Here is a 71,203-nt window from a genome sequence, read left to right as displayed (position 1 = left end):
GCCGGTTGCTTTGTCCTGGATGATGTCGAGCTTTGAGTTTTGTTGTAACTGCACCAATACAGGCAAGTGGAGAATGTTCCATCACACTCCTGTCTTGAGCCTTTTAGGTGGTGGAGATGCTCTGGGGAGTGAGGTGGTGAGCCACTTGCTGCAGAATACCCAGCCTTTAACCTGCTCTAGTAGCCACAGCATTTATGTGACTGGTCCAGTTGTGTTTCTGGTCAATGGCCACCCCCAGAATGTTGATGGTGGGGGATTCAGTGTTGGCTATGCCATTGAATGTCAAGGGGAGGTGGTTAGACTCTCTCTCTTCCTTGTTGGAGATGGTCATTGCCTGGCTCTAGTGTGGTGCAAATGTTACTTGCAACTTATCAGCCCAAGCCTGGATGTTGTCCAGGACTGCTTCATTATCTGAGGAATTGCAAATGGAGCTGATTGATTTTAATCCTTTTTTAAGGTGTTAGGTATTGAATTTCTTTTATATATAAAGTCAAAAAATGCCTACTTTATCATTTTTGAAATGTGAAGATTAGTGTTACCTTTTCTTTCCAAAGCAACAGATTAATGCCCAGTGTGATGACGAAACAGCCATACTACTGCGAGACTGCTACTTACTGGAAGAGAAGGAACGATTGAAAGAAGAGTGGAGACTATTTAATGATCAGAAGAAAAACTTTGAAAGGGAGAGAAGAAACTTTACAGAAGCAGCTATCAGACTGGGGCACGAGGTAGCACTTTTGGTTATTTTACGTTTGTTGGTCTCCAGGTAGAATGGAATTAGCCCCATCATTTTATAAACCTTCTGCAGACGAACCTGTCCCTTAATGCTAAATTTGGAATTGCTGTGAAAGCTGTTATTTTTGCTGTGAAATGGTCATGCTTGTCACAGTTGATTGAGATCTCTGATTTGTTACTATGAAATGGTGAGCAGTTATCTTAATCATTTGGGAAAAAGAAATTCATTTTGTATGAACATCTGGCCTTTAAGTATTGTGGTGCAAAAGGTCAATACAGTATGAGATTAATTGTTTTGTGACCTGCAGAAAGATTGTACAGACTCCATAATTTGCAGTCAGCTCTAATGACATAATTTCCAGCGGGTATGAAAATTATAAATTGCAACTTGTAAACAACTGTATGTGGAGGTTCTGCAGAGCTGTACAGTTCACCCCGTATTATAAACAGAACAGAGTCCACAGCACTGGCACTCCCAGATATTATAGAATACTTCTTCACAAAACCAATCCATGAGATAAAGTTGGCATAAACTTTACTCCAGTCTTGGAAGTATATATTTTTTTTGATTTTTATATCTTGATTCTCAATAAAGTGCATTTCACATTCATGAAGCTGTTACACACAGAATTTACATGTACATTCTGATGTTACAACGGTTGTGGGAGGAATGCGTTGATGGATCCAGAAGTGACATTTTTTGACTTTGCCCATTTCTATCCGCAGAGGAAGGTTTTTGAGGAAGATCGAGCCACATGGTTGAAGCAGCAGTTTTTGAACATGACTCCCTTTATGGAGCGCAAGAATCCCAAAATAATGAAGCCACAAAGTGCCTTTTCCATTGGTGAGTTTTACAATCAAATGTACAAAAAAACTGAACATTCAATGGAAAGTGATACCTTGCCCACTTGTGTTACTGTCCTCCGATGCCTTTGAAGCAGCTCATGTTTAGATTCATACATTTTTCGTGTGTTTTCTTGTTAGATTCATTTTCTTTCTCTAGTGTGCTGCCTCAACTGACCAACCTCAGTCAATGCTCCAAAATTTACAAATACCAAGACTTAGTAACAGGTTTGAGAGGATAAATCGCCTCCTCCTGCTCCTATGTTCCTCAGTAAGCAATCCACTGCAATTTTTTTTGCACCATAAATATGAACATTTTAAATCGGCAGTTTGAGAGAGAACTTGTGCGGTGGTCCTGTTGTTGGAAGCTAACGGTTGACACTAATATTTGCTCCTTTAGTATTATGAGAGCCACATGGTCAGGGAGCACGAAATACAAACTGATTCCGTGACTGGTTATTAAAATTTATAGTTAGGTGCATCCTCAAGCGTGTAAGTTAACTTCTGGGTGATTTATTTCTCTCTTTTTCTTCTGCGCTCTCTCTCCTTCACGCTGTTTCTCCCCCACCACCTCCTCCACCTCCACCACTATGGCCAAGGAGAAGTGTGGCCCAACAGGAAATCCCATTCAACCTTCCTTGATTCTTTCACCCACCCCTGGGGGGCATGGGTTCTTAGCGACACCAACTGCACGGAGTGGACATTGGGAACTGAGTGGAAATGGAGGGACAACATTTTTCATCCTTCCATGTGTTCATGTTCCAGGGCACTTGTGGTCCTTTTCAAAACATCCTGCTGGGATTTTCAAAGTGGGGCGGAGATGAATGAGATTCACAGAAATACATGGGAGATATTACGGTGCTCTTTCAATTCACATTCCAGGCTAGAATCGAGTGCTCTCGCATCGTGTATTAAATGAACTTGTAAGATAAAGAGTGTTTGATGGCAACCCATTGAATGAACGAATATAGAATTTATTGTGCTGTTCAGTTAGGCCAACATGACTCGCATAGTATTTTGACACTGTGATTTGGGTCCACTTCCTTTGTGAGATGAAAAGCAATGATCTGATTTATTTTGAATGGACTTGTTATAAAGATTTATTGAGATTTTGCTGATTGCGTGAGATCTATATTAAAAATGAAAGAAGCATTTCTCTAGTGCTGGGGAGGGGTTGTTATTAAAATGTCACATCAGTAAACCTGGAAGAAGGTTTTGAGCTCCCCAATTACTCAGCAGTTAAATGAACCAAATATGGTCCAGTATTCAGGAAGACCAGGGATTTGATCCCTGTCTATGCTGAATGAGCTGATTTCAGCTCGAGTGCTAATGGTGAAGTAGTGTTGATTTCAGCAGCTCGGGCTCGGTGGGGGAGTTAAAACCGGCCAGGTTTCCTATTCCTTATTCCCATCTATTGATCCTTACCATTAACCGGGTATGATTCGGTTCTGTTACGATGCCCATGATTGAACATCCTCCCAACAACATTTACAAATAAGCACAGCAACTTCAAATACAGTCCCTTCATCAAGTGTGAACATGGTGTGTGCCTTTTATTTTTTCTTTGTTCCCACTGTGGTTGCTTGAACTTTCAGGAGTAGATCAACTACTTAGAGCTACTTCTATTTATTTGATTAACTTGGTTTATATATACCATAAATATCTTCTAGGTCCAGAGCAGGAGAAGCACAAGATACAGTCACAGCCAAATATGTCTACTTACCTCCGACCTAATACAGCTCCAGTAGCTGCACCTGAACCCTCAACAAATACCAAATTTCCTCCAATAAATAGTGCCACGCCCGTGTCCACAGAATCTGGTCGAACAGTGCGCCTCAATCCAGGAACTAGGTGTGTTCACGAATCTCTTGTGCATTTTGTGTGGGTTTTTTTTAATAGACCAGGTGATAGTAGGAATAGGAGTTTTGGGACTGGAGTGGGTCACCAGGTTATTTTAGGAAAAAATACTTTACAGGAAATTGCAACCAGCAGCAAGAATCTTGAAGCTTCAGTCCTTGAAGTCAGACCAGTATATTCCTGTTACAATTTTTCTGCAAATTATAAATTAAAATGAAGATAAATTGTTTGGTACTGAACACCTCTAGTTGATGAATCATGCTTTCAATACTATAAGAATTCCATGTTCATTTTGGAGGAATGAAAGAGTGGATGTGGGGCCGAACATGAAGGAGTTTTGCCAGTTAGCTCCAGGTCATTAATCGATCTCAAATGGTATGGGTCTGCTTAAGGTATTCTAGTAGCAACCATCTGAAAAAAACTGACATTTGGTAAACTTTTGAGGAATGATGCTCGTTGCTGAAAATATGCACAGTAGAGTGAGAAAGAAGTTGCATTTATATAGAGCCTTTCACCATCTCAGGAGGTCCCAAAGCACTTTATGAAGTACTTGAAGTATAATTGCTGTTGTGATGTAGAAATACAAAGATCTGATTAGGTTCAGTTGTGTGGTTTTTTAACCAGATAGGAGATCTTTGTGCTAAATCTCGGGGCATGCATTCCAGATTGAAGTGTAATGATTTTGTTCATTGATTTTCATTGCAGCTCGAGACCTATACCAAAAAGAGGAAACGGGGGCAGTTACGATGTGAAAAGAAACAGTAATGGAAGACCTCATGAGAAACGGAGGAGCACTGCAAAGCCAGCCCCCGACCACAGATATTATAACGGGTGTTCTACACTTTGGAACGATTCGCAGGAGGAGGACTCGAGTGGAAATTCTCTACAATCTACAAATGAGCCTAATCTCAAATGATTGTGCACAAGGCAGAAACTACAACTTCAGATTCTGTGAACTGTCTAGGGTCCTTGGAATGTAGTGTTCCATTGAAATAATGCACATGTTATGGTGACATTGTGAACTGAAGATCACTTCAGGCAGCACTTTGTATGTCGAGTGGAAACTGGTGACAGTTGTGACTACGACGCCTGGATGATTTTTGGTTTGCCGGAGCTGCACTATGTTTACGTGTAAATGGGTCTGAAGAATCGCATTTTAAACGTGAGCTCTTTTTGTCTTTCTCTTTTGCTATTGATTATGAAAGGAGTAGGTGCAAACTTTTTTGTGAAGTTTTTAATTTTAAAATATTGCAATGATTTTTGAATCTTTGTTTATGTAGGTTATGTGAAGTACTGTAACATCTGAAATTATTTTGCTTTTAAACCTTTTGACATGGTTATGGTGGTGATGGTGGGGAAAAAGTCATGCACGTGTCAAATCGTCACTACAGACAACTGTTGTTAAACTCAAATCAAATCCTTGTAAGGTGTTCTGATAGAATTTTAATTTGACATTTTTTTAAAAAAAGACTAGGTGCTGCTTTAAATGTAACACATGAATTTTTTTTGTCCCTGAAAGATGGGATCTTAATAAAATGTGTGTTCACAGCAGATCTGCCACAACAACTTTATTCAAGAATTTGCAACTAAAGACCCTGCTCTGATGAAACCACTGCTGGAGAGGTTTACTGGTGACTGGCCAAGAGGGTATTTGTGGGGTTAAGAAAACATTTGATGGTTCTGTGCTTGTTCATTGAGATTTTTGATTGTCATCATTGATTCATGTGGTTAAAGAATTCCTGGTTCTTCATGTCAAGCTTTTGCAGTATTTTTAAAACTGCTGTTTTCATGACTTGGTGCACACATCTGGTTAATTGTGTGGCCTTCACACAGAGGGATTTGTTAGAAAGTTGCTCTGGAACAGTGATAGACACCGACAGAGGGAGATAAATAAAGGTGAGACTCAGTACAGTACAACAGAGAGACACCAGCAGAGGGGGATAATGTGTGACTGAGTACAGTGAGTAACAGAGACAAACCAACAGAGGGAGTTAGTTAAAAGTGAGACTCAGGACAGTGAGTGATACAAAGAGAATCCAACAGAGGGAGTTAGTTAAAAGTGAGACTCAGTACAGTGAGTGATAATGTGGAGATGCCTGTTTCCACGAGTGGAGAATTCAAGAACGAGAGAACATAGATTTAAGCTGATTGGCGGAAGGATTAGAAGGAACATGACAAAAAACTTTTTAACCCAGAGGGTGGTGGGTGTATGGAATTCACTGCCCGAATTGGTGGTAGAGGCAGGGACCCTCAACTCTTTTAAAAAGTACCTGGACCTGCACCTAAAGTGCTGTAAGCTGCAGGGCTACAGACCGGATGCTGGAAGGTGGGATTAGAATGGGCACCTGGTTGTTCTTCGAGCCGGTGCGGACACGATGGGCCGAATGGCCCCTTCTGTGCTGTATCTTTTCCATGGTTCTATTGATGTCACAATGGGAAATGGCTGGGGATGTCAGGATTACAGGAGGAGGAGGTGCTTAAAAGATTGGTGATGCTCAAAGTAGAAAAGTCACCCGGTCCAGATGGGATGCATCCTCGGTTATTGAGGGAAGTAAGGGTGGAAATTGCGTTGGGTCTGGCCACAATCTTCCAATCCTCCTTTAGATATGGGGATGGTGCCGGAGGACTGGAGGATTGCAAATGTTATACCCCTGTTCAAAAAAGGGAGAGGGATAAACCCGGCAATTGCAGTCAGCCTAACGTCGGTGGTGGGGAAACTTTTAGAGACAACAATCCGGGACAAAATGAATCAGCAGAAGAGCCAGAGGTGACGAGAGGAAACATTTTTTAATGCAGTGAGTTGTAATGATCTGGAATGCACTGCCTGAAAGGGTGGTGGAAGCAGATTCAATAGTAACTTTCAACAGAGAATTAGATAAATACTTGAAGGGAAATAACTTACAGGGCTATGGGGAAAGAGCAGAGGGAGTGGGATTAATTGGATAGTTCTTTCAAAGAGCCAGCACAGGCATGAGGGGCCGAATGGCCACCTCCTGTGCTGTATCTACTATAATACAAAGGGAACAGGGGGAGATGGAGAGACAAGAGCAGAGGGAAAAGCAGAAAGTGGATGGATACTTCAAAGGAAAAATTTGGCTACGGTGAATTAGCTGGGGAGTGGGACTAATTGGACAGCTCTTTCAAAGAGCCGGCACCGGCTCGATGGGCCCAATGGGCTCCTTCTGTGCTGTTTGATTCTGATTCTATAACAGATGGGGAACAGGGAAAGAGCAACCACAAAGCAGACGGGTAACAGACAAAGAAGCAGCAGGTTAAAATAAAGCAAGGAACATTGAAATGAGACAATTGAGGTGATTGTAATGAAAGGAAGATCCTTCTTTTCATTAATGCTCCAGTGAGCAATGGAGCTTTGGAGGTGAGTGAGGGCTCCCCTCAGTTTCAGCTCACTGACTCTGTGCACAATGGTTAACAGGGCCCTGGCTTCCACAGGTAGTAGGCCTTATTCCTGGCTCCCAGCAGGAGGTCTCACCTCACACAGGCCCAGGAAGGAACCACCTGGGTCACTGCACCAAGACAGAAGGCCCTCCCCCCTCACAGACAGACTCACCTTGGACCCTTCCACAGAAGGGGGCTGGGTTTGAGACAGAGAAAGCAGTTACCTGGTAGGTTGGGGGCTTTGGACTGGGAGGAGAAGACTTTTGACTGACAAGTTTCTGCTCCATCAGGGGAGGCAGATGCACTGGCCCCTCTCTCTCTTACTCCTGGGATGTGCTACTGTAGGCAGGTTGGTGAGTATTACTCTTGATCTCTGTCTCGCTGCACAGGTAATGAAAGTGTATTGGAGGATGGTGTGTGGGAGACCTCTTGCTCTGTGGATTTTTACTGATGTTTTGAATGTGGATTTTTACTGATGGAATCATAGAACCTTACAGCACAGAAAGATTTAAATGACAAGTGATGCCTGTACAAGTAGTGAAAGTATATTGTAGGACAGTGCAAGTGTCTCTCTATCTTTAAACTCTTGGGTTAAATTTGTTAACTCCTGAAAACAGGTGCTGGGATCGCGGTCGGTGATTAACCTTCGCCTGTTGTTTGCGATGCAGGCAGCACGTAACATTCGTGCCACCTGATGATTTATGATTACAGTGAGTCCCCATCCCTGATTCAAAATTAGTTTCCTTGGGATGTCCAGCATGCTATCCTCTTCCTCTACTGTAAATACTGACGCAAAGTAATTAACGTAGTAAAAACAGGCTGAGGTACAGTGACTACCACAGACAGAGACAGTGAGAGAGACAAACATTGCTTGAAGCACAGACACAGAGACCTGTACACACGGACTGCACAGTGTCACAGGGGGAAATGGAAGCAAACGTCGTGATTATAAAGGGAACGGGGGGAGACGTTGAAAAAGAGCAGAGGGAAAAGCAGAAAGTGGATGTCGACTTCGAAAGGAAAAATTTGCAGGGCTACGGGGAATTAGCAGGGAGTGGGATTAATTGGATAGATCTTTCAAAGAGTCAGCCCAATGGCCTCCTTCTGTGCTGTTTGATTCTATGACCGATAGGGAAGAGGGAAAAAGCAATCAAAAAGCAGATGGATAACAGACAAAGAAGTAGCAGGTTAAAATAAAAGAAAGGAAACTTTTGAAATCAGACAATTGAGGTGAGTTTAATGAAAGGAAGGTGTGAGCAAAGGAGCTTTGCAGGTGATTGAGGGCTCCATTCAGTTCATTTGCTCACTGCCTGTCTGCACACAATGGTGAAAAGAGCTCTGTCCTCTCCAGGTAGCAGACCTTCGACCTGGCTCCCAGCAGGAGGTCTCACCTCACACAGCCCCGGGAAGGAACAATCTGGGTCACTGCACCAAGACAAAATGCCCTCCCCCCTCACAGACGGACTCAACTTGGACCTTTCCACAGCAGGGGGCTGTTTGAGACAGAGAAAGCAGTTAGCTGGTAGGATAGGGGCTTTGGACTGGGAGGAGAGGACTTTTGACTGACAAGCTTCTGTTATATCAGGGCAGGTAGGTGCACTGACCCCTCTCTCTCTCACTCTTTCTCCTGGGATGTGTTATTGAAGACGGACTGGTGAGTGTAAGCATGTTTAAACTCTTGGTCTCTGTCTCACTGTACAGGTAATGAAAGTGTATTGTAGGATGGTGCGTGCGGGACTCCTTGCTCTAACAGTGATTGAGTGTGTGCGAGACTCCTTGCTCTGTGGATCTTGACCGGAGTTGTGTGTGTGGATTTTGACTGATGGAATCGTAGAATCTTATAGGACAGGAGGATTTAAATAACAGGTGATGCAGTGCCCTGAGGAGAAGGGATCTGCACTGTTCTGTGTGGTACAAATGGAGAATAAGAGAGTTCAATAAAAATCCTGGGATGTGCTATTGCAGGCGGGTTGGTGAGTATTAGTGTGTTTAAACTCTGATCTCGGTCTCGCTGCACAGATAATGAAAGTATATTGTAGGATGGTGTGTGCGAGACTCCTTGCTCTGTATTTTTACTGATGAATGTGGATTTTCACTGATGTGAGTGTGGAGATTTACTGATGATGTGAGTGTGGAGATTGAGCACAGAGTTTGGGAAAGACAGAGAGTGAGCCTCGAACGGAGTGAACACATTCAACTGGGAATTTGGTGCATGTGGGAATTAGGTGCAGAGGGGGAAGGAGGTGCTAAGTGATTTAAACCCAAGAACTGTAGACGTAGACTGAGCGGAGCATAAAGGGAGACGCAGGAGGAATCAAAACAAGGCAAGGAGGCGTGCTGAGGGCAGGTCAGTAAGTATTTAGTTCATTGGTTAGTGTTTTTTAGTGGTTAGTTCGTGTTTTACTGTCAGATAAACAGTAAAGTGTCTTAAAGCTAAAGAAACAGTTTACGTGGCAGGACAGCTGGGGCCCGTCCCATGCACATCCTGTGCCATGTGGGAACTCCAGAACGCACTTTGTGTCCTGGAAAACCACATGTACAGGAAGTGCCGCCATCTGCTGGAGTTCAAGCTCAGGGCTTCTGAGTTTGAGGGGCGGCTGGCGTCACTACAGTGAATGCGGGAAGCTGAGAGTTTTGTGGATAGCACGTTTCAAGAGGTGGTCACCCCCCAGCTACTGAGAGTTCAGTGTTGAATACCAGTGAGGGTGTTTTTATAAAATTCGTTCATGGGATGTGGGTGTCGCTGGCGAGGCCGGCATTTATTGCCCATCCCTAATTGCCCTTGAGAAGGTGGTGGTGAGCCGCCTTTTTGAACCGCTGCAGTCCGTGTGGTGAAGGTTCTCCCACAGTGCTGTTAGGAAGGGAGTTCCAGGATTTTGACCCAGCGACGATGAAGGAACGGCGATATATTTCCAAGTCGGGATGGTGTGTGACTTGGAGGGGAACGTGCAGGTGGTGTTGTTCCCATGTGCCTGCTGCTTTTGTCCTTCTAGGTGGTAGAGGTCGCGGGTTTGGGAGGTGCTACCGAAGAAGCCTTGGCGAGTTGCTGCAGTGCATCTTGTGGATGGTACACAATGCAGCCACTGTGCACCGGTGGTGAAGGGAGTGAATGTTTAGGGTGGTGGATGGGGTGCCAATCAAGCGGGCTGCTTTGTCCTGGATGGTATCGAGCTTCTTGAGTGTTTTTGGAGCTGCACTCATCCAGGCAAGTGGAGAGTATTCCATCACACTCCTGACTTGTGCCTTGTAGATGGTGGAGAGGCTTTGGGGAGTCAGGAGGTGAGTCACTCGCTGCAGAATACCCAGCCTCTGACCTGCTCTTGTAGCCACAGTATTTATATGGCCGGTCCAGTTAAGTTTCTGGTCAATGGTCACCCTCAGGATGTTGATGGTGGGGGATTTGGTGATGGTAATGCCGTTGAATGTCAAGGGGAGGTGGTTAGACTCTCTCTTGTTGGAGATGGTCATTGCCTGGCACTTGTCTGGCGCGAATGTTACTTGCCACTTATCAGCCCAAGCCTGGATGTTGTCCAGGTCTTGCTGCGAGCAGGCTCGGACTGCTTCATTATTTGAGGGGTTGCGAATGGAACTGAACACTGTGCAATCATCAGCGAACATCCCCATTTCTGTCCTTACGATGGAGGGAAGGTCATTGATGAAGCAGCTGAAGATGGTTGGGCCGAGGACACTGCCCTGAGGAACTCCTGCAGCAATTTCCTGGGGCTGAGATGATTGGCCTCCAACAAGCACTATCATCTTCCTTTGTGCTGGGTATGACTCCAGCCACTGGAGAGTTTTCCCCCTGATTCCCATTGACTTCAATTTTACTAGGGCTCCTTGGTGCCACACTCGGTCAAATGCTGCCTTGATGTCACGGGCAGTTACTCTCACCTCACCTCTGGAATTCAGCTCTTTTGTCCATGTTTGGACCAAGGCCGTATTGAGCTCTGGAGCCGAGTGGTCCTGGCAGAACCCTAACTGAGCATCGGTGAGCAGGTTATTGGTGAGTAAGTGTAGCTTGATAGCACTGTTGACGACACCTTCCATCACTTTGCTGATGATTGAGAGTAGACTGATGGGGCGGTAATTGGCCGGATTGGATTTGTCCTGCTTTTTGTGGACAGGACATAGCTGGGCAATTTTCTACATTGTCGGGTAGATGCCAGTGTTGTAGCTGTACTGGAACAGCTTGGCTAGAGGCGCAGCTAGTTCTGGAGCACAAGTCTTCAGCACTACAGCCGGGATGTTGTTGGGCCCATAGCCTTTGCTGGATTCAGTGCACTCAGCCCTTTCTTGATATCACGTGGAGTGAATCGAATTGGCTGAAGACTGGCTTATGTCATGATGGGGATATTGGGAGGAGGCCGAGATAGATCATCCACTCGACATTTCTGGCTGAGGATGGCTGCAAACGCTTCAGCCTTGTCTTTTGCACTCACGTGCTGGACTCCGCCATCATTGAGGATGGGGATGTTTACAGAGCCTCCTCCTCCCGTTAGTTGTTTAATTGTCCACCACCATTGACGACTGGCATGTGGCAGGACTGCAGAGCTTTGATCTGATCCGTTGGTTGTGGAATCGCTTAGCTCTGTCTATAGCATGTTGCTTCCGCTGTTTAACATGCATGTAGTCCTGAGCGGAGGCACTTGAAAGATTGGCAGGTCTCAAAGTAGAAAAGTCACCTCGTCCTGATGGGATATATCCTCGGTTACCGAGGGAAGTTAGGGTAGAAATTACGGAGGCTCTGGCCACAAACTTCCAATCCTCCTTAGATATGGGGACGGTGCCGGAGGACTGGAGGATTTCAAATGTTACACTCCTGTTCACAAAGTGGGGGTGAGAGATAAACCCGGCAATGACAGGCCAGTCAGCCTAACATCGGTGGTGGGGAAACTTATGGAGACAATAATCCCGACAAAATTAATTGGCACTTGGAAAAGTATGGGCTAGTAAATGAAAGTCAGCACGGATTTGTTAAAGGAAAATCATATTTGACGAACTTGATTGAGTTCTTTGATGAAGTAACGGAGAGGGTTGATGAGGGTAGTGCGGTTGATGTTGTGTATATGAACTTTCAAAAGGCATTTGATAAAGTACCACATAATAGGCTTGTTAACAAAATTGAAGCCCATGGAATTAAAGGGACAGTGGTAGCGTGGATACAAAATTGGCTGTGGGATAGAAAGCAGAGAGTAGTGGTGAACGGTTGTTTTTCAGACTGGAGGGAAGGACACAGTGGTGGTCTCCAAGGGTCAGTATTAAGACCACTGCTCTTTTTGATAAATATTAATGACCTGGACTCCGGTATCAAGGGTATAATTTCAAAGTTTGCAGATGACACGAAACTTGGAAATGTAGTAAAAAATGTGGAGGATAATAACAGCCTTCAGGAGGACATAGGCAGACTGTTGAAATGGGCAGACACAAGGCAGATGGAATTTACCGCAGAGAAGTATGAAGTGATGTACTTTGGTAGGAAGAATGAGGAGGGGTGATAAACAAAATGGCACAATTTTAAAGGGGTACAGGAACAGAGAGACTTGGGGGTGCACATATACAAATCTTTGAAGGTAGCAGGACAAGTTGAGAACGCTGTTAATTAAGCATATGGGATCCTGAGCTATATAAATAGAGGCATAGAGTACAAAAGCAAGAAAGTTATTCTAAACCTTTATAAAACACTGGTTAGGCCTCAGCTGGAGTATTGTGTCCAATTCTGGGCACCACACTTTGGGAAGGATGTCACGGTCTTAGAGAGGGTGCAGAAGAGATTTACTGGAATGGTACCAGGGATGAGGGACTTCAATTATTTGGAGAGACTGGGACAGCTGGGATTGTTCTCCTTAGAGAAGATAAGGTTAAGGCGAGATTTGATAGAGGTGTTCAAAATCATGAACTGTTTTGATAGAGTAAATAAGGAGAAACTGTTTCCAGTGGCAGAAGGGTCAGTAACCAGAGGACACAGATTTAAGTTGATCGGCAAAAGAACCAGAGGCGACATGAGGAAACATTTTTTTTTACGCAGCGAGTTGTGATGATCTGGAATACACTGCCTGAAAGGGCGGTGGAAGCAGATTTAATAGTAACTTTCAAAAGGGAATTGGATAAATACTTGAAGGGAAAAAGTTACAGGGCTATGTGGAAAGAGCAGGGGAGTGGGATTAATTGGATAGCTCTTTCAAAGAGCCAGCACGGGCTCGATGGGCTGAATGGCCTCCTCCTGTGTTGTAGCCAATCTAAGATTCGATGAAAATACTGCGGATGCTGGAAATCTGAAATAAAAAGAGAAAATGCTGGAAATATTCATCAAGTCAGGCAGCATCTCTGGAGAAAGAAACAGAGTTAATGTTTCAGGTCAAAGACCTTTCATCAGAACTGGAAGAAGCTAAAGATTTAACAGTTTTTAAGCAAGTACAGAGCCAGGGAATGGGCGGTAGGAAGGGGAGGGAGGGAAAGGCCTGTGATAGGGTGGTGGGCAGGAGTGATTAAATGACAAAAGAGATGATGGTGCAAGGCAAGGAGGGTGATAACGGGACAATTAAAGAAACAAAAGATGGTCCAGAGGAGCTGTAAATGGTAACAGCGGAACGATTACCAGCACTCGCTGTCCGATACAATGGGAGCAGTGGTTATGATCTGAAGTTATTGAAATCATGGTTGAGTCCAGAAGGTTGTAAAGTGCCTAAACGAAAGATGAGGAGCTGTTCCTCGAGCTTCAGTTGAGCTTCATTGGAACAGTGTAAGAGGCCGAGGACAGAGAGGTCAGAGTAGGTGTGGGACGGGGAATTAAAATGGCAAGTGACCGGCAGGTCAGGGTCACACTTGTGGACAGAGCGGAGGTGTTCAGCAAAGCGATCACCCAGTCTGCGTTTGGTCTCCCCAGTGTAGAGGAGACCGCATGTGTGCAGCGGATACAGTATAGTAAATTGAAAGAAGTACAAGTAAATCACTGTTTCACCTGCAGGTTACATCAAGTACAGTTCAATGAAACACATTGGACATAATTACAGTTCATGACACTCGAGGGTGCCTCATTGCATTGCACTCAATACACATTTTTGATAACAGGTACGTTACAGATTCTTTACAGGTTCATTACAGATTCATTACAGTTACATTACATCAATTTGAATTTTACATTCTGCCCGAGGGGGTTTTTCCCTGATTGCAGCCCCTCGGTTTACAATGGCGGGAAGGCTCTAAACGGTTGCCTTTCCCCACAGAGCCTTTGCGGCGGCCGCACCCATCCTCAGTGCGTCCCTCAGCACGTAGTCCTGGACCTTGGAATGTGCCAGTCTGCAACACTCGGTCGAGGACAGCTCCTTGTGCTGGAAGACCAGCAAGTTTCGGGCAGACCAAAGGGCGTCTTTCACCGAGTTGATGGTCTTCCAGCAGCAGCCGATGTCCGTCTCAGTGTGCGTCCCCGGGAACAGCCCGTAGAGCACAGAAACCTGTGTTACGGAACTGCTCGGGACGAACCTGGACAGATACCACTGCATCTCTCTCCAGACCTTCTTTGCAAAGGCACATTCCAGAAGGAGATGGGTGACGGTCTCGTCTCCACCGCAGCCTCCACTGGGACAGCGCGCGGTGGCGCTGAGAGTCCGGGAGTGCATGAAGGATCTGACGGGAAGGGCCCTTCTCACCACCAGCCAAGCTCGGTCTTGGTGCTTGTTTGAAAGCTCTGGCGATGAGGCGTTCTGCCAAATGACATTGACAGTCTGCTCGGGGAACCAACCGACAGGATCCACCATCTCCTTTGCCCGCAGGGTCTCGAGGACGTTACGTGCGGACCACTTGTTGATCGCCTTGTGGTCAAAGGTGTTTTCCTGCACAAACCTTTCCACGAAGGACAGGTGGGGCGGAACGGTCCAACTGGACGGAGCGTTCCGTGGCAGCGTGGCCAGGCCCATCCTTCTCAACACCGGGGACAGGTAGAACCTCAGCACGTAGTGACACTTTGGGTTTGCGTACTGAGGGTCTATGCACAGCTTGATGCAGCCGCACACAAAGGTGGCCATCAGGATGAGGGCCACATTGGGCACGCCTTTCCCCCCTTTCTCTGGAGATTTGTACATCGTGACCCTGCGGACACGGTCCATTTTTGATCTCCAGACAAAGTGGAAGATGGCTCGGGTGACTGTCGCGGCGCAGGAGCGAGGTATGGGCCAGACCTGCGCCACGTACAGCAACACCGAGAGCACCTCGCACCTGATGACCAGGTTCTTGCCCACGATCGAGAGGGATCGTTGATCCCACAGTCCCAGTTTCTGCTTAACCTTGGAGATACGCTCCTCCCAGTTTTTGGTGCACGCCCCGGCCCCCCCAAACCAGATCCCCAGCACCTTCAGGTGATCCGACCTGACGGTGAAGGGGACAAAGGATCGGTCGGTCCAGTTCCCAAAGAACATGGCCTCGCTCTTGCTACGATTTACCCTGGCCCCCGAGGCCAGTTCGAACTGGTCGCAGATGCTCATCAATCTGCGGACCGACAGCTGATCCGAGCAAAAGACGGCGACGTCATCCATGTACAGGGAGGCCTTGACCTGAGTGCCTCCGCTGCCTGGGATCGTCACCCCTCTTATGCCCGCATCCCTCCTGATGGACTCGGCAAAGGGTTCGATGCAACACACGAACAAGACGGAGGAGAGAGGACAGCCCTGCCTGACTCCAGATTTGATCGGAAAGCTTTCTGATTCCCACCCGTTGATTGAAACTGCGCTACTGATGTTTGTGTAGAGCAGTTGGATCCAATTGCGGATTCCCTCCCCAAACCCCATTTTGGAGAGCACGTCCATCATGTACGTGTGGGATATTCTGTCAAAGGCCTTCTCCTGGTCCAGGCTGATCAGGCAGGTGTTCACCCCCCTGTCCTGTACGTAGGCAATCGTATCCCTGAGTAGCGCCAGGCTATCAGAGATCTTCCTGCCGGGTACGGCGCAGGTCTGATCGGGGTGGATCACCACCTCCAGGGCTGACTTGACCCGATTGGCGATGACCTTGGACAGAATTTTGTAGTCCACGTTAAGTAGTGAGATGGGTCGCCAATTTTTGATTTCTTCCCTCTCCCCCTTCTGCTTGTAGATGAGGGTGATGATGCCTTTCCTCATGGAGTCTGACATGCTGCCTGCCAGAAGCATACCCCCGTACACTTCCAGCAGGTCTGGGCCTATCCAGTCCCACAGAGCCGAGTACAACTCCATCGGTAAGCCGTCGCTTCCGGGAGTCTTACTCTTCTTGAAGGATCGGACGGCCTTTGTCAGTTCGTCCAGAGTTAGCGGGTGATCCAGACTCTCCCGCTTGCTGTCGTCTAGAACCTCCGTGATAGACGACAAGAAGGAGTGGGAGGCCGCGCTGTCTGTGGGCTTCGCGTTGTACAGTCCGGCATAAAAGGATTTGCAGATCCTCAGTATGTCGGGCTGCGAGGACGTGACCGAGCCGTTCTCTTCCTTCAGGCTGCTGATCACAGAGCTCTCTCTCTGCACCTTTTGGAAGAAGAAGCGCGAGCAAGTCTCGTCCTGCTCCACGGAGCGGACTCTGGACCGGAAGATGATCTTGGAGGCCTCGGAGGCAAAGAGCGAGGCTTGCTGGTCCTTCACCTCTCTGAGTTCCTCCCCGACATCGATCCCCATCGACTGCAGCAGGAGAAGATTCTGCATGCTTTTCTGGAGTCGGGACGTTTCCCTCTGCCTCTCTCTCGCCTTCTGAACACCTTTGAGGATGAAGAACCTCTTGATGTTCGCCTTGATGGCTTCCCACCAGTGCACTGGGGAGTCAAAGAGGGGCTTTACGGTTCTCCAACCTTTGTAATCCCTCGTCAGTTCCTCAATGTTTCCCGGGGTCAACAGTTTCACGTTCAGCTTCCATGTCCCCATGTGATAGACACCGACAGAGGGAGATAAATAAAGGTGAGACTCAGTACAGTACTACAGAGAGACACCAGCAGAGAGGGATAATGTGTGACTGAGTACAGTGAGTAATAGAGACAAACCAACAGAGGGAGTTAGTTCAAAGTGAGACTCAGTACAGTGAGTGACACACAGAGACACCAAGAGGGGCGACAGATAAAGGTGAGACTGAGTACAGGAGGTGATAGAGGGAGATAGATAAAGGTGTGACTCAGTACAGTAATTGAAACAGACACCAACAGAGAGAGATAGATAAAGGTGTGAGTGATACAGAGGGAGATAGATCCAGTTGTGTATTGGTAAATATAAAGACACAGAAAGGGAAGAGTTTGATCACGGTCCTGACCATTCCACCTGTTTAAATGAGGGGTGATGCAGTGCAGTGAACGGATCTGCACTGTTCTGTGTGATACATGTAGAAAATGAAAGTGTTCAGTAAAAACAGGTTGAGGCACAGTGACTCCCACAGACGGACAGCGAGAGCGAGACAAACAATGCTTGAAGCACATGCTTCAAGTGCAGAGGACTTCTGCACACAGATGTCTTTGTGAATGGAAATCCGTTTCCAGTGGTGTGCCACAGGGCTCAGTGTTGGGTCCCTTGCTGTTTGTGGTACATATTAATGATTTGGACTTGAATGTAAGGGGCATGATTGGCAAATTTGCAGACGACACAAAAATTGGCCGTGTAGTTGATAGTGAAGAGGATAGCTGTAGACTCCAAGAAAATATCAATGGTTTGGTGGAGTGGGCGGAAAAGTGGCAAATGGAGTTCAACCCGGAGAAGTGTGAGGTAATGCACTTAGGGAGGGCAAACAGTAAACGGGAACACGCAGTAAATGGGAATATATTGAGAGGGGTCGAGGAAGTGAGAGATCTTGGAGTGCGTGTGCACAGGTCCCTGAAGGTGGCAGTACAGGTAGATAAGGTTGTGAAGAAGGCATATGGAATGCTCTCCATTATTAGCCGAGGTATAGAATAAAAAGCAGGGATGTAATGATGGAACTGTATAAAATGCTGGTAAGGCCACAGCTGGAGTATTGAGCGCAGTTCTGGTCACCACATTACAGGAAGGATGTAATTGCTGTGGAGAGAGTGCAAAGAAGTATTACAAGAATGTTGTCAGGGCTTGAAAATTGCAGCTATGAGGAGAGATTGGATAGGCTGGGGTTGTTTTCCTTGGAGCAGAGGAGGCTGAGGGGAGACTTGATTGAGGTGTACAAAATTATGTGGGGCCCAGATAGAGTAGACAGGAAGTACCTGTTTCCCCTAGCGGAGAGTTCAAGAACTAGAGGACATTGATTTAAGATGATTGGCGGAAGGATTAGAGGGGACATGAGGAAAAACTTTTTTACCCAGAGGGTGGTGGGTGTTTGGAATTCACTGCCCGAATTGGTGGGAGAGGCAGGGACCCTCAACTCTTTTAAAAAGTACCTGGACCTGCACCTAAAGTGCTGTAAGCTGCAGGGCTACAGACCGGATGCTGGAAGGTGGGATTAGAATGGGCACCTGGTTGTTCTTCGAGCCGGTGCGGACACGATGGGCCGAATGGCCCCTTCTGTGCTGTATCTTTTCCATGGTTCTATTGATGTCACAATGGGAAATGGCTGGGGATGTCAGGATTACAGGAGGAGGAGGTGCTTAAAAGATTGGCGATGCTCAAAGTAGAAAAGTCACCCGGTCCAGATGGGATGCATCCTCGGTTATTGAGGGAAGTAAGGGTGGAAATTGCGTTGGGTCTGGCCACAATCTTCCAATCCTCCTTTAGATATGGGGATGGTGCCGGAGGACTGGAGGATTGCAAATGTTATACCCCTGTTCAAAAAAGGGAGAGGGATAAACCCAGCAATTGCAGTCAGCCGAACGTCGGTGGTGGGGAAACTTTTAGAGACAACAATCCGGGACAAAATGAATCAGCAGAAGAGCCAGAGGTGACGAGAGGAAACATTTTTTAATGCAGTGAGTTGTAATGATCTGGAATGCACTGCCTGAAAGGGTGGTGGAAGCAGATTCAATAGTAACTTTCAACAGAGAATTAGATAAACACTTGAAGGGAAATAACTTACAGGGCTGTGGGGAAAGAGCAGAGGGAGTGGGATTAATTGGATAGTTCTTTCAAAGAGCCAGCACAGGCACGAGGGGCTGAATGGCCACCTCATGTGCTGTATCTACTATAATACAAAGGGAACAGGGGGAGATGGAGAGACAAGAGCAGAGGGAAAAGCAGAAAGTGGATGGATACTTCAAAGGAAAAATTTGTCTACGGTGAATTAGCTGGGGAGTGGGACTAATTGGACAGCTCTTTCAAAGAGCCGGCACCGGCTCGATGGGCCCAATGGGCTCCTTCTGTGCTGTTTGATTCTGATTCTATAACAGATGGGGAACAGGGAAAGAGCAACCAAAAAGCAGACGGGTAACAGACAAAGAAGCAGCAGGTTAAAATAAAGCAAGGAACATTGAAATGAGACAATTGAGGTGATTGTAATGAAAGGAAGATCCTTCTTTTCATTAATGCTCCAGTGAGCAATGGAGCTTTGGAGGTGAGTGAGGGCTCCCCTCAGTTTCAGCTCACTGACTCTGTGCACAATGGTTAACAGGGCCCTGGCCTCCACAGGTAGTAGGCCTTATTCCTGGCTCCCAGCAGGAGGACTCACCTCACACAGGCCCAGGAAGGAACCACCTGGGTCACTGCACCAAGACAGAAGGCCCTCCCCCCTCACAGACAGACTCACCTTGGACTCTTCCACAGAAGGGGGCTGGGTTTGAGACAGAGAAAGCAGTTACCTGGTAGGTTGGGGGCTTTGGACTGGGAGGAGAAGACTTTTGACTGACAAGCTTCTGCTCCATCAGGGGAGGCAGATGCACTGGCCCCTCTCTCTCTTACTCCTGGGATGTGCTACTGTAGGCAGGTTGGTGAGTATTACTCTTGATCTCTGTCTTGCTGCACAGGTAATGAAAGTGTATTGGAGGATGGTGTGTGGGAGACCTCTTGCTCTGTGGATTTTTACTGATGTTTTGAATGTGGATTTTTACTGATGGAATCATAGAACCTTACAGCACAGAAAGATTTAAATGACAAGTGATGCCTGTACAAGTAATGAAAGTATATTGTAGGACAGTGCAAGTGTCTCTCTATCTTTAAACTCTTGGGTTAAATTTGTTAACTCCTGAAAACAGGTGCTGGGATCGCGGTCGGTGATTAACCTTCGCCTGTTGTTTGCGATGCAGGCAGCACGTAACATTCGTGCCACCTGATGATTTATGATTACAGTGAGTCCCCATCCCTGATTCAAAATTAGTTTCCTTGGGATGTCCAGCACGCTATCCTCTTCCTCTACTGTAAATACTGACGCAAAGTAATTAATGTAGTAAAAACAGGCTGAGGTACAGTGACTACCACAGACAGAGACAGTGAGAGAGACAAACATTGCTTGAAGCACAGACACAGAGACCTGTACACACGGACTGCACAGTGTCACAGGGGGAAATGGAAGCAAACGTCGTGATTATAAAGGGAACGGGGGGAGACGGAGAAAAAGAGCAGAGGGAAAAGCAGAAAGTGGATGTCGACTTCGAAAGGAAAAATTTGCAGGGCTACGGGGAATTAGCAGGGAGTGGGATTAATTGGATAGATCTTTCAAAGAGTCAGCCCAATGGCCTCCTTCTGTGCTGTTTGATTCTATGACCGATAGGGAACAGGGAAAAAGCAATCAAAAAGCAGATGGATAACAGACAAAGAAGTGATGTGGAGATGCCGGTGATGGACTGGGGTTGACAATTGTAAACAATTTTACAACACCAAGTTATAGTCCAGCAATTTTATTTTAAATTCACAAGCTTTCGGAGATTTTCTCCTTCCTCAGGCAAATGTTTCAAGAGCTCCTTGAAGCCTACGCATTTATACATATAGAACAATACATGGTGTTTACAGACTGCCCCTGCAACTGCCCGTTGCCAAGGCAATCACCATGTTCAGACAGGGAAAAAAAACAGAGAAAAAAAACACAGAGAGAGGCAGAAACATCCGGAAGGCAGAGAGAGCCAGCAAATGACCCATTATATTAAAAACAGATAACATTTGTTCGCTGGTGGGGTAACGTGTAGCGTGACATGAACCCAAGATCCCGGTTGAGGCCGTCCTCATGGGTGCGGAACTTGGCTATCAATTTCTGCTCGACGATTTTGCGTTGTCGTGTGTCTCGAAGGCCGCCTTGGAGTACGCTTACCCGAAGGTCGGTGGATGAATGTCCATGACTGCTGAAGTGTTCCCCGACTGGGAGGGAACCCTCCTGTTTGGCGATTGTTGCGCGGTTGACACCAGTCGGGGAACACTTCAACATCGTCGAGCAGAAATTGATAGCCAAGTTCCGCACCCATGAGGACGGCCTCAACCGGGATCTTGGGTTCATGTCACGCTACACGTTACCCCACCAGCGAACAAATGTTATCTGTTTTTAATATAATGGGTCATTTGCTGGCTCTCTCTGCCTTCCGGATGTTTCTGCCTCTTTCTGTGTTTTTTTTCTCTGTTTTTTTTCCCTGTTTGTTTTTTTGTTGAATGTGTATTCGGGGGTTCTGCAGGTGACACCTCTCTGTCTGAACACGGTGATTGCCTTGGCAACGGGCAGTTGCAGGGGCAGTCTGTAAACACCATGTATTGTTCTATATGTATAAATGCGTAGGCTTCAAGGAGCTCTTGAAACATTTGCCTGAGGAAGGAGAAAATCTCCGAGACAAAGAAGTAGCAGGTTAAAATAAAAGAAAGGAAACTTTTGAAATCAGACAATTGAGGTGAGTTTAATGAAAAGAAGGTGTGAGCAAAGGAGCTTTGCAGGTGATTGAGGGCTCCGTTCAGTTCATTTGCTCACTGCCTGTCTGCACACAATGGTGAAAAGAGCTCTGTCCTCTCCAGGTAGCAGACCTTAGACCTGGCTCCCAGCAGGAGGTCTCACCTCACACAGCTCCGGGAAGGAACAATCTGGGTCACTGCACCAAGACAAAATGCCCTCCCCCCTCACAGACCGACTCAACTTGGACCTTTCCACAGCAGGGGGCTGTTTGAGACAGAGAAAGCAGTTAGCTGGTAGGATAGGGGCTTTGGACTGGGAGGAGAGGACTTTTGACTGACAAGCTTCTGTTATATCAGGGCAGGTAGGTGCACTGACCCCTCTCTCTCTCACTCTTTCTCCTGGGATGTGTTATTGAAGACGGACTGGTGAGTGTAAGCATGTTTAAACTCTTGGTCCCTGTCTCACTGTACAGGTAATGAAAGTGTATTGTAGGATGGTGCGTGCGGGACTCCTTGCTCTAACAGTGATTGAGTGTGTGCGAGACTCCTTGCTCTGTGGATCTTGACCGGAGATGTGTGTGTGGATTTTGACTGATGGAATCGTAGAATCTTATTGGACAGGAGGATTTAAATAACAGGTGATGCAGTGCTCTGAGGAGAAGGGATCTGCACTGTTCTGTGTGGTACAAATGGAGAATAAGAGAGTTCAATAAAAATCCTGGGATGTGCTATTGCAGGCGGGTTGGTGAGTATTAGTGTGTTTAAACTCTGATCTCGGTCTCGCTGCACAGATAATGAAAGTATATTGTAGGATGGTGTGTGCGAGACTCCTTGCTCTGTATTTTTACTGATGAATGTGGATTTTCACTGATGTGAGTGTGGAGATTTACTGATGATGTGAGTGTGGAGATTGAGCACAGAGTTTGGGAAAGGCAGAGAGTGAGCCTCGAACGGAGTGAACACATTCAACTGGGAAATTGGTGCATGTGGGAATTAGGTGCAGAGGGGGAAGGAGGTGCTAAGTGATTTAAACCCAAGAACTGCAGATGTTGACTGAGCGGAGCATAAAGGGAGACGCAGGAGGAATCAAAACAAGGCAAGGAGGCGCGCCGAGGGCAGGTCAGTCAGTATTTAGTTCATTGGTTAGTGTTTTTTAGTGGTTGGTTCGTGTTTTACTGTCTGATAAACAGTAAAGTGCCTTAAAGCTAAAGAAACAGTTTCCATGGCAGGACAGCTGGGGCCCGTCCCATGCACATCCTGTGCCATGTGGGAACTCCAGAACGCACTTTGTGTCCTGGAAAACCACATGTACAGGAAGTGCCGCCATCTGCTGGAGTTCAAGCTCAGGGCTTCTGAGTTTGAGGGGCGGCTGGCGTCACTACAGTGAATGCGGGAAGCTGAGAGTTTTGTGGATCGCACGTTTCAGGAGGTGGTCACCCCCCAGCTGCAGAGAGTTCAGGTGGAGAGGGAGTGGGTGTCCACCGGACAGACAAGCAGGAACAGGCAGGCCGTGCAGGAGTCCCCTGGGAGTGTGGCACTCACAAATTGGTATTCAGTGTTGAGTCCCAGTGAGGGTGTTGACACCATGGGGGAGTGCAGTCTGGAGCAAATCCACGGCACCGTGGGAGACTCGGCTGCACAGGGTCGGGGGGAGGGGGGGTACAAGAAATGCAGCTGTTATAGAGGATTCGAAAGTCCGGGGGATAGACAGGCATTTCTGCAACCGGCGACGTGAGTCCCACATGGTGTGTTGCCTCCCTGGTGCCAGGGTAAAGGACATCACTGAGAGGGTGCGGAACATTTTGAGGGGGGGCAGGGGAACAGCCAGAAGTCGTGGTCGATGTGGGAACCAATGACATAGGAAGAAAAGGGGTTGAGGTTCTGCAGCGTTTCAGGAGCTAGGGAGGAAGTTAAAAAGCAGGACCTCAAAGATAGTAATTTCTGGATTACTCCCAGTGTCTCGTGCTGGTGAGTGTAGGAATAGTAGGATAAGACAAGTTAATGCGTGGCTGGAGCAATGGTGCAGGAGAGAGGGCTTCAGGTTCCTGGGGCATTGGGACCAGTTCTGTCGGAGGGATCTGTTCAAGATGGACGGGTGACACCTCAACAGAACTGGGACCAGTGTCCTCATGGGGAGCTTAACTCGTGCTGTGGGGGAGGGTTAATATAATATAATTTGAATATAATGTGGGAAAATGTGAAGTCATCCACTTTGGGAGGAAAAATAAAAAAGCAAAATATTATTTGAATGGAGAAATACTACAAAATGCTGTGGTACAGTGGGATCTGGGTGTCCTCGTACATGACACACAAAAAGTCAACATACAGGTGCAGCAGGTAATCCGGAAGGCAAACGGACTATTGGCCTTTATTTCTCGGGGGATGGAGTATAAAAGCAGGGAAGTCATGCTACAACTGTACAGGGTGCTGGTGAGACCACACCTGGAGTACTGCATACAGTTCTGGTGCCCTTATTTAATGAAGGACATACTTGCATTGGAGGCAGTTCAGAGAAGGTTCACGAGGTTGATTCCGGGTATGGAAGGGTTGTCTTATGAGGAAAAATTGAACAGGTTGGGTCTATACTCATTGGAATTCAGAAGAATGAGAGGAGATCTTCTTGAAACATACAAGATTCTGAGGGGACTCGATAGGGTAGATGCTGAGAGGATGTTACCCCTCATGGGGGAATCTAAAACCAGGGGGCATAGTCTCAGAATAAGGGGTGACCGGTTTAGACTGAAATGAAGTGGAATTTCTTCTCCCAGAGGATCGTGAATCTTTGGAATTCTTTACCCCAAAAAGCTGTGGAGGCTGAGTCATTGAATACATTCAAGGCTGAGTCAGACAAATTTTTAATCAGCAAGGGAGTCAAAGGATATGGGGAAAGGGCGGGAAAGTGGAGTTGAGGTAAAAATCAGATCAGGCATGGTCTCATTAAATGGTGGAGTCGGCTCGAGGGGCCGAATGGCCTACTCCTGCTCCTATCTCGATGGTCTTATGGTGAAAACTAATTTGGCAGGGGAATGGACACCAGGAGGAAATACTTGAGGGGCGAAACAAGATGCTCAGAGGACTGGGAGGGACACGTAGCACTAGATTAAAGAATAGTTCAGAAATAGGGATCAGTCAGGGGGAAAATGCGAGGCAGTTTAAGATGAGATTGTGGGAGTACCTTCATCACACGGACTGCAGCGGTTCAAGAAGGCGGCTCACCACCACCAGCAACACCCACATTCCATGAACGAATCAGAAAAAAGATTGGAGTGCATTTGCGTAAATTCACGTAGTGTGGTAAATAAGGTTGGTGAGCTGCAGGCTCAAGTCGCCACATGGGACAATGATATCGTGGCAATAACAGAGACCTGGCTCAAAGAAGGGGAGGATTACGTACTTAATATTCCTGGCTACAAGGTATTCAGGAGAAAGAGGGAAGGATAGAAAGGAGGGGGGACTAGCAGTGTTGATCAAAGAAACTGTTATAGCACTGGAAAGGGATGATGTTGTTGAGGGGTCAAAGACAGAATCTATTTGGTTCGAATTAAGGGACAATAGAGGAACTATTATGTTACTGGGTGTACACTACAGGCCACCAAATAGTGGGGAGGAGAGAGAGGAGAACATTTGCAGGCAAATTACAGAAAGATGCAAGAACTATAGGGCAGTAATAATGGGGGACTTCAATTATCCTAATATAGATTGGGATAGTAACAGTATAAAGGGCAAAGAGGGGGAGGAATTCCTGAAATGTGTTCCAGAGAGCTTTCTGGAACAGTGTGTTTCCAGCCCAACCAGGAAGGAAACAGTGCTGGACCTAGTTCTGGGGAATGAAGTGGGGCAGGTAGAGCATGTTTCAGTGGGGGAGCATTTGGGGAACAGTGATCATAATGTCATTAGGTTTAGAATAGTAATGGAAAAGGACAAGGAACAATCAAATGTGAAAATGCTTAACTGGAGAAGGGCAAATTTCAGTCAGTTAAAAGAGATCATGCCCAGGTGGAGTGGAATCAAAAATCGGCAGGCAAAACGGTAATTGAACGATGGGAGGCCAGTAAGGAGAAGTCTGTTCGAGTGCAGAGTAGACACATCCCAATGAGGGGAAAAGGGCGTTACAAAGCTAGAGCTCCCTGAATGACTAAAGATATCGAGATTAAAATGAAACATAAAAAGGAGGCTTATGATGAATGTAAGGTTCATAATACAGTAGAGAACCAGGCTGAATAATGGAAGTACAGTGGAGACCTTGTTTAAAATAAAGGGAATAATAGGGGCAAAGAGAGAGGATGAGAATAGATTAGAGGCTAATATAAAAGGGAACCCAAAAGTCTTTCATAAACACACGAATAGTAAAAGGGTAGTCAAAGGAGATCTTCTTGTGCAGGCAGAGGATATGGCTGAGGTACTAAATGAATACTTTGCATCGGTCTTCACTGGAGAAGAGGATGCTGCCATTGTACCAGTAAAGGAGGAGGTGGTAGTGATGTTGGACAGGATAAAAATAGATAAAGAGGAGATACTTAAAAGATTGGCAGGGCTCAAAGTAGAAAAGTCACCTGGTCCAGATGGGATGCAATCCAGGTTACTGAGGGAAGTAAGGGTAGAAATTACAGAGGCTCTGGCCACAATCTTCTAATCCTCCTTCGATACGGGGATGGTGCTGGAGGATTGCAAATGTTACACCCCTGTTCAAAAAAGGGGCAAGGTATAAACCCGGCAATTCCAGGCAGTCAGCCCAACATCGGTGGTGAGGAAACTTTGAGGCAAAAATCCAGACAAAATTAATTGGCACTTGGAAGAGTATGGGCTAATAAATGAAAGTCAGCGTGGATTTGTTAAAGGAAAATCGAGTTTGACTAACTTGATTGAGTTCTTTGATGAAGTAACGGAGAGGGTTGATATTGTGTTTATGGACTTTAAAAGGCAATTGATAAAGTACCGCATAATAGACTTGTTCGCAAAATTAAAGCCCATGCGATTAAAAAGACAGTGGCAGCATGGATATAAACTTGGCTATGGGATAGAAAGCAGAGAGTACTGGTGACCGGTTATTTTTCAGACTGGAGGGAAGTATAGAGTGGTGTTCCCCAGGGGTCAGTATTAGGACCACTGCTATTTTTAATATATATTAGTGACCTGGACTTGGATCTAGAGGGTATAATTTCAAAGTTTGCAGATGACACAAAACTCGGAAAAGTAGTAAACAATGTGGAGGATAGTAACAGACTTCAGGGGGACGGAGACAGACTGGTGAAATGGGCAGACACATGGCAGTGAAATTTACTGCAGAGAAGTGTGAAGTGATGCATTTTGGTAAGAAGAATAAGGAGAGGCAATATAAACTAAATGGTACAATTTTAAAGGGGGTGCAGGAACAGAGAGAACTGGGGGTGTATATACATTAACCTTTGAAGGTGACAGGACAAGTTGAGAAGGCTCTTAATCAAGTCCAGGATCCCATATGCTTTATTAAGAGCATAGAGTACAAAAGCAAGGAAGTTAAGTTAAACCTTTATAAAACACTGGTTAGGCCTCAACTGGAGTATTGTGTTCAATTCTGGGCACCGCACTTCAGGAAGGATGGAAAGGCCTTAGGGTTCAAAAGAGATTTACTAGAATGGAACCAGGGATGAGGGACTTCAGTGATGTGGAGAGACTGAAGAAGCTTGGGTTGTTCTCCTTGGAGCAGAGAAGGCGAAGGGGAGATTTGTTAGAGGTGCTCAATATCATGAACGGTTTTGACAGAGTAAATATGAGAAACTGTTTCCAGAGGCAGAAGGGTCAGTCACGAGTGGGTACAGAGATAAAATGATTGGCAAAAGAACCAGAGGCGACATGAGGAAACATTTTTTTATGCAGCCAGTTGTAATGATCTGGAATACACTGCCTGAAAGGGTGGATGAAGCAGATTCAATTGTAACTTTCAAAAGGGAATTGGATAAATACTTGACTTGGAAAAAAATTGACAGGGCCATGGGGAAAGACCACTGCATCGCTGCAGTATTTTCTCTGAGTATGTTATCGGATACATGTTACAATACAGGAGCAAAATTAATCTCTGAGCATTAGCACATTGTGAGTGAAGAGGCAGTGAATGCTGTCAAGTGGCACTGTGTGGAGACATAAGGCATACTTACCTGGCAGGGGAGAATCTGTGATCCTGAAGGTGGATCTCCCAGGATGAGGCTAGCCCATTGCACGCGGGGTGCGCTGACGCCTGCGATGTCCCCAAATGCGGGATACTTAACTGCAAAATTTGTGGTAGTGGGGGACTGCGTTCGCGCTCTCCCCTGCATTGAAACTAAAAGTTTGATTTTCGATCCAGTCGTCCACCAATCGGATGGGAGGTGTTGTGTGTGTGTGTTGTGTGTGTGTGTGTGTGTGTGTGTACGTTGTGTCAGTCAGTGAGTCTCTCTCTCACTCAGAGGCTGCTGTGGAGGGAAAGCTTTTTAAAAAGAACTTTCATATTGAAAGAAAGATATGTCTCAAGCTGCTGGGCCCTGTCCATTGTCACATTAATGGCAGGGCGGGGCAGGACTGCTTTGACCAGGAGACCTGTTTTCTGGGTCGGAGGTGTGACATTCCAGTGGACCTGCTTTGTGCTGATTTCCCTCCCTCCCGTCCTTCTGAACACCTTTGCCGTTTTATCGAGGGCCAAAAGCCTGTGAAAGGGAAGGACCGGCCGGCCGTTTCCCTGCTGGTCGGTGCTGCCATTGGGGCCGGCGTGCATGTTCTCAGCCTCATGTACAGGTTCCTCAGGGAGGTCGAGGCAGGTCTAGTGGTTAGGACTGTAGGGTGCTTTGGGGTTGTTCTCACCCTATTGATCGGTGCAGATATCTGGTCCCCGGTCTAGCCAAGGAACACTTATACCTCACGGACCGGGGGTTCAGGAAGACAGGACTTTTGCTAACGCACCCGGTGATGGATCACGTAGCCGAATAGCACAGAGAACACACAAACTCGGTGTTTGAATTTAATTGGAATGTTGGTTTTATTATTCCATCTACACGAAGAAAATAACGATAAAAACGGTCCTACACAGTACATTGAGTTACACACACCCACTACAGTACCTTATCCCGCTGAACAATATGAAAGTTCTTTTTAAAAAGCTTTCCCTCCACAGCAGCCTCTGAGTGAGAGAGAGGCTGGTGGGGACCCTGGAGACACCTATCACACACACACACACACGTATGGTTGGGGCTCACCATTCCTTTGCACTCTTCGGTCTGGCTGACCGGTTCTCTCACATTGGTTTCGTTGGAAGCTGCTCTCCTCCCTGGAGAGCTCAGGTGAAAAAAAAGAGCGAGCAGGAACTAAGAGAGAGAGAGAGAGAGAAAGAGCTGGAAAAGGGATAAGAGCTAAGAAGCAAGAGAGCAAGAACCAGAGACAGCAAACAAGCGCAAAAAACAAGAGACCAAAAGCAAGAGAGCAAACAAGAGAGAGAGAGGTTTCGAACTTCCACTAAAAGACCCTTCTCTTACAATAGTTTTCGTTGTTAAATGAGGCCCTTCCATGTCTGTTTAACAGTTCTTACAAAGTCGTTAAGAGTCTTTAATGGTTTTTGATGGTCTCTCATCATGTTGCAATTGCTTCTCTCGATGGGCCATTGTTCTTCGAATTCATTCCGATCGTCGAGCACTTGCCACACAAGGCTCCCTTTTCACCCCACGTCCTCGCTGTCGATTTGGTTTTGCATCAGAACCGAGGCATGGCTCCGCCATGTCTGGAGCAGTTGCCTCTCTCAATGACCGACTGCCTCTCGAATTAGTGCTGATCGTTGACCACCTGCTGTAGGTTTTGCATTGAAACAGAGACTGGTGACGTCTCACCTATCCTTCCATCTTAGGATTTTGGTCAATGGCCAAAGTTTTACAAACTCGGAAGAGGAGGAATTCTCAGAATTCTAATAGGAGGCAACCTTTCAAACTCGTTGAGACCTGGGTTCGAATCCCCGTCGGGGGGAGCGACTTTCTGGTGCAGATTAATTGGCACCATCAAAGAAAGTCTCCTTTCCTGAGCGCGATGTTACTTGCCACTTATGAGCCCAAGCCTGGATGTTGTCCAGGTCTTGCTGCATGCAGGCTCGGACTGCTTCATTATTTGAGGGGTTGCGAATGGAACTGAACACTGTGCAGTCATCAGCGAACATCCCCATTTCTGACCTTATGATGGAGGGAAGGTCATTGATGAAGCAGCTGAAGATGGTTGGGCCTAGGACACTGCCCTGAGGAACTCCTGCAGCAATGCCCTGGGGCTGAGATGATTGGCCTCCAACAACCACTACCATCTTCCTTTGTGCTAGGTATGACTCCAGCCACTGGAGAGTTTTCCCCCTGATTCCCATTGACTTCAATTTTACTCGGGCTCCTTGGTGCCACACTCGGTCAAATGCTGCCTTGATGTCAAGGGCAGTCACACTCACCTCACCTCTGGAATTCAGCTCTTTTGTCCATGTTTGGACCAAGGCTGTAATGAGGTCTGGAGCCGAGTGGTCCTGGCGGAACCCAAACTGAGCATCGGTGAGCAGGTTATTGGTGAGTAAGTGCCGCTTGATAGCACTGTCGACGACACCTTCCATCACTTTGCTGATGATTGAGAGTAGACTGATGGGGCGGTAATTGGCCGGATTGGATTTGTCCTGCTTTTTGTGGACAGGACATACCTGGGCAATTTTCCACATTGTCGGGTAGATGCCAGTGTTGCAGCTGTACTGGAACAGCTTGGCTAGAGGCGCAGCTAGTTCTGGAGCACAAGTCTTCAGCACGACAGCTGGGATGTTGTCGGGGCCCATAGCCTTTGCTGTATCCAGTGCACTCAGCCGTTTCTTGACATCACGTGGAGTGAATCGAATTGGCCGATGACTGGGTTTCGTGATGGTGGGGATATCGGGAGGAGGCTGAGATGGATCATCCACTCGGCACTTAGAATCATAGAAGAATCATAGAAGTTACAACATGGAAACAGGCCCTTCGGCCCAACATGTCCATGTCGCCCAGTTTATACCACTAAGCTAGTCCCAATTGCCTGCACTTGGCCCATATCCCTCTATACCCATCTTACCCATGTAACTGTCCAAAATAGAATCATAGAAGTTACAACAGAATCATAGAAGTTACAACTTCTGGCTGAAGATGGTTGCAAACGCTTCAGCCTTGTCTTTTGCACTCACGTGCTGGACTCCGCCATCATTGAGAATGGGGATGTTTGCAGAGCCTCCTCCTCCCGTTAGTTGTTTAATTGTCCACCACCATTCACGATTGGATGTGGCAGGACTGCAGAGCTTTGATCTGATCCGTTGGTTGTGGAATCGCTTAGCTCTGTCTATAGCATGTTGCTTCCGCTGTTTAGCATGCATGTAGTCCTGAGTTGTAGCTTCACCAGGTTGGCACCTCATTTTTAGGTACGCCTGGTGCTGCTCCTGGCATGCTCTTCTACACTCCTCATTGAACCAGGGTTGATCCCCTGGCTTGTTGGTAATTGTAGAGTGAGGAATATGCCGGGCCATGAGGTTACAGATTGTGCTGGAATACAATTCTGCTGCTGCTGATGGCCCACAGCGCCTCATGGATGCCCAGTTTTGAGCTGCTAGATCTGTTCTGAATCTATCCCATTTAGCACGGTGGTAGTGCCACACAACACGTTGGATGGTGTCCTCATTGCGAAGACGGGACTTCATCTCCACGAGGACTGTGCGGTGGTCACTCCTACCAATACTGTCATGGACAGATGCATTTGCGACAGGTAGATTGGTGAGGACGAGGTCAAGTAAGTTTTTCCCTCGTGTTGGTTCGCTCACCACCTGCCGCAGGCCCAGTCTGGCAGCTATGTCCTTCAGGACTCGGCCAGCTCGGTCAGTAGTGGTGCTACCGAGCCACTCTTGGTGATGGACATTGAAGTCCCCCACCCAGAGTACATTTTGTGCCCTTGCTACCCTCAGTGCTTCCTCCAAGTGGTGCTCAACATGGAGGAGGACTGATTCATCAGCTGAGGGAGAACGGTAGGTGGTAATCAGCAGGAGGTTTCCTTGCCCATGTTTGACCTGATGCCATGAGATTTCATGGGGTCCAGAGTCAATGTTGAGGACTCCCAGGGCCACTCCCTCCTGACTGTATATCACTGTACCGCCACCTCTGGTGGGTCTGTCCTGCCGGTGGGACAGGACATACCCAGGGATGGTGATGGAAGAGTCTAGGACGTTGGCTGAAAGATATGATTCTGTGAGTATGGCTATGTCAGGCTGTTGCTTGACTAGTCTGTGGGACAGCTCTCCCAATTTTGGCACAAGTCCCCAGATGTTAGTAAGGAGGACCTTGCAGGGTCGACTGGGCTTGGTGTTTTGCCGTTGTCGTGTCCGGTGCCTAGTGGTCCGATGCCGGGTGGTCCGTCCGGTTTTATTCTTATTATGACTTTTCGTAGCGAGATTTTACAACTGAGTGGCTTGCTAGGCCATTTCAGAGGGCAATTAAGAATCAACCACATTGCTGTGGGTCTGGAGTCACATATAGGCCAGACCGGGTAAGGGCAGCAGGCTTCCAAAACCCTGGTTAGACCGCACCTGGAGTACTGTGAGCAGTTCTGGGCACCGCACCTTCGGAAGGACATATTGGCCTTGGAGGGAGTGCAGCGTAGGTTTACTAGAATGATACCCGGACTTCAAGGGTTAAGTTACGAGGAGAGATTACACAAATTGGGGTTGTATTCTCTAGAGTTTCGAAGGTTAAGGGGTGATCTGATCGAAGTTTATAAGATATTAAGGGGAACAGATAGGGTGGATAGAGAGAAACTATTTCCGCTGGTTGGGGATTGTAGGAGTAGGGGGCACAGTCTTAAAAATTAGAGCCAGACCTTTCAGGAGTGAGATTAGAAAACATTTGGAACTCACTTCCCCAAACGGCAATTGATACTAGCTCAATTGCTAAATTTAAATCTGAGATAGACAGCTTTTTGGCAACCAAAGATAGAATCATAGAATCATAGAATCATAGAAGTTACAACATGGAAACAGGCCCTTCGGCCCAACATGTCCATGTCGCCCAGTTGATACCACTAAGCTAGTCCCAATTGCCTGCACTTGGCCCATATCCCTCGATACCCATCTTCCCCATGTAACTGTCCAAATGCTTTTTAAAAGACAAAATTGTACCCGCCTCTACTACTGCCTCTGGCAGCTCGTTCCAGACACTCACCACCCTTTGAGTGAAAAAATTGCCCCTCTGGATCCTTTTGTATCTCTCCCCTCTCACCTTAAATCTGTGCCCCCTCGTTATAGACTCCCCTACCTTTGGGAAAAGATTTTGACTATCGACCTTATCTATGCCCCTCATTATTTTATAGACTTCTATAAGATCACCCCTTAACCTCCTACTCTCCAGGGAAAAAAGTCCCAGTCTGTCTAACCTCTCCCTGTAAGTCAAACCATCAAGTCCCGGTAGCATCCTAGTAAATCTTTTCTGCACTCTTTCTAGTTTAATAATATCCTTTCTATAATAGGGTGACCAGAACTGTACACAGTACTCCAAGTGTGGCCTCACCAATGCCCTGTACAACTTCAACAAGACATCCCAACTCCTGCATTCAATGTTCTGACCAATGAAACCAAGCATGCTGAATGCCTTCTTCACCACCCTATCCACCTGTGACTCCACTTTCAAGGAGCTATGAATCTGTACTCCTAGATCTCTTTGTTCTATAACTCTCCCCAACGCCCTACCATTAACGGAGTAGGTCCTGGCCCGATTCGATCTACCAAAATGCATCACCTCACATTTATCTAAATTAAACTCCATCTGCCATTCATCGGCCCACTGGCCCAATTTATCAAGATCCCGTTGCAATCCTAGATAACCTTCTTCACTGTCCACAATGCCACCAATCTTGGTGTCATCTGCAAACTTACTAACCATGCCTCCTAAATTCTCATCCAAATCATTAATATAAATAACAAATAACAGCGGACCCAGCACCGATTCCTGAGGCACACCGCTGGACACAGGCATCCAGTTTGAAAAACAACCCTCGACAACCACCCTCTGTCTTCTGTCGTCAAGCCAATTTTGTATCCAATTGGCTACCTCACCTTGGATCCCATGAGATTTAACCTTATGTAACAACCTACCATGCGGTACCTTGTCAAATGCTTTGCTGAAGTCCATGTAGACCACGTCTACTGCACAGCCCTCATCTATCTTCTTGGTTACCCCTTCAAAAAACTCAATCAAATTCGTGAGACATGATTTTCCTCTCACAAAACCATGCTGACTGTTCCTAATTAGTCCCTGCCTCTCCAAATGCCTGTAGATCCTGTCCCTCAGAATACCCTCTAACAACTTACCCACTACAGATGTCAGGCTCACTGGTCTGTAGTTCCCAGGCTTTTCCCTGCCGCCCTTCTTAAACAAAGGCACAACATTTGCTACCCTCCAATCTTCAGGCACCTCACCTGTAGCGGTGGATGATTCAAATATCTCTGCTAGGGGACCCGCAATTTCCTCCCTAACCTCCCTTAACGTCCTGGGATACATTTCATCAGGTCCCGGAGATTTATCTACCTTGATGCGCGTTAAGACTTCCAGCACCTCCCTCTCTGTAATATGTACACTCCTCAAGACATCACTATTTATTTCCCCAAGTTCCCTAACATCCATGCCTTTCTCAACCGTAAATACCGATGTGAAACATTCGTTCAGGATCTCACCCATCTCTTGTGGTTCCGCACATAGATGACCTTGTTGATCCTTAAGAGGCCCTACTCTCTCCCTAGTTACCCTTTTGCCCTTTATGTATTTGTCGAAGCTCTTTGGATTCTCCTTTGCCTTATCTGCCAAAGCAATCTCATGTCCCCTTTTTGCCCTCCTGATTTCTCTCTTAACTCTACTCCGGCAATCTCTATACTCTTCAAGGGATCAACTTGATCCTAGCTGCCTATGCATGTCATGTGCCTCCTTCTTCTTTTTGACGAGTGCCTCAATCTCCCGAGTCATCCAAGGTTCCCTACTTCTACCAGCCTTGCCCTTCACTTTATAAGGAATGTGCTTACCCTGAACCCTGGTTAACACACTTTTGAAAGCCTCCCACTTACCAGACGTCCCTTTGCCTGCCAACAGACTCTCCCAATCAACTTCTGAAAGTTCCTGTCTAATACCATCAAAATTGGCCTTTCCCCAATTTAGAATTTTAACTTTTGGGCCAGACCTATCCTTCTCCATAGCTATCTTAAAACTAATGGAATTATGATCACTGGTCCCAAAGTGATCCCTCACTAACACTTCTGTCACCTGCCCTTCCTTATTTCCCAAGAGGAGGTCAAGTTTTGCCCCCTCTCTAGTCGTGCCATCCACATACTGAATGAGAAATTCCTCCTGAATACACTCAACAAATTTCTCTCCATCCAAGCCCCTAATGCTATGGCTGTCCCAGTCAATGTTGGGAAAGTTAAAGTCCCCTACTATTACCACCCTATTTTTCTTGCAGCTGTCTGTAATCTCCTTACATATTTGCTCCTCAATTTCCCGTTGACTATTTGGGGGTCTGTAGTACAATCCTATCAAAGTGATCTCTCCCTTCTTATTTTTCAGTTCTACCCATATGGACTCAGTGGGCGAACCCTCGGATATATCCCCTCTCACTACTGCCGTGATGTTCTCCCTAATCAAGAACGCAACTCCCCCTCCTCTCTTACCTCCTGCTCTATCTTTCCTATAGCATCTGTACCCTGGAACATTGAGCTGCCAGTCCTGCCCCTCCCTTAGCCATGTTTCAGTAATAGCTATAACATCCGAGTCCCATGTACCCATCCATGCCCTGAGTTCATCTGCCTTGCCCATCAGACTTCTTGCATTGAAATAAATGCAGTTTAATCTAGACTTCCCTTGGTCTTTGCCCTGCTTTCTCAGACCATCTGTCCGGTCATGTTCTGTACACTCTCCCTTACTACTTTTTGTTTCTGTCACCACTTTATTTCCCACTGACTTCCTGCATCGGTTCCCATCCCCCTGCCACATTAGTTTAAACCCTCCCCAACAGCACTGGCAAACACTCCCCCTCGGACATTGGTTCCAGTCCTGCCCAGATGCAGACCGTCCAATTTGTACTGGTCCCACCTCCCCCAGAACCGGTTCCAATGGCCCAGGAATTTGAATCCCTCCAGCTTGCACCATCTCTCAAGCCACGTATTCATCTTAGCTATCCTGTCATTCCTACTCTGACTAACCCGTGGCACTGGTAGCAATCCTGAGATTACTACCTTTGAGGTCCTACTCTTTAGTTTAACTCCTAACTCACTAAATTCAGCTTGTAGGACCTCATCCTGTTTTTTACCTATATCGTTGGTGCCTATATGCACCACGACAACTGGCTGTTCACCCTCCCCCTCCAGAATGTCCTGCAGCCGCTCCGAGACATCCTTGACCCTTGCACCAGGGAGGCAACATACCATCCTGGAGTCTCGGTTGCGTCCGCAGAAACGCCTGTCTATTCCCCTTACAATCGAGTCCCCTATCACAATAGCTCTGCCACTCTTTTTCCTGCCCTCCTGTGCAGCAGAGCCAGCCACGGTGCCATGAACCTGGCCACTGCCACCTTCCCCTGGTAAGCCATCTCCCCCAACAGTATCCAAAACGGTATACCTGTTTTGGAGGGAGATGACCGCAGGGGACCCCTGCACTGCCTTCCTACTCTTCCTCTGTCTGTTGGTCACCCATTCACTATCTCCCTCAGTAATTTTTATCTGCGGTGTGACCAACTCACTGAACGTGCTATCCACGACTTTCTCAGCATCGCGGATGCTCCAAAGTGAATCCATCCGCAGCTCCAGAGCCGTCAAGCGGTCAAACAATAGCTGCAGCTGGACACACATCCCGCAGGTGAAGGAATCAGGGATACAGGAAGGAGCCCTGAATTCCCACATCCCACAAGAGGAACATGACACGGCGCTGGGATCTCCTGCCATGACTTAACCCTTAAATTAGCTTAAGAACAACTACAATGTCAAGAGAAAAAAAAAGGAAAGAAAAACTACTTACCACTCCCTTTAAGGAGTTTACTCCTTTAAATTGTTCTCAATTTAGAGAATGTTAACTACACTAGGGACCTTGATTCACTAAAAAATAAACGCTACTTCCGATAAGACCTGCAGACCTTCCCTTTCCTTTTACTTCAGTTACAGTAGATAAGTAGAAATACTCACCTGAACCTACTCACCAATCAGGTGCCTCCCCTGTGTCGCGTCCCGATCTGATTCCTGACGTCACTTCGAACTCGGTCGCAGCTCGGCTCGGCTCCGCTCGGCTCGGCTGTTCTCAGCGCTCTGAAATCCCGCCTTTTATCGGAAGCTCCCTCCGCTCAGCTTGGCTCCTCTCAGCTGTTCTCAGCGCTCTGAAATCCCGCCTTTTATCGGAAGCTCCCTCCGCTCGGCTCGGCTCCTCTCAGCTGTTCTCAGCGCTCTGAAATCCCGCCTTTTATCGGACGCTCCCTCCGCTCGGCTCCTCTCAGCTGTTCTCAGCGCTCTGAAATCCCGCCTTTAATCGGACGCTCCCTCCGCTCGGCTCGGCTCCTCTCAGCTGTTCTCAGCGCTCTGAAATCCCGCCTTTTATCGGACGCTCCCTCCGCTCGGCTCCTCTCAGCTGTTCTCAGCGCTCTGAAATCCCGCCTTTTATCGGACGCTCCCTCCGCTCGGCTCCTCTCAGCTGTTCTCAGCGCTCTGAAATCCCGCCTTTTATCGGACGCTCCCTCCGCTCGGCTCGGCTCCTCTCAGCTGTTCTCAGCGCTCTGAAATCCCGCCTTTTATCGGACGCTCCCTCCGCTCGGCTCGGCTCCTCTCAGCTGTTCTCAGCGCTCTGAAATCCCGCCTTTTATCGGAAGCTCCCTCCGCTCGGCTCGGCTCCTCTCAGCTGTTCTCAGCGCTCTGAAATCCCGCCTTTTATCGGACGCTCCCTCCGCTCGGCTCCTCTCAGCTGTTCTCAGCGCTCTGAAATCCCGCCTTTAATCGGACGCTCCCTCCGCTCGGCTCGGCTCCTCTCAGCTGTTCTCAGCGCTCTGAAATCCCGCCTTTTATCGGAAGCTCCCTCCGCTCGGCTCCTCTCAGCTGTTCTCAGCGCTCTGAAATCCCGCCTTTTATCGGACGCTCCCTCCGCTCGGCAAAGGCAGGTATATGGAGTTAGATCACAGATCAGCCATGATCTTATCAAATGGCGGAGCAGGCACGAGGGCTGAATGGCCTCCTCCTGTTCCTATGTTCCTAAAACACAAGACGTGTTAAAGGCTGGTTAAACTGTTGAACGACGTTAATGTTTCAGAAGTGCATATTGTGAGTTGTGTGTCAAGCTGCTCCTGACTAGGCCCTGTCCATTGTCATGTTAATCCCAGGGCAGGGCGGGGCGGGACTGCTTTGACCAGGAGATCTGTTTTCTTGGACGCAGGCGTGACATTCCAGGCCAGGTCAGGGAGGGACCTGCCACCCACGTGTGACATTCCAGGGAGGCACCTGCTTTGTGCTGATTCGAAACTACTACTATAGCGACAACTTGCAGTTCAATATTCCTACAACAGCGCGCGTGTATATATTACAACAACAACAACTGGAGGCGGGACATTTCCCTCGAAGGGCGACACGCAAACAACCATCGCCGGCACCGCATCGCTGCAGTATTTTCTCCGAGAGTATATCATCGGATATATGGTCCAATATTTGAGCAGAATTAATCTCTCAGAGCATCAGCACGTTGCGAGCGAAGGGACATTCTGATTTTTAAAACCTGCCGTTGCAACCGTAAGAGGCAGTGAATGCTGTCAAGTGGCACTCTGTGGCGACATAAGGCATACTTACCTGGCAGGGGAGAATCTGTGATCCTGAAGGTGGATCTCCCAGGACGAGGCTAGCCCATTGCACACGGGGTGTGCTGACACCTGCGATGTCCCCAAATGCGGGATACTCGACTGCAAAATTTGTGGTAGTGGGGGACTGCGTTCGCGCTCTCCCCTGCATTGAAACTAAAAGTTAGATTTTCGATCCAGTAGTCCACCAATCGGATGGGAGGCGTTGTTTTGTGTGTGTGTGTGTACGTTATGTCAGTCAGTCAGTCTCTCTCTCTCACTCAGAGGCTGCTGTGGAAGGAAAGGTTTTTAAAAAGAACTTGCATATTGAAAGAAAGATGTGTCTGAAGCTGCTGGGCCCTGTCCATTGTCACATTAATGGCAGGGCGGGGCAGGACTGCTTTGACCAGGAGACCTGTTTTCCGGGTCGGAGGTGTGACATTCCACTGATTTCCCACCCTCCCGTCCTTCCTTCTGAACACCTTTGCCGTTTAATCGAGGGCCAAAAGCCTGTGAAAGGGAAGGACCAGCCGGCCGGCCCCCTGCTGGTCGGTGCTGCCAGTGGGGCCGGTGTGCGTGTTCTCAGCCTCATGTCCAGGTTCCTCAGGGAGGTTGAGGCAGCTCCCCTGGTGGTCTAGTGGTTAGGACTGTAGGGTGCTTTGGGGTTGTTCTCACCCTATTGATCGGTGCAGATATCTGGTCCCCGGTCTAGCCAAGGAACACTTATACCTCATGGACCGGGAGTTCAGGAAGACAAGACTTTTGCTAACGCACCCGGTGATGGATCACATAGCCGAATGGCACAGAGAACACACAAACTCGGTGTTTGAATTTAATTGGAATGTTGCTTTTATTATTCCATCAACACGAAGAAAATAACGATAAAAACGGTCCTGCACAGTACATTGAGTTACACACACCCACTACAGTACCTTATCCCGCTAAACTAAGAGGCTGGTGGGGACCCTGGAGACACCTATCACACACACACACGTATGGTTGGGGCTCACCATTCCTTTACACTCTTCGGTCTGGCTGACCGGTTCTCTCACATTGGTTTCGTTGGAAGCTGCTCTCCTCCCTGGAGAGCTCGGGTGAAAAAAAAAGAGCGAGCAGGAACTAAGAGAGAGAGAGAAAGAGCTGGAAAAGAGATAAGAGCAAAGAAGCAAGAGAGCAAGAACCAGAGACAGCAAACAAGCGCAAAAAACAAGAGACCAAAAGCAAGAGAGCAAACAAGAGAGAGAGGGGTTTCGAGCTTCCACTTATATACTCCTCTCTTACAATAGTTTTCGTTGTTAAATGAGGCGCTCCATGTCTGTTTAACAGTTCTTACAAAGTTGTTAAGAGTCTTTAATGGCTTTTGATGGTCTCTCATCATGTTGCAATTGCTTCTCTCGATGGGCCATTGTTCTTCGAATTCATTCCGATCGTCGAGCACTTGCCACACAAGGCTCCCTTTTCACCCCACGTCCTCGCTGTCGATTGGTTTTGCATCAGAACCGAGGCATGGCTCCGCCATGTCTGGAGCAGTTGCCTCTCTCAATGACCGACTGCCTCTCGAATTAGTGCTGATCATTGACCACCTGCTGTAGGTTTTGCATTGAAACAGAGACTGGTGACGTCTCACCTATCCTTCCATCTTAGGATTTTGGTCAATGGCCAAAGTTTTCCAAACTCGGAAGAGGAGGAATTCTCAGAATTCTTATAGGAGGCAACCTTTCAAACTCGTTGAGACCTGGGTTCGAATCCCGGTTGGGGGGAGCGACTTTCTGGTGCAGATTAATTGGCAGCATCAAAGAAAGTCTCCTTTCCTGAGCGCGATGCTCCACCCTCACCACCACCGCCTTTTCCTCTCCTTGACAGACAGACAGAGAGTTCAGGAGCACGCACACTTTAATCTCGCAGTTTTCATTTGTACGCACAAAGACACGCAGACCCTGCTCGTTTAAAGTCAACGACGTCAAGGTATTTTGCAGTTTGAATTATATCGCTGCGAGGGAGCGAGGGGCACTCAGCCCAGGAGAAGAAAAGAATAGCAATGAGCTGAGAAAGTAAGTGCAATATATCAGCTTTATTCTGAGTAATAATCCATACACACGTAGAGAGACACTGGGAAAGAGCTGTTTTTTCCTTTTGAATATCTCCCCAGAGGGAGGTGCACCGTTCCCAGAGACACTGCAATACTGGGTCGATGCGTGGAGTGGACGGAGCAAGCCCCTATTCCATCTCCCTGTTCCAAAAATCAATTTAATATATGGTCCCCAGATAGGGGACGTATCAGATATTAAACTGATAAGAACAGATTTTTTTTTTTTTTTTTTCTGACACTCTGGGGTGCCTTATTGCCTTACAGATTCATTCCAGATTCCTTGCAGTGACATTACATCAAGCCAAAGCTCTACAAGCCAAAGCTCTACACTCTGCCCGAGGGGATTTCTCCCTGACTGCATCCCCCCGGCATACAATGGCAGGAAGGCTCCAAATGGTTGCCTTCCCCCACTTGACCACTTGATCTTAGCCAAAAGGCCGAGAAGCGATAACGCGCTCGATGTGAATTGATCTTGGGTCCTGTCTGCCCTCCCTCCTTTGACTCTGGCTGAATGTGTCTAAAGCAGTCTAGAACCACTGCCGTTCTCTCCCGCTCTGGGCACAATTTTGCCACCATTTCTAATTGCAACAGTGGATCGGCTTAAAGAAGTTGCCGCTTTTACCTTTCTCGCTCGGATTGCTTGAGAGATTTGTAAATTTGCCAGTAGTCCACCAATCAGATGGGAGAGGGTTGTGTCTCAACGGACCTCCGTCAGTCAGTCTCAGTCACTAACTAACTGCCGTGGAAGGAAACCTCTTTAAAGAAAACTAGTGACGTGATGTGACGTGTCTGAGTGAGATTACAACAGGCCAATTGAGAAAGAGGTGAGGTGCTGACAATCAGCAGCTTGTGTTTAAACATTCGTTCCACAGCAGGCAAGACCAATCAAAAGAAAATACTGCAGATGCCGGCTTGGCTGGCTGGCTGGGTGGAAATGGGAAATAAAAACTGAGTACAACAGAGCACCGAGTGAGACAGCTGAGAGTTTGGTGAGTGTGGGAGTTTGGTGAAGTGGGGGAAGGAGGTGCTGCTTTGTCTTGCTTTTCCTAACTTTTTCCGCAGAGCGGCGGCGGACCTGAGCAGCAGAATACTGAGAGTGGGGAATAAAAGCAGCAGCAGACCTGCAACAAGAGAAAACTACTGTGCAACGTCACAGGTGAGGCAGGAGAGTCCGAGAGGTGAGCACAGTGTAAAAGGAGACAGAGAGCGGGAGGAGAGTCTGAGAGGTGAACGCAGTGTAAATCTAAGGCAAGTTATGGCAGCACAGCTCACACCCGTGATATGTTCCTCCTGCCCCATATGGGAAGCCATGGACACTACCAGGGTCCCTGGCGACCATGTGTGCAGGAAGTGTGTCCAGCTGCAGCTACTGGCTAACCGCATTTCGGAGCTGGAGCTGCGGGTGGATTCACTGTGGAGCATCCATGATGCTGAGACTATTGTGGATAGCACGATCAGTGAGGTGGTCACACCGCAGGTAAAGATTACGCAGGCAGAAAGGAAATGGGTGACCGCCAGGCAGAATAAAAGGACTAGGCAGGTAGAGCAGGAGTCCCCTGGGGCCATCTCCCTCTCAAACAGATATACAGCTTTGGATACTGTTGGGGGAGATGGCTTATCAGGGGAAAGCAGCAAGAGCCAATTTCGTGGCACCACGGGTGGCTCTGCTGCACAGGAGGGGAGGAAGAAGAGTGGCAGGGCTATAGTGATAGGGGATCCAATTGTAAGGGGAACAGATAGGCGTTTCTGCGGCCGCAATCGTGACTCCAGGATGGTATGTTGCCTCCCTGATGCTAGGGTCAAGGAAGGTAGATCGAATCGGGCCAGGACCTACTCCGTTAATGGTAGGGCGTTGGGGAGAGTTATAGAACAAAGAGATCTAGGAGTACAGGTTCATAGCTCCTTGAAAGTGGAGTCACAGGTGGATAGGGTGGTGAAGAAGGCATTCGGCATGCTTGGTTTCATTGGTCAGAACATTGAATACAGGAGTTGGGATGTTTTGTTGAAGTTGTACAGGACATTAGTAAGGCCACACTTGGAATACTGTGTACAGTTCTGGTCACCCTATTATAGAAAGGATATTATTAAACTAGAAAGAGTGCAGAAAAGATTTACTAGGATGCTACCGAGACTTGATGGTTTGACTTATAGGGAGAGGTTGGATAGACTGGGACTTTTTTCCCTGGAGAGTAGGAGGTTAAGGGGTGATCTTATAGAAGTCTATAAAATAATGAGGGGCATAGATAAGGTAGATAGTCAAAATCTTTTCCCAAAGGTAGGGGAGTCTATAACGAGGGGACATAGATTTAAGGTGAGAGGGGAGAGATACAAAAAGGTCCAGAGGGGCAATTTTTTCACTCAAAGGGTGGTGAGTGTCTGGAACGAGCTGCCAGAGGCAGTAGTAGAGGCGGGTACAATTTTGTCTTTTAAAACGCATTTGGACAGTTACATGGGTAAGATGGGTATAGAGGGATATGGGCCAAGTGCAGGCAATTGGGACTAGCTTAGTGGTATCAACTGGGCGACATGGACATGTTGGGCCGAAGGGCCTGTTTCCATGTTGTAAACTTCTATGACTCTATGTCGCGGAGCAGCTCCAGGACATTCTGGAGGGGGAGGGTGAACAGCCAGTAGTCGTGATCCATATTGGTACCAATGACATAGGTAAAAAAAGGGATGAGGTCCTGCAATGTGAATTTAAGGAGTTAGGAGATAAATTTAAAAAGCAGGACTTCAAAGGTAGTGATCTCAGGATTACTACCAGTGCCATGTGCTACTATTTATAGGAACAAGAGAATAGACCGGATGAATGCGTGGCTGCAGGGATGGTGTAGGAGGGAGGGATTTCGATTCCTAGTTCTGGGAAAGGTGGGACCTGTACAAGCGGGACGGGTTACACCCGAGCAGGTCCGGGACCAATGTCCTCGCGGGGGTGTTTGCGAATGCTGTTGGGGAAGGTTTAAACTAGAATGGCAGGGGGATGGGAACCTGAGCGGGGAGTCAGAAGGGAGTAAAGTTGAGAGCAGCATGAGAGGGGAAGACCCAGGGGAAATTTACAATACAAATAGTACAAACAGTTGTTCAAGAACAAGTGAAAGGGAAAAGCGTATAGCAGCAGAAACAAAGTGTACATTAGGAACTACAGATAAAGTGAAAACTAGAAGACGTAAGGAGATTAACCCAGCACCAAAGCTGAAGGTCAGGCTAGGGTGTGTGGCCCAACTAAGAGATCTATATACAAATGCACAGAGTATAAGGGATATATTAAATGAACTACAGGTTCAAATTCAAATTGGAAGGTATGACATGATAGCTATTACTGAGACATGGCTGCAGGATGGTCAGGATTGGGAACTAAATATACCAGGTTATAAAGTCTACAGGAGAGATAGGTAAAATGGAAGAGGGGGAGGAGTATCCTTCGTGATTAGAGATGAAATCACTTCAATGATAAAGGAGGATATAACGAGAGGTAAGCAGCCAACAGAGACCTTATGGGTTGAATTGAGAAATAGGAAAGGATCTAAGACTATGTGGGAGTTGCATATAGGACCCCTGGCAGCAGCTCTGAAGTGCTAGATTGTATAAATGCAGAATTAGACAAGCGTGTAACAAAGGCATAGTGGTCTTAATGGGGGAACTTCAACCTTCACATAGATTGGGAAAAGCAGACCAGCAACTGTCAGAAAGGTAGTGAATTTCTTGAGTGTGTCCGGGATAGTTTTCTACCTCAAGAATTTTCAGTTAATCAGAGAGAGCCAGCATGGATTTGTGAAAGGTAGGTCGTGCTTGACAAACCTGAATGAATTTTTTGAAGAGGTGACTAAAGTAGTGGATAGGGGAATGTCAATGGATGTTATTTATATGGACTTCCAGAAGGCATTTGATAAGGTCTCACAGAAGAGACTGTTAGCTAAGATAGAAGCCCATGGAATCGAGGGAAAAGTACGGACTTGGTTAGGAAGTTGGCTGAGCGAAAGGCGACAGTGAGTATGGATAATGGGAAGGTACTCACATTGGCAGGGTGTGATTAGTGGAGTCCCGCAGGGATCTGTCTTGGGGCCTCAATTATTCACAATGTTTATTAACGACTTAGATGAAGGCATAGAAAGTCTCATATCTAAGTTTGCCGATGACACAAAGATTGGTGGCATTGTCAACAGTGTAGATGAAAACATAAAATTACAAAGCGATATTGATCGATTAGGTGAATGGGCAAAACTGTGGCAAATGGAATTCAATGTAGACAAATGTGAGGTCATCCACTTTGGATCAAAAAAGGATAGAACAGGATACTTTCTAAATGGTAAAAAGTTAAAAACAGTGGATGTCCAAAGGGATTGAGGGGTCCAGGTACATAGATCATTGAAGTGTCATGAACAGGTGCAGAAAATAATCAATAAGGCTAATGGAATGCTGGCCTTTATATCTAGAGGACTGGAGTACAATGGGGCAGAAGTTATGCTGCAGCTATACAAAACCCTGGTAAGACCGCACCTGGAGTACTGTGAGCAGTTCTGGGCACCGCACCTTCGGAAGGACACATTGGCCTTGGAGGGAGTGCAGCGTAGGTTTACTAGAATGATACCTGGACTTCAAGGGTTAAGTTACGAGGAGAGATTACACAATTTGGGGTTGTATTCTCTGGAGTTTCGAAGGTTAAGGGGTGATCTGATCAAAGTTTATAAGATATTAAAGGGAACAGATAGGGTGGATAGAGAGAAACTATTTCCGCTGGTTGGGGATTGTAGGAGTAGGGGGCACAGTCTAAAAATTAGAGCCAGACCTTTCAGGAGTGAGATTAGAAAACATTTGGAACTCACTTCCCCAAACGGCAATTGATACTAGCTCAATTGCTAAATTTAAATCTGAGATAGACAGCTTTTTGGCAACCAAAGATATTAAGGGATGTGGGCCAAAGGCAGGTATATGGAGTTAGATCACAGATCAGCCATGATCTTATCAAATGGCGGAGCAGGCACGAGGGCTGAATGGCCTCCTCCTGTTCCTATGTTCCTAAAACACAAGACGTGTTAAAGGCTGGTTAAACTGTTGAACGACGTTAATGTTTCAGAAGTGCATATTGTGAGTTGTGTGTCAAGCTGCTCCTGACTAGGCCCTGTCCATTGTCATGTTAATCCCAGGGCAGGGCGGGACTGCTTTGACCAGGAGACCTGTTTTCTGGGACGCAGGCGTGACATTCCAGGCCAGGTCAGGGAGGGACCTGCCACCCACGTGTGACATTCCAGGGAGGCACCTGCTTTGTGCTGATTCGAAACTACTACTATAGCGACAACTTGCAGTTCAATATTCCTACAACAGCGCGCGTGTATATATTACAACAACAACAACTGGAGGCGGGACATTTCCCTCGAAGGGCGACACGCAAACAACCATCGCCGGCACCGCATTGCTGCAGTATTTTCTCCGAGAGTATATCATCGGATATAGGGTCCAATATTTGAGCAGAATTAATCTCTCAGAGCATCAGCACGTTGCGAGCGAAGGGACATTCTGATTTTTAAAACCTGCCGTTGCAACCGTAAGAGGCAGTGAATGCTGTCAAGTGGCACTGTGTGGCGACATAAGGCATACTTACCTGGCAGGGGAGAATCTGTGATCCCGAAGGTGGATCTCCCAGGACGAGGCTAGCCCATTGCACACGGGGTGTGCTGACACCTGCGATGTCCCCAAATGCGGGATACTCGACTGCAAAATTTGTGGTAGTGGGGGACTGCGTTCGCGCTCTCCCCTGCATTGAAACTAAAAGTTAGATTTTCGATCCAGTAGTCCACCAATCGGATGGGAGGCGTTGTTTTGTGTGTGTGTCTGTACGTTATGTCAGTCAGTCAGTCTCTCTCTCTCACTCAGAGGCTGCTGTGGAAGGAAAGGTTTTTAAAAAGAACTTGCATATTGAAAGAAAGATGTGTCTGAAGCTGCTGGGCCCTGTCCATTGTCACATTAATGGCAGGGCGGGGCAGGACTGCTTTGACCAGGAGACCTGTTTTCTGGGTCGGAGGTGTGACATTCCACTGATTTCCCACCCTCCCGTCCTTCCTTCTGAACACCTTTGCCGTTTAATCGAGGGCCAAAAGCCTGTGAAAGGGAAGGACCAGCCGGCCGGCCCCCTGCTGGTCGGTGCTGCCAGTGGGGCCGGTGTGCGTGTTCTCAGCCTCATGTCCAGGTTCCTCAGGGAGGTTGAGGCAGCTCCCCTGGTGGTCTAGTGGTTAGGACTGTAGGGTGCTTTGGGGTTGTTCTCACCCTATTGATCGGTGCAGATATCTGGTCCCCGGTCTAGCCAAGGAACACTTATACCTCATGGACCGGGAGTTCAGGAAGACAAGACTTTTGCTAACGCACCCGGTGATGGATCACATAGCCGAATGGCACAGAGAACACACAAACTCGGTGTTTGAATTTAATTGGAATGTTGCTTTTATTATTCCATCAACACGAAGAAAATAACGATAAAAACGGTCCTGCACAGTACATTGAGTTACACACACCCACTACAGTACCTTATCCCGCTAAACTAAGAGGCTGGTGGGGACCCTGGAGACACCTATCACACACACACACACGTATGGTTGGGGCTCACCATTCCTTTACACTCTTCGGTCTGGCTGACCGGTTCTCTCACATTGGTTTCGTTGGAAGCTGCTCTCCTCCCTGGAGAGCTCGGGTGAAAAAAAAAGAGCGAGCAGGAACTAAGAGAGAGAGAGAAAGAGCTGGAAAAGAGATAAGAGCAAAGAAGCAAGAGAGCAAGAACCAGAGACAGCAAACAAGCGCAAAAAACAAGAGACCAAAAGCAAGAGAGCAAACAAGAGAGAGAGGGGTTTCGAGCTTCCACTTATATACTCCTCTCTTACAATAGTTTTTGTTGTTAAATGAGGCACTCCATGTCTGTTTAACAGTTCTTACAAAGTTGTTAAGAGTCTTTAATGGCTTTTGATGGTCTCTCATCATGTTGCAATTGCTTCTCTCGATGGGCCATTGTTCTTCGAATTCATTCCGATCGTCGAGCACTTGCCACACAAGGCTCCCTTTTCACCCCACGTCCTCGCTGTCGATTGGTTTTGCATCAGAACCGAGGCATGGCTCCGCCATGTCTGGAGCAGTTGCCTCTCTCAATGACCGACTGCCTCTCGAATTAGTGCTGATCATTGACCACCTGCTGTTGGTTTTGCATTGAAACAGAGACTGGTGACGTCTCACCTATCCTTCCATCTTAGGATTTTGGTCAATGGCCAAAGTTTTCCAAACTCGGAAGAGGAGGAATTCCCAGAATTCTTACAGGACGCAACCTTTCAAACTCGTTGAGACCTGGGTTCGAATCCCGGTCGGGGGGAGCGACTTTCTGGTGCAGATTAATTGGCAGCATCAAAGAAAGTCTCCTTTTCTGAGTGCGATGCTCCACCCTCACCACCACCGCCTTTTCCTCTCCTTGACAGACAGACAGAGAGTTCAGGAGCACGCACACTTTAATCTCGCAGTTTTCATTTGTACGCACAAAGACACGCAGACCCTGCTCGTTTAAAGTCAACGACGTCAAGGTATTTTGCAGTTTGAATTATATCGCTGCGAGGGAGCGAGGGGCACTCAGCCCAGGAGAAGAAAAGAATAGCAATGAGCTGAGAAAGTAAGTGCAATATATCAGCTTTATTCTGAGTAATAATCCATACACACGTAGAGAGACGCTGGGAAAGAGCTGTTTTTTCCTTTTGAATATCTCCCCAGAGGGAGGTGCACCGTTCCCAGAGACACTGCAATACTGGGTCGATGCGTGGAGTGGACGGAGCAAGCCCCTATTCCATCTCCCTGTTCCAAAAATCAATTTAATATATGGTCCCCAGATAGGGGACGTATCAGATATTAAACTGATAAGAACAGATTTTTTTTTTTTTTTTTCTGACACTCTGGGGTGCCTTATTGCCTTACAGATTCATTCCAGATTTCTTGCAGTGACATTACATCAAGCCAAAGCTCTACAAGCCAAAGCTCTACACTCTGCCCGAGGGGATTTCTCCCTGACTGCATCCCCCCGGCATACAATGGCAGGAAGGCTCCAAATGGTTGCCTTCCCCCACTTGACCACTTGATCTTAGCCAAAAGGCCGAGAAGCGATAACGCGCTCGATGTGAATTGATCTTGGGTCCTGTCTGCCCTCCGTCCTTTGACTCTGGCTGAATGTGTCTAAAGCAGTCTAGAACCACTGCCGTTCTCTCCCGCTCTGGGCACAATTTTGCCACCATTTCTAATTGCAACAGTGGATCGGCTTAAAGAAGTTGCCGCTTTTACCTTTCTCGCTCGGATTGCTTGAGAGATTTGTAAATTTGCCAGTAGTCCACCAATCAGATGGGAGAGGGTTGTGTCTCAACGGACCTCCGTCAGTCAGTCTCAGTCACTAACTAACTGCCGTGGAAGGAAACCTCTTTAAAGAAAACTAGTGACGTGATGTGACGTGTCTGAGTGAGATTACAACAGGCCAATTGAGAAAGAGGTGAGGTGCTGACAATCAGCAGCTTGTGTTTAAACATTCGTTCCACAGCAGGCAAGACCAATGAAAAGAAAATACTGCAGATGCCGGCTTGGCTGGCTGGCTGGGTGGAAATGGGAAATAAAAACTGAGTACAACAGAGCACCGAGTGAGACAGCTGAGAGTTTGGTGAGTGTGGGAGTTTGGTGAAGTGGGGGAAGGAGGTGCTGCTTTGTCTTGCTTTTCCTAACTTTTTCCGCAGAGCGGCGGCGGACCTGAGCAGCAGAATACTGAGAGTGGGGAATAAAAGCAGCAGCAGACCTGCAACAAGAGAAAACTACTGTGCAACGTCACAGGTGAGGCAGGAGAGTCCGAGAGGTGAGCACAGTGTAAAAGGAGACAGAGAGCGGGAGGAGAGTCTGAGAGGTGAACGCAGTGTAAATCTAAGGCAAGTTATGGCAGCACAGCTCGCACCCGTGATATGTTCCTCCTGCCCCATATGGGAAGCCATGGACACTACCAGGGTCCCTGGCGACCATGTGTGCAGGAAGTGTGTCCAGCTGCAGCTACTGGCTAACCGCATTTCGGAGCTGGAGCTGCGGGTGGATTCACTGTGGAGCATCCATGATGCTGAGACTATTGTGGATAGCACGATCAGTGAGGTGGTCACACCGCAGGTAAAGATTACGCAGGCAGAAAGGAAATGGGTGACCGCCAGGCAGAATAAAAGGACTAGGCAGGTAGAGCAGGAGTCCCCTGGGGCCATCTCCCTCTCAAACAGATATACAGCTTTGGATACTGTTGGGGGAGATGGCTTATCAGGGGAAAGCAGCAAGAGCCAATTTCGTGGCACCACGGGTGGCTCTGCTGCACAGGAGGGGAGGAAGAAGAGTGGCAGGGCTATAGTGATAGGGGATCCAATTGTAAGGGGAACAGATAGGCGTTTCTGCGGCCGCAATCGTGACTCCAGGATGGTATGTTGCCTCCCTGATGCTAGGGTCAAGGAAGGTAGATCGAATCGGGCCAGGACCTACTCCGTTAATGGTAGGGCGTTGGGGAGAGTTATAGAACAAAGAGATCTAGGAGTACAGGTTCATAGCTCCTTGAAAGTGGAGTCACAGGTGGATAGGGTGGTGAAGAAGGCATTTGGCATGCTTGGTTTCATTGGTCAGAACACTGAATACAGGAGTTGGGATGTTTTGTTGAAGTTGTACAGGACATTAGTAAGGCCACACTTGGAATACTGTGTACAGTTCTGGTCACCCTATTATAGAAAGGATATTATTAAACTAGAAAGAGTGCAGAAAAGATTTACTAGGATGCTACCGAGACTTGATGGTTTGACTTATAGGGAGAGGTTGGATAGACTGGGACTTTTTTCCCTGGAGAGTAGGAGGTTAAGGGGTGATCTTATAGAAGTCTATAAAATAATGAGGGGCATAGATAAGGTAGATAGTCAAAATCTTTTCCCAAAGGTAGGGGAGTCTATAACGAGGGGACATAGATTTAAGGTGAGAGGGGAGAGATACAAAAAGGTCCAGAGGGGCAATTTTTTCACTCAAAGGGTGGTGAGTGTCTGGAACGAGCTGCCAGAGGCAGTAGTAGAGGCGGGTACAATTTTGTCTTTTAAAACGCATTTGGACAGTTACATGGGTAAGATGGGTATAGAGGGATATGGGCCAAGTGCAGGCAATTGGGACTAGCTTAGTGGTATCAACTGGGCGACATGGACATGTTGGGCCGAAGGGCCTGTTTCCATGTTGTAAACTTCTATGACTCTATGTCGCGGAGCAGCTCCAGGACATTCTGGAGGGGGAGGGTGAACAGCCAGTAGTCGTGATCCATATTGGTACCAATGACATAGGTAAAAAAAGGGATGAGGTCCTGCAATGTGAATTTAAGGAGTTAGGAGATAAATTTAAAAAGCAGGACTTCAAAGGTAGTGATCTCAGGATTACTACCAGTGCCATGTGCTACTATTTATAGGAACAAGAGAATAGACCGGATGAATGCGTGGCTGCAGGGATGGTGTAGGAGGGAGGGATTTCGATTCCTAGTTCTGGGAAAGGTGGGACCTGTACAAGCGGGACGGGTTACACCCGAGCAGGTCCGGGACCAATGTCCTCGCGGGGGTGTTTGCGAATGCTGTTGGGGAAGGTTTAAACTAGAATGGCAGGGGGATGGGAACCTGAGCGGGGAGTCAGAAGGGAGTAAAGTTGAGAGCAGCATGAGAGGGGAAGACCCAGGGGAAATTTACAATACAAATAGTACAAACAGTTGTTCAAGAACAAGTGAAAGGGAAAAGCGTATAGCAGCAGAAACAAAGTGTACATTAGGAACTACAGATAAAGTGAAAACTAGAAGACGTAAGGAGATTAACCCAGCACCAAAGCTGAAGGTCAGGCTAGGGTGTGTGGCCCAACTAAGAGATCTATATACAAATGCACAGAGTATAAGGGATATATTAAATGAACTACAGGTTCAAATTCAAATTGGAAGGTATGACATGATAGCTATTACTGAGACATGGCTGCAGGATGGTCAGGATTGGGAACTAAATATACCAGGTTATAAAGTCTACAGGAGAGATAGGTAAAATGGAAGAGGGGGAGGAGTATCCTTCGTGATTAGAGATGAAATCACTTCAATGATAAAGGAGGATATAACGAGAGGTAAGCAGCCAACAGAGACCTTATGGGTTGAATTGAGAAATAGGAAAGGATCTAAGACTATGTGGGAGTTGCATATAGGACCCCTGGCAGCAGCTCTGAAGTGCTAGATTGTATAAATGCAGAATTAGACAAGCGTGTAACAAAGGCATAGTGGTCTTAATGGGGGAACTTCAACCTTCACATAGATTGGGAAAAGCAGACCAGCAACTGTCAGAAAGGTAGTGAATTTCTTGAGTGTGTCCGGGATAGTTTTCTACCTCAAGAATTTTCAGTTAATCAGAGAGAGCCAGCATGGATTTGTGAAAGGTAGGTCGTGCTTGACAAACCTGAATGAATTTTTTGAAGAGGTGACTAAAGTAGTGGATAGGGGAATGTCAATGGATGTTATTTATATGGACTTCCAGAAGGCATTTGATAAGGTCTCACAGAAGAGACTGTTAGCTAAGATAGAAGCCCATGGAATCGAGGGAAAAGTACGGACTTGGTTAGGAAGTTGGCTGAGCGAAAGGCGACAGTGAGTATGGATAATGGGAAGGTACTCACATTGGCAGGGTGTGATTAGTGGAGTCCCGCAGGGATCTGTCTTGGGGCCTCAATTATTCACAATGTTTATTAACGACTTAGATGAAGGCATAGAAAGTCTCATATCTAAGTTTGCCGATGACACAAAGATTGGTGGCATTGTCAACAGTGTAGATGAAAACATAAAATTACAAAGCGATATTGATCGATTAGGTGAATGGGCAAAACTGTGGCAAATGGAATTCAATGTAGACAAATGTGAGGTCATCCACTTTGGATCAAAAAAGGATAGAACAGGATACTTTCTAAATGGTAAAAAGTTAAAAACAGTGGATGTCCAAAGGGATTGAGGGGTCCAGGTACATAGATCATTGAAGTGTCATGAACAGGTGCAGAAAATAATCAATAAGGCTAATGGAATGCTGGCCTTTATATCTAGAGGACTGGAGTACAATGGGGCAGAAGTTATGCTGCAGCTATACAAAACCCTGGTAAGACCGCACCTGGAGTACTGTGAGCAGTTCTGGGCACCGCACCTTCGGAAGGACACATTGGCCTTGGAGGGAGTGCAGCGTAGGTTTACTAGAATGATACCTGGACTTCAAGGGTTAAGTTACGAGGAGAGATTACACAATTTGGGGTTGTATTCTCTGGAGTTTCGAAGGTTAAGGGGTGATCTGATCAAAGTTTATAAGATATTAAAGGGAACAGATAGGGTGGATAGAGAGAAACTATTTCCGCTGGTTGGGGATTGTAGGAGTAGGGGGCACAGTCTAAAAATTAGAGCCAGACCTTTCAGGAGTGAGATTAGAAAACATTTGGAACTCACTTCCCCAAACGGCAATTGATACCAGCTCAATTGCTAAATTTAAATCTGAGATAGACAGCTTTTTGGCAACCAAAGATATTAAGGGATGTGGGCCAAAGGCAGGTATATGGAGTTAGATCACAGATCAGCCATGATCTTATCAAATGGCGGAGCAGGCACGAGGGCTGAATGGCCTCCTCCTGTTCCTATGTTCCTAAAACACAAGACGTGTTAAAGGCTGGTTAAACTGTTGAACGACGTTAATGTTTCAGAAGTGCATATTGTGAGTTGTGTGTCAAGCTGCTCCTGACTAGGCCCTGTCCATTGTCATGTTAATCCCAGGGCAGGGCGGGGCGGGACTGCTTTGACCAGGAGATCTGTTTTCTGGGACGCAGGCGTGACATTCCAGGCCAGGTCAGGGAGGGACCTGCCACCCACGTGTGACATTCCAGGGAGGCACCTGCTTTGTGCTGATTCGAAACTACTACTATAGCGACAACTTGCAGTTCAATATTCCTACAACAGCGCGCGTGTATATATTACAACAACAACAACTGGAGGCGGGACATTTCCCTCGAAGGGCGACACGCAAACAACCATCGCCGGCACCGCATTGCTGCAGTATTTTCTCCGAGAGTATATCATCGGATATAGGGTCCAATATTTGAGCAGAATTAATCTCTCAGAGCATCAGCACGTTGCGAGCGAAGGGACATTCTGATTTTTAAAACCTGCCGTTGCAACCGTAAGAGGCAGTAAATGCTGTCAAGTGGCACTGTGTGGCGACATAAGGCATACTTACCTGGCAGGGAAGAATCTGTGATCCCGAAGGTGGATCTCCCAGGACGAGGCTAGCCCATTGCACACGGGGTGTGCTGACACCTGCGATGTCCCCAAATGCGGGATACTCGACTGCAAAATTTGTGGTAGTGGGGGACTGCGTTCGCGCTCTCCCCTGCATTGAAACTAAAAGTTAGATTTTCGATCCAGTAGTCCACCAATCGGATGGGAGGCGTTGTTTTGTGTGTGTGTGTACGTTATGTCAGTCAGTCTCTCTCTCTCTCTCTCTCTCACTCAGAGGCTGCTGTGGAAGGAAAGGTTTTTTAAAAAGAACTTGCATATTGAAAGAAAGATGTGTCTGAAGCTGCTGGGCCCTGTCCATTGTCACATTAATGGCAGGGCGGGGCAGGACTGCTTTGACCAGGAGACCTGTTTTCTGGGTCGGAGGTGTGACATTCCACTGATTTCCCACCCTCCCGTCCTTCCTTCTGAACACCTTTGCCGTTTAATCGAGGGCCAAAAGCCTGTGAAAGGGAAGGACCAGCCGGCCGGCCCCCTGCTGGTCGGTGCTGCCAGTGGGGCCGGTGTGCGTGTTCTCAGCCTCATGTCCAGGTTCCTCAGGGAGGTTGAGGCAGCTCCCCTGGTGGTCTAGTGGTTAGGACTGTAGGGTGCTTTGGGGTTGTTCTCACCCTATTGATCGGTGCAGATATCTGGTCCCCGGTCTAGCCAAGGAACACTTATACCTCATGGACCGGGAGTTCAGGAAGACAGGACTTTTGCTAACGCACCCGGTGATGGATCACATAGCCGAATGGCACAGAGAACACACAAACTCGGTGTTTGAATTTAATTGGAATGTTGCTTTTATTATTCCATCAACACGAAGAAAATAACGATAAAAACGGTCCTGCACAGTACATTGAGTTACACACACCCACTACAGTACCTTATCCCGCTAAACTAAGAGGCTGGTGGGGACCCTGGAGACACCTATCACACACACACACGTATGGTTGGGGCTCACCATTCCTTTACACTCTTCGGTCTGGCTGACCGGTTCTCTCACATTGGTTTCGTTGGAAGCTGCTCTCCTCCCTGGAGAGCTCGGGTGAAAAAAAAAGAGCGAGCAGGAACTAAGAGAGAGAGAGAAAGAGCTGGAAAAGAGATAAGAGCAAAGAAGCAAGAGAGCAAGAACCAGAGACAGCAAACAAGCGCAAAAAACAAGAGACCAAAAGCAAGAGAGCAAACAAGAGAGAGAGGGGTTTCGAGCTTCCACTTATATACTCCTCTCTTACAATAGTTTTCGTTGTTAAATGAGGCGCTCCATGTCTGTTTAACAGTTCTTACAAAGTTGTTAAGAGTCTTTAATGGCTTTTGATGGTCTCTCATCATGTTGCAATTGCTTCTCTCGATTGGCCATTGTTCTTCGAATTCATTCCGATCGTCGAGCACTTGCCACACAAGGCTCCCTTTTCACCCCACGTCCTCGCTGTCGATTTGGTTTTGCATCAGAACCGAGGCATGGCTCCGCCATGTCTGGAGCAGTTGCCTCTCTCAATGACCGACTGCCTCTCGAATTAGTGCTGATCGTTGACCACCTGCTGTAGGTTTTGCATTGAAACAGAGACTGGTGACGTCTCACCTATCCTTCCATCTTAGGATTTTGGTCAATGGCCAAAGTTTTACAAACTCGGAAGAGGAGGAATTCTCAGAATTCTAATAGGAGGCAACCTTTCAAACTCGTTGAGACCTGGGTTCGAATCCCCGTCGGGGGGAGCGACTTTCTGGTGCAGATTAATTGGCACCATCAAAGAAAGTCTCCTTTCCTGAGCGCGATGTTACTTGCCACTTATGAGCCCAAGCCTGGATGTTGTCCAGGTCTTGCTGCATGCAGGCTCGGACTGCTTCATTATTTGAGGGGTTGCGAATGGAACTGAACACTGTGCAGTCATCAGCGAACATCCCCATTTCTGACCTTATGATGGAGGGAAGGTCATTGATGAAGCAGCTGAAGATGGTTGGGCCTAGGACACTGCCCTGAGGAACTCCTGCAGCAATGCCCTGGGGCTGAGATGATTGGCCTCCAACAACCACTACCATCTTCCTTTGTGCTAGGTATGACTCCAGCCACTGGAGAGTTTTCCCCCTGATTCCCATTGACTTCAATTTTACTCGGGCTCCTTGGTGCCACACTCGGTCAAATGCTGCCTTGATGTCAAGGGCAGTCACACTCACCTCACCTCTGGAATTCAGCTCTTTTGTCCATGTTTGGACCAAGGCTGTAATGAGGTCTGGAGCCGAGTGGTCCTGGCGGAACCCAAACTGAGCATCGGTGAGCAGGTTATTGGTGAGTAAGTGCCGCTTGATAGCACTGTCGACGACACCTTCCATCACTTTGCTGATGATTGAGAGTAGACTGATGGGGCGGTAATTGGCCGGATTGGATTTGTCCTGCTTTTTGTGGACAGGACATACCTGGGCAATTTTCCACATTGTCGGGTAGATGCCAGTGTTGCAGCTGTACTGGAACAGCTTGGCTAGAGGCGCAGCTAGTTCTGGAGCACAAGTCTTCAGCACGACAGCTGGGATGTTGTCGGGGCCCATAGCCTTTGCTGTATCCAGTGCACTCAGCCGTTTCTTGACATCACGTGGAGTGAATCGAATTGGCCGATGACTGGGTTTCGTGATGGTGGGGATATCGGGAGGAGGCTGAGATGGATCATCCACTCGGCACTTAGAATCATAGAAGAATCATAGAAGTTACAACATGGAAACAGGCCCTTCGGCCCAACATGTCCATGTCGCCCAGTTTATACCACTAAGCTAGTCCCAATTGCCTGCACTTGGCCCATATCCCTCTATACCCATCTTACCCATGTAACTGTCCAAAATAGAATCATAGAAGTTACAACAGAATCATAGAAGTTACAACTTCTGGCTGAAGATGGTTGCAAACGCTTCAGCCTTGTCTTTTGCACTCACGTGCTGGACTCCGCCATCATTGAGAATGGGGATGTTTGCAGAGCCTCCTCCTCCCGTTAGTTGTTTAATTGTCCACCACCATTCACGATTGGATGTGGCAGGACTGCAGAGCTTTGATCTGATCCGTTGGTTGTGGAATCGCTTAGCTCTGTCTATAGCATGTTGCTTCCGCTGTTTAGCATGCATGTAGTCCTGAGTTGTAGCTTCACCAGGTTGGCACCTCATTTTTAGGTACGCCTGGTGCTGCTCCTGGCATGCTCTTCTACACTCCTCATTGAACCAGGGTTGATCCCCTGGCTTGTTGGTAATTGTAGAGTGAGGAATATGCCGGGCCATGAGGTTACAGATTGTGCTGGAATACAATTCTGCTGCTGCTGATGGCCCACAGCGCCTCATGGATGCCCAGTTTTGAGCTGCTAGATCTGTTCTGAATCTATCCCATTTAGCACGGTGGTAGTGCCACACAACACGTTGGATGGTGTCCTCATTGCGAAGACGGGACTTCATCTCCACGAGGACTGTGCGGTGGTCACTCCTACCAATACTGTCATGGACAGATGCATTTGCGACAGGTAGATTGGTGAGGACGAGGTCAAGTAAGTTTTTCCCTCGTGTTGGTTCGCTCACCACCTGCCGCAGGCCCAGTCTGGCAGCTATGTCCTTCAGGACTCGGCCAGCTCGGTCAGTAGTGGTGCTACCGAGCCACTCTTGGTGATGGACATTGAAGTCCCCCACCCAGAGTACATTTTGTGCCCTTGCTACCCTCAGTGCTTCCTCCAAGTGGTGCTCAACATGGAGGAGGACTGATTCATCAGCTGAGGGAGAACGGTAGGTGGTAATCAGCAGGAGGTTTCCTTGCCCATGTTTGACCTGATGCCATGAGATTTCATGGGGTCCAGAGTCAATGTTGAGGACTCCCAGGGCCACTCCCTCCTGACTGTATATCACTGTACCGCCACCTCTGGTGGGTCTGTCCTGCCGGTGGGACAGGACATACCCAGGGATGGTGATGGAAGAGTCTAGGACGTTGGCTGAAAGATATGATTCTGTGAGTATGGCTATGTCAGGCTGTTGCTTGACTAGTCTGTGGGACAGCTCTCCCAATTTTGGCACAAGTCCCCAGATGTTAGTAAGGAGGACCTTGCAGGGTCGACTGGGCTTGGTGTTTTGCCGTTGTCGTGTCCGGTGCCTAGTGGTCCGATGCCGGGTGGTCCGTCCGGTTTTATTCTTATTATGACTTTTCGTAGCGAGATTTTACAACTGAGTGGCTTGCTAGGCCATTTCAGAGGGCAATTAAGAATCAACCACATTGCTGTGGGTCTGGAGTCACATATAGGCCAGACCGGGTAAGGGCAGCAGGCTTCCAAAACCCTGGTTAGACCGCACCTGGAGTACTGTGAGCAGTTCTGGGCACCGCACCTTCGGAAGGACATATTGGCCTTGGAGGGAGTGCAGCGTAGGTTTACTAGAATGATACCCGGACTTCAAGGGTTAAGTTACGAGGAGAGATTACACAAATTGGGGTTGTATTCTCTAGAGTTTCGAAGGTTAAGGGGTGATCTGATCGAAGTTTATAAGATATTAAGGGGAACAGATAGGGTGGATAGAGAGAAACTATTTCCGCTGGTTGGGGATTGTAGGAGTAGGGGGCACAGTCTTAAAAATTAGAGCCAGACCTTTCAGGAGTGAGATTAGAAAACATTTGGAACTCACTTCCCCAAACGGCAATTGATACTAGCTCAATTGCTAAATTTAAATCTGAGATAGACAGCTTTTTGGCAACCAAAGATAGAATCATAGAATCATAGAATCATAGAAGTTACAACATGGAAACAGGCCCTTCGGCCCAACATGTCCATGTCGCCCAGTTGATACCACTAAGCTAGTCCCAATTGCCTGCACTTGGCCCATATCCCTCGATACCCATCTTCCCCATGTAACTGTCCAAATGCTTTTTAAAAGACAAAATTGTACCCGCCTCTACTACTGCCTCTGGCAGCTCGTTCCAGACACTCACCACCCTTTGAGTGAAAAAATTGCCCCTCTGGATCCTTTTGTATCTCTCCCCTCTCACCTTAAATCTGTGCCCCCTCGTTATAGACTCCCCTACCTTTGGGAAAAGATTTTGACTATCGACCTTATCTATGCCCCTCATTATTTTATAGACTTCTATAAGATCACCCCTTAACCTCCTACTCTCCAGGGAAAAAAGTCCCAGTCTGTCTAACCTCTCCCTGTAAGTCAAACCATCAAGTCCCGGTAGCATCCTAGTAAATCTTTTCTGCACTCTTTCTAGTTTAATAATATCCTTTCTATAATAGGGTGACCAGAACTGTACACAGTACTCCAAGTGTGGCCTCACCAATGCCCTGTACAACTTCAACAAGACATCCCAACTCCTGCATTCAATGTTCTGACCAATGAAACCAAGCATGCTGAATGCCTTCTTCACCACCCTATCCACCTGTGACTCCACTTTCAAGGAGCTATGAATCTGTACTCCTAGATCTCTTTGTTCTATAACTCTCCCCAACGCCCTACCATTAACGGAGTAGGTCCTGGCCCGATTCGATCTACCAAAATGCATCACCTCACATTTATCTAAATTAAACTCCATCTGCCATTCATCGGCCCACTGGCCCAATTTATCAAGATCCCGTTGCAATCCTAGATAACCTTCTTCACTGTCCACAATGCCACCAATCTTGGTGTCATCTGCAAACTTACTAACCATGCCTCCTAAATTCTCATCCAAATCATTAATATAAATAACAAATAACAGCGGACCCAGCACCGATTCCTGAGGCACACCGCTGGACACAGGCATCCAGTTTGAAAAACAACCCTCGACAACCACCCTCTGTCTTCTGTCGTCAAGCCAATTTTGTATCCAATTGGCTACCTCACCTTGGATCCCATGAGATTTAACCTTATGTAACAACCTACCATGCGGTACCTTGTCAAATGCTTTGCTGAAGTCCATGTAGACCACGTCTACTGCACAGCCCTCATCTATCTTCTTGGTTACCCCTTCAAAAAACTCAATCAAATTCGTGAGACATGATTTTCCTCTCACAAAACCATGCTGACTGTTCCTAATTAGTCCCTGCCTCTCCAAATGCCTGTAGATCCTGTCCCTCAGAATACCCTCTAACAACTTACCCACTACAGATGTCAGGCTCACTGGTCTGTAGTTCCCAGGCTTTTCCCTGCCGCCCTTCTTAAACAAAGGCACAACATTTGCTACCCTCCAATCTTCAGGCACCTCACCTGTAGCGGTGGATGATTCAAATATCTCTGCTAGGGGACCCGCAATTTCCTCCCTAACCTCCCTTAACGTCCTGGGATACATTTCATCAGGTCCCGGAGATTTATCTACCTTGATGCGCGTTAAGACTTCCAGCACCTCCCTCTCTGTAATATGTACACTCCTCAAGACATCACTATTTATTTCCCCAAGTTCCCTAACATCCATGCCTTTCTCAACCGTAAATACCGATGTGAAACATTCGTTCAGGATCTCACCCATCTCTTGTGGTTCCGCACATAGATGACCTTGTTGATCCTTAAGAGGCCCTACTCTCTCCCTAGTTACCCTTTTGCCCTTTATGTATTTGTCGAAGCTCTTTGGATTCTCCTTTGCCTTATCTGCCAAAGCAATCTCATGTCCCCTTTTTGCCCTCCTGATTTCTCTCTTAACTCTACTCCGGCAATCTCTATACTCTTCAAGGGATCAACTTGATCCTAGCTGCCTATGCATGTCATGTGCCTCCTTCTTCTTTTTGACGAGTGCCTCAATCTCCCGAGTCATCCAAGGTTCCCTACTTCTACCAGCCTTGCCCTTCACTTTATAAGGAATGTGCTTACCCTGAACCCTGGTTAACACACTTTTGAAAGCCTCCCACTTACCAGACGTCCCTTTGCCTGCCAACAGACTCTCCCAATCAACTTCTGAAAGTTCCTGTCTAATACCATCAAAATTGGCCTTTCCCCAATTTAGAATTTTAACTTTTGGGCCAGACCTATCCTTCTCCATAGCTATCTTAAAACTAATGGAATTATGATCACTGGTCCCAAAGTGATCCCTCACTAACACTTCTGTCACCTGCCCTTCCTTATTTCCCAAGAGGAGGTCAAGTTTTGCCCCCTCTCTAGTCGTGCCATCCACATACTGAATGAGAAATTCCTCCTGAATACACTCAACAAATTTCTCTCCATCCAAGCCCCTAATGCTATGGCTGTCCCAGTCAATGTTGGGAAAGTTAAAGTCCCCTACTATTACCACCCTATTTTTCTTGCAGCTGTCTGTAATCTCCTTACATATTTGCTCCTCAATTTCCCGTTGACTATTTGGGGGTCTGTAGTACAATCCTATCAAAGTGATCTCTCCCTTCTTATTTTTCAGTTCTACCCATATGGACTCAGTGGGCGAACCCTCGGATATATCCCCTCTCACTACTGCCGTGATGTTCTCCCTAATCAAGAACGCAACTCCCCCTCCTCTCTTACCTCCTGCTCTATCTTTCCTATAGCATCTGTACCCTGGAACATTGAGCTGCCAGTCCTGCCCCTCCCTTAGCCATGTTTCAGTAATAGCTATAACATCCGAGTCCCATGTACCCATCCATGCCCTGAGTTCATCTGCCTTGCCCATCAGACTTCTTGCATTGAAATAAATGCAGTTTAATCTAGACTTCCCTTGGTCTTTGCCCTGCTTTCTCAGACCATCTGTCCGGTCATGTTCTGTACACTCTCCCTTACTACTTTTTGTTTCTGTCACCACTTTATTTCCCACTGACTTCCTGCATCGGTTCCCATCCCCCTGCCACATTAGTTTAAACCCTCCCCAACAGCACTGGCAAACACTCCCCCTCGGACATTGGTTCCAGTCCTGCCCAGATGCAGACCGTCCAATTTGTACTGGTCCCACCTCCCCCAGAACCGGTTCCAATGGCCCAGGAATTTGAATCCCTCCAGCTTGCACCATCTCTCAAGCCACGTATTCATCTTAGCTATCCTGTCATTCCTACTCTGACTAACCCGTGGCACTGGTAGCAATCCTGAGATTACTACCTTTGAGGTCCTACTCTTTAGTTTAACTCCTAACTCACTAAATTCAGCTTGTAGGACCTCATCCTGTTTTTTACCTATATCGTTGGTGCCTATATGCACCACGACAACTGGCTGTTCACCCTCCCCCTCCAGAATGTCCTGCAGCCGCTCCGAGACATCCTTGACCCTTGCACCAGGGAGGCAACATACCATCCTGGAGTCTCGGTTGCGTCCGCAGAAACGCCTGTCTATTCCCCTTACAATCGAGTCCCCTATCACAATAGCTCTGCCACTCTTTTTCCTGCCCTCCTGTGCAGCAGAGCCAGCCACGGTGCCATGAACCTGGCCACTGCCACCTTCCCCTGGTAAGCCATCTCCCCCAACAGTATCCAAAACGGTATACCTGTTTTGGAGGGAGATGACCGCAGGGGACCCCTGCACTGCCTTCCTACTCTTCCTCTGTCTGTTGGTCACCCATTCACTATCTCCCTCAGTAATTTTTATCTGCGGTGTGACCAACTCACTGAACGTGCTATCCACGACTTTCTCAGCATCGCGGATGCTCCAAAGTGAATCCATCCGCAGCTCCAGAGCCGTCAAGCGGTCAAACAATAGCTGCAGCTGGACACACATCCCGCAGGTGAAGGAATCAGGGATACAGGAAGGAGCCCTGAATTCCCACATCCCACAAGAGGAACATGACACGGCGCTGGGATCTCCTGCCATGACTTAACCCTTAAATTAGCTTAAGAACAACTACAATGTCAAGAGAAAAAAAAAGGAAAGAAAAACTACTTACCACTCCCTTTAAGGAGTTTACTCCTTTAAATTGTTCTCAATTTAGAGAATGTTAACTACACTAGGGACCTTGATTCACTAAAAAATAAACGCTACTTCCGATAAGACCTGCAGACCTTCCCTTTCCTTTTACTTCAGTTACAGTAGATAAGTAGAAATACTCACCTGAACCTACTCACCAATCAGGTGCCTCCCCTGTGTCGCGTCCCGATCTGATTCCTGACGTCACTTCGAACTCGGTCGCAGCTCGGCTCGGCTCCGCTCGGCTCGGCTGTTCTCAGCGCTCTGAAATCCCGCCTTTTATCGGAAGCTCCCTCCGCTCGGCTCGGCTCCTCTCAGCTGTTCTCAGCGCTCTGAAATCCCGCCTTTTATCGGACGCTCCCTCCGCTCAGCTTGGCTCCTCTCAGCTGTTCTCAGCGCTCTGAAATCCCGCCTTTTATCGGAAGCTCCCTCCGCTCGGCTCGGCTCCTCTCAGCTGTTCTCAGCGCTCTGAAATCCCGCCTTTTATCGGACGCTCCCTCCGCTCGGCTCCTCTCAGCTGTTCTCAGCGCTCTGAAATCCCGCCTTTAATCGGACGCTCCCTCCGCTCGGCTCGGCTCCTCTCAGCTGTTCTCAGCGCTCTGAAATCCCGCCTTTTATCGGACGCTCCCTCCGCTCGGCTCCTCTCAGCTGTTCTCAGCGCTCTGAAATCCCGCCTTTTATCGGACGCTCCCTCCGCTCGGCTCCTCTCAGCTGTTCTCAGCGCTCTGAAATCCCGCCTTTTATCGGACGCTCCCTCCGCTCGGCTCGGCTCCTCTCAGCTGTTCTCAGCGCTCTGAAATCCCGCCTTTTATCGGACGCTCCCTCCGCTCGGCTCGGCTCCTCTCAGCTGTTCTCAGCGCTCTGAAATCCCGCCTTTTATCGGAAGCTCCCTCCGCTCGGCTCGGCTCCTCTCAGCTGTTCTCAGCGCTCTGAAATCCCGCCTTTTATCGGACGCTCCCTCCGCTCGGCTCCTCTCAGCTGTTCTCAGCGCTCTGAAATCCCGCCTTTAATCGGACGCTCCCTCCGCTCGGCTCGGCTCCTCTCAGCTGTTCTCAGCGCTCTGAAATCCCGCCTTTTATCGGAAGCTCCCTCCGCTCGGCTCCTCTCAGCTGTTCTCAGCGCTCTGAAATCCCGCCTTTTATCGGACGCTCCCTCCGCTCGGCAAAGGCAGGTATATGGAGTTAGATCACAGATCAGCCATGATCTTATCAAATGGCGGAGCAGGCACGAGGGCTGAATGGCCTCCTCCTGTTCCTATGTTCCTAAAACACAAGACGTGTTAAAGGCTGGTTAAACTGTTGAACGACGTTAATGTTTCAGAAGTGCATATTGTGAGTTGTGTGTCAAGCTGCTCCTGACTAGGCCCTGTCCATTGTCATGTTAATCCCAGGGCAGGGCGGGGCGGGACTGCTTTGACCAGGAGATCTGTTTTCTTGGACGCAGGCGTGACATTCCAGGCCAGGTCAGGGAGGGACCTGCCACCCACGTGTGACATTCCAGGGAGGCACCTGCTTTGTGCTGATTCGAAACTACTACTATAGCGACAACTTGCAGTTCAATATTCCTACAACAGCGCGCGTGTATATATTACAACAACAACAACTGGAGGCGGGACATTTCCCTCGAAGGGCGACACGCAAACAACCATCGCCGGCACCGCATCGCTGCAGTATTTTCTCCGAGAGTATATCATCGGATATATGGTCCAATATTTGAGCAGAATTAATCTCTCAGAGCATCAGCACGTTGCGAGCGAAGGGACATTCTGATTTTTAAAACCTGCCGTTGCAACCGTAAGAGGCAGTGAATGCTGTCAAGTGGCACTCTGTGGCGACATAAGGCATACTTACCTGGCAGGGGAGAATCTGTGATCCTGAAGGTGGATCTCCCAGGACGAGGCTAGCCCATTGCACACGGGGTGTGCTGACACCTGCGATGTCCCCAAATGCGGGATACTCGACTGCAAAATTTGTGGTAGTGGGGGACTGCGTTCGCGCTCTCCCCTGCATTGAAACTAAAAGTTAGATTTTCGATCCAGTAGTCCACCAATCGGATGGGAGGCGTTGTTTTGTGTGTGTGTGTGTACGTTATGTCAGTCAGTCAGTCTCTCTCTCTCACTCAGAGGCTGCTGTGGAAGGAAAGGTTTTTAAAAAGAACTTGCATATTGAAAGAAAGATGTGTCTGAAGCTGCTGGGCCCTGTCCATTGTCACATTAATGGCAGGGCGGGGCAGGACTGCTTTGACCAGGAGACCTGTTTTCCGGGTCGGAGGTGTGACATTCCACTGATTTCCCACCCTCCCGTCCTTCCTTCTGAACACCTTTGCCGTTTAATCGAGGGCCAAAAGCCTGTGAAAGGGAAGGACCAGCCGGCCGGCCCCCTGCTGGTCGGTGCTGCCAGTGGGGCCGGTGTGCGTGTTCTCAGCCTCATGTCCAGGTTCCTCAGGGAGGTTGAGGCAGCTCCCCTGGTGGTCTAGTGGTTAGGACTGTAGGGTGCTTTGGGGTTGTTCTCACCCTATTGATCGGTGCAGATATCTGGTCCCCGGTCTAGCCAAGGAACACTTATACCTCATGGACCGGGAGTTCAGGAAGACAAGACTTTTGCTAACGCACCCGGTGATGGATCACATAGCCGAATGGCACAGAGAACACACAAACTCGGTGTTTGAATTTAATTGGAATGTTGCTTTTATTATTCCATCAACACGAAGAAAATAACGATAAAAACGGTCCTGCACAGTACATTGAGTTACACACACCCACTACAGTACCTTATCCCGCTAAACTAAGAGGCTGGTGGGGACCCTGGAGACACCTATCACACACACACACGTATGGTTGGGGCTCACCATTCCTTTACACTCTTCGGTCTGGCTGACCGGTTCTCTCACATTGGTTTCGTTGGAAGCTGCTCTCCTCCCTGGAGAGCTCGGGTGAAAAAAAAAGAGCGAGCAGGAACTAAGAGAGAGAGAGAAAGAGCTGGAAAAGAGATAAGAGCAAAGAAGCAAGAGAGCAAGAACCAGAGACAGCAAACAAGCGCAAAAAACAAGAGACCAAAAGCAAGAGAGCAAACAAGAGAGAGAGGGGTTTCGAGCTTCCACTTATATACTCCTCTCTTACAATAGTTTTCGTTGTTAAATGAGGCGCTCCATGTCTGTTTAACAGTTCTTACAAAGTTGTTAAGAGTCTTTAATGGCTTTTGATGGTCTCTCATCATGTTGCAATTGCTTCTCTCGATGGGCCATTGTTCTTCGAATTCATTCCGATCGTCGAGCACTTGCCACACAAGGCTCCCTTTTCACCCCACGTCCTCGCTGTCGATTGGTTTTGCATCAGAACCGAGGCATGGCTCCGCCATGTCTGGAGCAGTTGCCTCTCTCAATGACCGACTGCCTCTCGAATTAGTGCTGATCATTGACCACCTGCTGTAGGTTTTGCATTGAAACAGAGACTGGTGACGTCTCACCTATCCTTCCATCTTAGGATTTTGGTCAATGGCCAAAGTTTTCCAAACTCGGAAGAGGAGGAATTCTCAGAATTCTTATAGGAGGCAACCTTTCAAACTCGTTGAGACCTGGGTTCGAATCCCGGTTGGGGGGAGCGACTTTCTGGTGCAGATTAATTGGCAGCATCAAAGAAAGTCTCCTTTCCTGAGCGCGATGCTCCACCCTCACCACCACCGCCTTTTCCTCTCCTTGACAGACAGACAGAGAGTTCAGGAGCACGCACACTTTAATCTCGCAGTTTTCATTTGTACGCACAAAGACACGCAGACCCTGCTCGTTTAAAGTCAACGACGTCAAGGTATTTTGCAGTTTGAATTATATCGCTGCGAGGGAGCGAGGGGCACTCAGCCCAGGAGAAGAAAAGAATAGCAATGAGCTGAGAAAGTAAGTGCAATATATCAGCTTTATTCTGAGTAATAATCCATACACACGTAGAGAGACACTGGGAAAGAGCTGTTTTTTCCTTTTGAATATCTCCCCAGAGGGAGGTGCACCGTTCCCAGAGACACTGCAATACTGGGTCGATGCGTGGAGTGGACGGAGCAAGCCCCTATTCCATCTCCCTGTTCCAAAAATCAATTTAATATATGGTCCCCAGATAGGGGACGTATCAGATATTAAACTGATAAGAACAGATTTTTTTTTTTTTTTTTTTTTTTTTTTTTTTTTTTTTTTTTCTGACACTCTGGGGTGCCTTATTGCCTTACAGATTCATTCCAGATTCCTTGCAGTGACATTACATCAAGCCAAAGCTCTACAAGCCAAAGCTCTACACTCTGCCCGAGGGGATTTCTCCCTGACTGCATCCCCCCGGCATACAATGGCAGGAAGGCTCCAAATGGTTGCCTTCCCCCACTTGACCACTTGATCTTAGCCAAAAGGCCGAGAAGCGATAACGCGCTCGATGTGAATTGATCTTGGGTCCTGTCTGCCCTCCCTCCTTTGACTCTGGCTGAATGTGTCTAAAGCAGTCTAGAACCACTGCCGTTCTCTCCCGCTCTGGGCACAATTTTGCCACCATTTCTAATTGCAACAGTGGATCGGCTTAAAGAAGTTGCCGCTTTTACCTTTCTCGCTCGGATTGCTTGAGAGATTTGTAAATTTGCCAGTAGTCCACCAATCAGATGGGAGAGGGTTGTGTCTCAACGGACCTCCGTCAGTCAGTCTCAGTCACTAACTAACTGCCGTGGAAGGAAACCTCTTTAAAGAAAACTAGTGACGTGATGTGACGTGTCTGAGTGAGATTACAACAGGCCAATTGAGAAAGAGGTGAGGTGCTGACAATCAGCAGCTTGTGTTTAAACATTCGTTCCACAGCAGGCAAGACCAATCAAAAGAAAATACTGCAGATGCCGGCTTGGCTGGCTGGCTGGGTGGAAATGGGAAATAAAAACTGAGTACAACAGAGCACCGAGTGAGACAGCTGAGAGTTTGGTGAGTGTGGGAGTTTGGTGAAGTGGGGGAAGGAGGTGCTGCTTTGTCTTGCTTTTCCTAACTTTTTCCGCAGAGCGGCGGCGGACCTGAGCAGCAGAATACTGAGAGTGGGGAATAAAAGCAGCAGCAGACCTGCAACAAGAGAAAACTACTGTGCAACGTCACAGGTGAGGCAGGAGAGTCCGAGAGGTGAGCACAGTGTAAAAGGAGACAGAGAGCGGGAGGAGAGTCTGAGAGGTGAACGCAGTGTAAATCTAAGGCAAGTTATGGCAGCACAGCTCACACCCGTGATATGTTCCTCCTGCCCCATATGGGAAGCCATGGACACTACCAGGGTCCCTGGCGACCATGTGTGCAGGAAGTGTGTCCAGCTGCAGCTACTGGCTAACCGCATTTCGGAGCTGGAGCTGCGGGTGGATTCACTGTGGAGCATCCATGATGCTGAGACTATTGTGGATAGCACGATCAGTGAGGTGGTCACACCGCAGGTAAAGATTACGCAGGCAGAAAGGAAATGGGTGACCGCCAGGCAGAATAAAAGGACTAGGCAGGTAGAGCAGGAGTCCCCTGGGGCCATCTCCCTCTCAAACAGATATACAGCTTTGGATACTGTTGGGGGAGATGGCTTATCAGGGGAAAGCAGCAAGAGCCAATTTCGTGGCACCACGGGTGGCTCTGCTGCACAGGAGGGGAGGAAGAAGAGTGGCAGGGCTATAGTGATAGGGGATCCAATTGTAAGGGGAACAGATAGGCGTTTCTGCGGCCGCAATCGTGACTCCAGGATGGTATGTTGCCTCCCTGATGCTAGGGTCAAGGAAGGTAGATCGAATCGGGCCAGGACCTACTCCGTTAATGGTAGGGCGTTGGGGAGAGTTATAGAACAAAGAGATCTAGGAGTACAGGTTCATAGCTCCTTGAAAGTGGAGTCACAGGTGGATAGGGTGGTGAAGAAGGCATTCGGCATGCTTGGTTTCATTGGTCAGAACATTGAATACAGGAGTTGGGATGTTTTGTTGAAGTTGTACAGGACATTAGTAAGGCCACACTTGGAATACTGTGTACAGTTCTGGTCACCCTATTATAGAAAGGATATTATTAAACTAGAAAGAGTGCAGAAAAGATTTACTAGGATGCTACCGAGACTTGATGGTTTGACTTATAGGGAGAGGTTGGATAGACTGGGACTTTTTTCCCTGGAGAGTAGGAGGTTAAGGGGTGATCTTATAGAAGTCTATAAAATAATGAGGGGCATAGATAAGGTAGATAGTCAAAATCTTTTCCCAAAGGTAGGGGAGTCTATAACGAGGGGACATAGATTTAAGGTGAGAGGGGAGAGATACAAAAAGGTCCAGAGGGGCAATTTTTTCACTCAAAGGGTGGTGAGTGTCTGGAACGAGCTGCCAGAGGCAGTAGTAGAGGCGGGTACAATTTTGTCTTTTAAAACGCATTTGGACAGTTACATGGGTAAGATGGGTATAGAGGGATATGGGCCAAGTGCAGGCAATTGGGACTAGCTTAGTGGTATCAACTGGGCGACATGGACATGTTGGGCCGAAGGGCCTGTTTCCATGTTGTAAACTTCTATGACTCTATGTCGCGGAGCAGCTCCAGGACATTCTGGAGGGGGAGGGTGAACAGCCAGTAGTCGTGATCCATATTGGTACCAATGACATAGGTAAAAAAAGGGATGAGGTCCTGCAATGTGAATTTAAGGAGTTAGGAGATAAATTTAAAAAGCAGGACTTCAAAGGTAGTGATCTCAGGATTACTACCAGTGCCATGTGCTACTATTTATAGGAACAAGAGAATAGACCGGATGAATGCGTGGCTGCAGGGATGGTGTAGGAGGGAGGGATTTCGATTCCTAGTTCTGGGAAAGGTGGGACCTGTACAAGCGGGACGGGTTACACCCGAGCAGGTCCGGGACCAATGTCCTCGCGGGGGTGTTTGCGAATGCTGTTGGGGAAGGTTTAAACTAGAATGGCAGGGGGATGGGAACCTGAGCGGGGAGTCAGAAGGGAGTAAAGTTGAGAGCAGCATGAGAGGGGAAGACCCAGGGGAAATTTACAATACAAATAGTACAAACAGTTGTTCAAGAACAAGTGAAAGGGAAAAGCGTATAGCAGCAGAAACAAAGTGTACATTAGGAACTACAGATAAAGTGAAAACTAGAAGACGTAAGGAGATTAACCCAGCACCAAAGCTGAAGGTCAGGCTAGGGTGTGTGGCCCAACTAAGAGATCTATATACAAATGCACAGAGTATAAGGGATATATTAAATGAACTACAGGTTCAAATTCAAATTGGAAGGTATGACATGATAGCTATTACTGAGACATGGCTGCAGGATGGTCAGGATTGGGAACTAAATATACCAGGTTATAAAGTCTACAGGAGAGATAGGTAAAATGGAAGAGGGGGAGGAGTATCCTTCGTGATTAGAGATGAAATCACTTCAATGATAAAGGAGGATATAACGAGAGGTAAGCAGCCAACAGAGACCTTATGGGTTGAATTGAGAAATAGGAAAGGATCTAAGACTATGTGGGAGTTGCATATAGGACCCCTGGCAGCAGCTCTGAAGTGCTAGATTGTATAAATGCAGAATTAGACAAGCGTGTAACAAAGGCATAGTGGTCTTAATGGGGGAACTTCAACCTTCACATAGATTGGGAAAAGCAGACCAGCAACTGTCAGAAAGGTAGTGAATTTCTTGAGTGTGTCCGGGATAGTTTTCTACCTCAAGAATTTTCAGTTAATCAGAGAGAGCCAGCATGGATTTGTGAAAGGTAGGTCGTGCTTGACAAACCTGAATGAATTTTTTGAAGAGGTGACTAAAGTAGTGGATAGGGGAATGTCAATGGATGTTATTTATATGGACTTCCAGAAGGCATTTGATAAGGTCTCACAGAAGAGACTGTTAGCTAAGATAGAAGCCCATGGAATCGAGGGAAAAGTACGGACTTGGTTAGGAAGTTGGCTGAGCGAAAGGCGACAGTGAGTATGGATAATGGGAAGGTACTCACATTGGCAGGGTGTGATTAGTGGAGTCCCGCAGGGATCTGTCTTGGGGCCTCAATTATTCACAATGTTTATTAACGACTTAGATGAAGGCATAGAAAGTCTCATATCTAAGTTTGCCGATGACACAAAGATTGGTGGCATTGTCAACAGTGTAGATGAAAACATAAAATTACAAAGCGATATTGATCGATTAGGTGAATGGGCAAAACTGTGGCAAATGGAATTCAATGTAGACAAATGTGAGGTCATCCACTTTGGATCAAAAAAGGATAGAACAGGATACTTTCTAAATGGTAAAAAGTTAAAAACAGTGGATGTCCAAAGGGATTGAGGGGTCCAGGTACATAGATCATTGAAGTGTCATGAACAGGTGCAGAAAATAATCAATAAGGCTAATGGAATGCTGGCCTTTATATCTAGAGGACTGGAGTACAATGGGGCAGAAGTTATGCTGCAGCTATACAAAACCCTGGTAAGACCGCACCTGGAGTACTGTGAGCAGTTCTGGGCACCGCACCTTCGGAAGGACACATTGGCCTTGGAGGGAGTGCAGCGTAGGTTTACTAGAATGATACCTGGACTTCAAGGGTTAAGTTACGAGGAGAGATTACACAATTTGGGGTTGTATTCTCTGGAGTTTCGAAGGTTAAGGGGTGATCTGATCAAAGTTTATAAGATATTAAAGGGAACAGATAGGGTGGATAG

At 47.5% G+C, this 71,203-nt stretch overlaps 1 protein-coding gene, 5 non-coding genes and 3 pseudogenes across 6 annotated transcripts in view; 6 read left to right on the top strand and 3 right to left on the bottom strand.

Moving 5' to 3' along the window:
• LOC137325590 (afadin- and alpha-actinin-binding protein-like) overlaps positions 1–4,970 on the top strand; it is an 11,776-nt gene extending 6,806 nt beyond the window's left edge. Inside the window, exons 5-8 of the mRNA XM_067990855.1 lie at positions 555–728; positions 1,462–1,579; positions 3,249–3,429; positions 4,141–4,970. Of these exons, the coding sequence (XP_067846956.1) occupies positions 555–728; positions 1,462–1,579; positions 3,249–3,429; positions 4,141–4,351 (684 nt within the window). The 3' untranslated portion in view covers positions 4,352–4,970. The remainder of the gene's footprint in view (positions 1–554; positions 729–1,461; positions 1,580–3,248; positions 3,430–4,140) is intronic.
• Positions 4,971–27,653: 22,683 nt separating this feature from the next.
• On the top strand, positions 27,654–27,817 carry LOC137326041 (U1 spliceosomal RNA). Its single transcript, XR_010964067.1, has one exon. It is a non-coding gene; the product is annotated as a U1 spliceosomal RNA (small nuclear RNA).
• A 10,524-nt stretch (positions 27,818–38,341) lies between these two features.
• On the top strand, positions 38,342–38,505 carry LOC137326000 (U1 spliceosomal RNA). Its single transcript, XR_010964062.1, has one exon. It is a non-coding gene; the product is annotated as a U1 spliceosomal RNA (small nuclear RNA).
• A 1,981-nt stretch (positions 38,506–40,486) lies between these two features.
• LOC137325856 (U2 spliceosomal RNA) lies at positions 40,487–40,691 on the bottom strand (annotated as a pseudogene).
• A 5,325-nt stretch (positions 40,692–46,016) lies between these two features.
• On the top strand, positions 46,017–46,180 carry LOC137325687 (U1 spliceosomal RNA). Its single transcript, XR_010963931.1, has one exon. It is a non-coding gene; the product is annotated as a U1 spliceosomal RNA (small nuclear RNA).
• A 1,983-nt stretch (positions 46,181–48,163) lies between these two features.
• Positions 48,164–48,367, bottom strand: LOC137325849 (U2 spliceosomal RNA; annotated as a pseudogene).
• Positions 48,368–53,697: 5,330 nt separating this feature from the next.
• On the top strand, positions 53,698–53,861 carry LOC137325939 (U1 spliceosomal RNA). The gene has a single exon (XR_010964056.1). It is a non-coding gene; the product is annotated as a U1 spliceosomal RNA (small nuclear RNA).
• Positions 53,862–64,378: 10,517 nt separating this feature from the next.
• Positions 64,379–64,542, top strand: LOC137325889 (U1 spliceosomal RNA). Its single transcript, XR_010964048.1, has one exon. It is a non-coding gene; the product is annotated as a U1 spliceosomal RNA (small nuclear RNA).
• Positions 64,543–66,523: 1,981 nt separating this feature from the next.
• Positions 66,524–66,694, bottom strand: LOC137325974 (U2 spliceosomal RNA; annotated as a pseudogene).
• Positions 66,695–71,203: the final 4,509 nt, after the last annotated feature.

Source organism: Heptranchias perlo, chromosome 9, assembly GCF_035084215.1.
Source record: "Heptranchias perlo isolate sHepPer1 chromosome 9, sHepPer1.hap1, whole genome shotgun sequence".
In the NCBI taxonomy this organism is placed as follows: Eukaryota; Metazoa; Chordata; class Chondrichthyes; order Hexanchiformes; family Hexanchidae; genus Heptranchias; species Heptranchias perlo.
This window is presented reverse-complemented; position numbering and strand designations above follow the sequence as displayed.